General features: G+C 39.6%; 1 protein-coding gene and 1 long non-coding RNA gene across 2 annotated transcripts in view; both read left to right on the top strand.

The window, feature by feature from the left end:
* The window catches only part of SCG2 (secretogranin II), a 5,394-nt gene extending 4,397 nt beyond the window's left edge, over positions 1-997 (top strand). Inside the window, exon 2 of the mRNA XM_516120.5 lies at positions 1-997. This exon is cut by the window's left edge and continues 1,287 nt beyond it. Within this exon, the coding sequence (XP_516120.2) occupies positions 1-578 (578 nt within the window). The 3' untranslated portion in view covers positions 579-997.
* An 11,132-nt stretch (positions 998-12,129) lies between these two features.
* LOC104005393 (uncharacterized) lies at positions 12,130-64,640 on the top strand. The gene is made up of 4 exons (XR_678698.4): positions 12,130-12,206; positions 28,680-28,896; positions 57,470-57,624; positions 61,081-64,640. It is a non-coding gene; the product is annotated as an uncharacterized LOC104005393 (long non-coding RNA).
* The last annotated feature ends 7,449 nt before the right edge of the window (positions 64,641-72,089 follow it).

Genomic DNA, 72,089 nt, shown 5'->3' with positions numbered 1-72,089 from the left:
CCCTACCAGACGGGCTCAGTGTTGAGGATATTTTAAATCTTTTAGGGATGGAGAGTGCAGCAAATCAGAAAACTTCGTATTTTCCCAATCCATATAACCAGGAGAAAGTTCTGCCAAGGCTCCCTTATGGTCCTGGAAGATCTAGATCGAACCAGCTTCCCAAAGCTGCCTGGATTCCATATGTTGAAAACAGACAGATGGCATATGAAAACCTGAACGACAAGGATCAAGAATTAGGTGAGTACTTGGCCAGGATGCTAGTTAAATACCCTGAGATCATTAATTCAAACCAAGTGAAGCGAGTTCCTGGTCAAGGCTCATCTGAAGATGACCTACAGGAAGAGGAACAAATTGAGCAGGCCATCAAAGAGCATTTGAATCAAGGCAGCTCTCAGGAGACTGACAAGCTGGCCCCGGTGAGCAAAAGGTTCCCTGTGGGGCCCCCGAAGAATGATGATACCCCAAATAGGCAGTACTTGGATGAAGATCTGTTAATGAAAGTGCTGGAATACCTCAACCAAGAAAAGGCAGAAAAGGGAAGGGAGCATATTGCTAAGAGAGCAATGGAAAATATGTAAGCTGCTTTCATTAATTACCCTACTTTCATTCCTCCCACCCCAAGCAAATCCCAACATTTCTCTTTAGTGTGTTGACTTCTATCCTGTTAACACTGTAATATCTTTAAATGATGTACAGGCAGATGAAACCAGGTCACTGGGGAGTCTGCTTCATTTCCTCTGAGCTGTTATCTTGTGTATGGATACGTGTAAATGTTATGACTCCTTGATAAAAAATTTATTATGTCCATTATTCAAGAAAGATATCTATGACTGTGTTTAATAGTGTATCTAATGGCTGTGGCATTGTTGATGCTCACATATGATAAAAAGTGTCCTATAATTCTATTGAAAGTTTTTAATATTTATTGAATTATTTTGTTACTGTCTGTAGTGTTTTGTGGAGTACTGGACCAAAAAAATAAAGCATTATAAATATATAGTTTTATTTATAAGGCCTTTTCTATTGTGTGTTTTACTGTTGATTAATAAATGTTATTTCTGGACAACTTTGGACTCTTAATTATGGAAAACCAGAGACAATGTCTATGAAGCAAGCAGTATGAAGCCAAAAGAGAAAATCATCTTCACCAGACAATTCAGGTAAGAAGTAATGAATTTTATACATGTGTTCATGGCACCTGCTTGCAGAATGCTGCATTCTTATGCTTGCCCATGGTTTTCCTTATGCTTGCCCATGGTTTTCCTCAAATATATAATCGATAGAGTCTTTGTTTTAGGTATTTTTTTACTCTTGATTTATATAAGTAAAAGAAATTTAAGTCTCCAATACCCATAGGCAGCCATCAAAACAAAAACAGAAAGAAAAGGAAAAGGCTGCATAGATGGCAATCAAAAATGACTACAGACTTGAAAGGAACTTGTCTATTCCCAGGTCATGTTGGTCTCCAGAAGACAAGGCTGTTGCCTCCCTTATGTGACTTGAGAGGGGCCAAAGGACCCCCAAACTGACCATTAGGTAAGTGAAGAAGCACAGTAGCAGTGGGAACGACCAGCCCCATCTTCTGCCCTAATGGGCAAAGAAGTGCATGGTTATTACAGCACACATCACTTTAGTGCAATGTCAGCCACCTAACACATCAACAGAGAATCAACACAACATCAGCAAGAAAATGCACAGAGCAACAAAACAATAATGGTCATAAACAAGGAAATAAACAATAGCTTTTATTTTTTGAATGCTTATTGTGCTACAGGCTCTATACTAAACACTGTACAAACTTTGCCTTGTTTAGTCTATAATTTGTAATTATAAACTATAATTTGTTTACTCTATAACTTCCCCCTCCCTTTTACAATAGGAAAAATAAAACTTAGAAAGATTAAATAATTTTCCCAAAGTCACTTAGCATTATGAGTTTTCAAATCTGTGTTCTCAACCACTTCACTACACTGCCACTCTGGGAAGTGCCCTTTCAACCGAGGAATGGACATCGGGGTTGAATCGTGAGAAGCTCCCAAGGTTTTAGTATGGGTCACTTCCAAAAAAGGACATGTGTGTGTATGTGTGTATGTGCATCATGTGCGTGTGTGTGCGTGTGTCTGGGGGACCATCCCTGAACTATCAAAAGGCTAAACTGTCATAAGGCAGTCCCAGAGCCTGGATGCTTTGGGGGAAAACATTGAATGTAGGTTTTGTAATTTATAATTTTGCCCAGATTCTTTTCTGTCCATTGATCATGCAATTTTGTGGTATTCTAGAATCTGCAAGTGAGCGAGAACTTAGAAGCAATTATCTCTACGGTGTTTCTAATATGTAGACTTTACTCTCAAATACTCTTGAGATAGGGGGTTTCTCCCTGACAATTTAGTGTTATAAATTGGACACTACGGAGTGGCTGCTCTGCAGAAGGAGCTTTCTCACAGGTTATTACAATTCACTTTCTACATAGCCTTCTGAGATTGATGTTATTTGTAGCTTTGGAAGCTCAGACAGGTAAAATAAGTTGCTTCATTTGTACAGCAGGTTAGTGGTGAGGTGGACTTTAACCCACAACTAACCATAACTCTCAGGCATGCACCCTTCCATGTGGGTCTGATGCTTTATCATACATGGAGTTAGGTATGGGGGGAGGCCGGGGAACAAAGTGGGGCTCCTTCCAGTGGAGAGATCTAGGATACTTATGTTGCTTAAAGTTTAGAGAACGTATTTATATGCCATGCTTTGCAGGCATCCACACACCTTCCACCCATTGTATACTCTGTCCAGTCTTCTATGTCATGCTATATAACTCGTTCCTCAGATCCTAACTCAACTGTGTGAATATTTCCATGGTAGCCCTAAGCAGAAATAAGAACTTGACATACGCATCTCTACCAAAAAGAAATTTGCCTTCACTGTGATGTTTAAACAGTTTACTGAGAGGTCAGGCAAGGAAAGCAGTAAAACTGACACGACACAGCAGATGAGGCTCCTATCTGAGATTTATACACAAACCAGGAGTATGCCAAAGCCTGCACTCTTGGCTACACCATGCTGCTTTGTTCTTAAAACCTCAGTTAGGTCTGAAATTCCAGGATTCTCTAATGGAGACATTTCAGGCATCAGGATTGGCAGTTGAGAAGATGTATTAATTTGAGATACATATTCTTCCCCGACCTCCGTTAGGCATCAGTCAGCAAGCACCTTTGCCTTTTTGCAGTACTACCGTATCTTCAACTATTGACTCATCAGGCTTACTTACTTCTGATCCAAAATTTTTTTTTCATAAGTACTTTAGTATGTAATTCCCTAGCGTAAGAAATTAAGCTCTAAGTATAATTCAAAGATGTAGATGACAAATTAGTTGCAATTAGGGCAACACTGTCCCTGTCCCTGCCCAGAACCCTCCTTCATTAGAAGTCAGGAGTAGCTCAGACCTCCAAGCAGACACCCACTGCAGGCTACTTGTGGGAAGAGAAGGAAACTGCATGTTCATTAAAACAGGCCCCCTTGCAAGAGTCCTTGTTTCCATCAGTAGGAATCAGATAGGAGCCTGGTACTTTATGTTCTTGGCAAGCCCCCACCTACTGACCCTTCCTTCCCCTTTTCACTCACAGCGTGTCCTCCCATCCGCTTGGGGATAATTAGGACTAATCTGATTGTATCCTTTATAACAAGACTTTTTTTTTTTTTGAGATGGAGTTTTGCTGAGTTTTTTTGAGATGGAGTTTTGTTGCCAGGCTGGAGTGCAGTGGTGCAATCTTGGCTCACTGCAACCTCCACCTCCTGGGTTCAAGCGATTCTCCTGCCTCAGCCTCCCAAGTAGCTAGGACTACAGGAGCATGTCACCACGCCCAGCTAATTTTTGTATTTTTAGTAGAGACAGGGTTTCACCATGTTGGCCAGGATAGTCTCAATCTCTTGGCCTCGTGATCCGCCTGCCTCGGCCTCCCAAAGTGCTGGGATTACAGGCGTGAGTCACCGCGCCTGGCCTTAAATCAAGACTTTTTGTTTTGTTTTGTTTTGTTTTTTTGAGACGGAGTCTTGCTCTGTCGCCCAGGCTGGAGTGCAGTGGTGCGACCTCGGCTCACTGCAAGCTCCGCCTCGCGGATTCACGCCATTCTCCTGTCAGAGTAGCTGGGATTACAGGCGCCGGTCACCACGCCTGGCTAATTTTATTTTTATTTTTATTTTTTATTTTTAGTAGAGACGGGGTTTCACCTTGTTAGCTAGGATGGTCTCGATTTCCTGACCTCGTGATCCGCTCGCCTCGGTCTCCCAAAGTGCTGGGATTACAGGTGTGAGCCACCTCACCTGGCCTTATACCAAGACTTTTAAGTTACTCTCTTCTCTCACACTCAAACCTCCCTAAACTTTCTATATCACCTTCATGGACTGTGATGGTTAATACTGAGTGTCAACTTGATTGGATTGAAGGATGCAAAGTGTGTCTGTGAGGGTGTTGCCAAAGGAGATTAACATTTGAGTCATTTTAACTGGGAAAGGCAGACCCACCCTTAATCTAGGTAGGCATAATCTAATCAGCTGCCAGTGCAGCTAGAATATAAAGCAGGCAGAAAAACGTGAAAACTAGACTGGCCTACCTTCCCAGCCTAGATCTTTCTCCCATGCTGGATGCTTCCTGCCCTTGAACATCAGACTCCAAGTTCTTCAGTTTTGGGACTTGGACTGGCTCTCCTTGTGCCTTAGCCTGCAGATAGCCTATTGTGGTTGTGAGAGTTAATACTTCATAAATTCATATATGTATATATATGTCCTATCAGTTCTGTCCCTCTAGAGAACTACATGGACCCAAACTTCTCCTTCTTCCCTTATGCTATAACCTTTCTCAACATGCCCTTTGATACTCAAGGTTAGTCATAAGCATGACACCCTGCATCCTCAACCTCTTCTATGAATACTCTCTTCAACTTCTTGCTCTAAGGGAAACCTACCTCTCCTCTAAGGTTGCTGCTTTCCCTGCATCCCCCTTTCTTGCTCCTTTCTTCTGCTTAAAGTACAGTTTCTTTCTCTCTTCCATAAAAATATCCAATGCTTTTTGTCCTTGCAATAGTTTTCTGAGAATGATGGTTTCCAGCTTCATCCATGTCCCTAAAAAGGACATGAACTCATCCTTTTTTATGGCTGCATAGTATTCCATGGTGTATATATGCCACATTTTCTTAATCCAGTCTATCATTGTTGGACATTTGGCTTGGTTCCAAGTCTTTGCTATTATGAATAGTGCCACAATAAACCTACATGTGCATGTGTCTTTATAGCAGCATGATTTATAATCCTTTGGGTATATACCCAGTAATGGGATGGCTGGGTCAAATGGTATTTCTAGTTCTAGATCCCTGAGGAATCGCCACACTGACTTCCACAATGTTTGAACTAGTTGACAGTCCCACCAACAGTGTAAAAGCGTTCCTATTTCTTCACATCCTCTCCAGCACCTGTTGTTTACTGACTTTTTAATGATTGCCATTCTAGACAAAAAACCAAACACTGCATGTTCTCACTCATAGGTGGCAATTGAACAATGAGAACACATGGACACAGGAAGGGGAACATCACACACTGGGGCCTGTTGTGGGGTGGGGGGAGGGGGGAGGGATAGCATTAGGAGATACACCTAATGTTAAATGACGAGTTAATGGGTGCAGCACACGAACATGGCACATGTATACATATGTAACTAAGCTGCATGTTGTGCACATGTACCCTAAAACTTAAAGTATAATAAAAAAATAAAATAAAAGAGAAAAAATATCCAATGCTGAATCTCTTGCCATCAACCATTACTACTGGCGGATGCAGTCATCTGCTGTCCCAGGTCACTTCACCTCATTCCTGAAGGTAGCAATGCCTGCTCACTGTGGCTTTTTCTAGCACTGCTTCTGTCTTAACGTTTGTTGATTTCAATATGCATAAGATGATTTTTCCAGCCCAGCCTCCGTTTTTCTAGCCCAGCCTCCATTTTTCTATCAGGTCTTCACTTACATGGTTATGCCCCTGATCTTTTCCTTACCAATAACTATCCTAAATGTCAATTCCAAATATTTCACTCTATCAATCACCTTCTTTATTGTCAGTGTGCTTCCTCTGGTACTTCAGTTTTAATAATCCCTCCACCCCCAAAATTGAATCCAGGCATCCTGCCATATTTCCACTCTCTGTCATCTCTTTTATTCTTCATCACCCACTTTGTCAAGCATAAATTTCATCATGAGTCATTATAATCACTACCTTGTAAACGTTTTAACTCTCTTCTGTCTCTCATGTTCCATTGCATTCTCTTTACTAAACTACTCTAGTTAAGTCCAATTCTCCAACCCATCTTACCTTCTCTCCTACAACTGAGCATAGCAGAAGCAAGACATAACAACACTGACTGATTTCACTTTAAATTCTTGCTCACTGCCCTCAAGTGGACCATAATGCTGACCCATAATCCTCATACACCCCTCATCTATTCAGTCTCTCACTCTTTAGGCAATAATATCACACTTTTCCTGCTGTCTGAAAATATCCAGCACTGTCTGCACAATCCATATTCTCAAATGCTTATCTGGCTTCATGTTTCACTAAAAAAATAAAGCAACCCCAAGGAAGAGATGTACAGATGCCCATCTCCACTTTGCACCACTTACCTGCATCTGCAATACACTCTCTGCTTTCCTGATTCCTTTTTGGGGGAGAAGGGAGGTGACTGGTCTGTGCTCCTGTCTTATTAACATCTGTCCTCTTGCTTACTTTAGAACCTTGTTTCAGTAAAGTTCCCCCTTTTTGTTGAATCAACTTTCCCCTTTCTACTGATTCATCCCTATGAGCATACAAATAGGCTGCTTTCTTTCATCTGCAAAACCAGCTGAACAAACAAACAAACCCTCTCCTGACCCCATGATGTCCTACATCTACTGCTCCATGTCTCTTCCCCTTACAGAAAAATTCCTGTAAAGAGTTGTGTGTCCTCATCCAAATTCTCTCTTCCCATTCTTAAATCCCTTCAGTCTGGCTTTTGACCTCACCTCTTCACAGAAATGGCTCTTGCCAAGGTAAAAGGTGACCTCCATATTGCCAAATCTGATGGCCAATTCCAAGTTCCTGTCTTATTTGACTTAGCAGCATTAGACTATATTGTCACCTTTTTTACCTTTGAACACCTTCTGCGCCTGGTGTCCAGCCACTAAATATGCCTGGTTCTCTCCATACCTCAGTGTCTACTCTTCTAGTCTCCTTTGCTGTTCATCTTTATCTCCCTGGTTGCCAAACACTGGAGACCAGAGTCCAGACCTTGGAACTCTTCTCTTTTCTATCCACACTTATTCCATAGGTGATCCAGTTCTAGCCTCACAGCTTTTACACCAACTATTGGTCAACAATGTCCAGTATGTGTAGTTGAGAATGTTTCCATTAACTCCAAACTCATATATTCAACTGTCTAGATGACAACCTCACCTGGATGTCCAATAGATGTCTCAAATGTCATATAACCATAGAAGAATTCCTGATTTCCCATTCCTTGGCAAAATTCCAGCTCCTCTTGCAGACTTTTCTCTCTCAGTTGTTCGGAACGGAACTCATATTTTCTTACTCATTTATTTCATCCCAACACTGCTCTTTATCTTATAATACATTCATGACCCGGCATCAAATCTTGTCTTGCCAATCTAAAATACATCCTCATTTCATTTTCTCACCACCCCCACTGTTGCCAACATGCAATAAACGATAATCATCGCTCACTTGAGTTATTGAAATATCTTCCTTTTGGTTTTCCTGCTTCCACTCTTACCTTTCCTATATGTTAAACATAGCAACTAGTGTGATCCAATTATAACCTAGATTAGAGGATACAGAGTGAGAGCGAAAGTTATTCCCATGCTCTACAATGTTCTACATAACCTAGCTCTGAACTCATTTCCTTGTACTCTTTCCATTGTTATTGCCATGCTCTACAATGGCCTACATGACCTAGCTCTGAACTCATTTCCTTGTACTTTTTTCATTATACCCTCCTTCCTAGGTGCACTGACCTCCTCACTGTTCTTGAAAGTGGCAAGCATATCCCCATCTGAAGACTTCTGCATTTTCTGTTTCCTCTTTCAGAAATGCTATCTCCCCAAATAGCTGCATGATTTTCTCCCTTATTTCCTTCAAGTCTTAGTTGAAATATTGACTTCTTGGTCAACTTCAATTCCTATACACCTTTTCTATTCCCTTTTCTTGCTTAATTGTTTTCTCCTTAGCATTTATTACATCCAACATTCTCAACTTACAATAATATCTAAGTTAATACCTACTTCTTTATCACCAGAATGTAGTCTTTCTGGGGGTAGTTATTGTTTATTTTATTTATTGTTGCATCTCCAGCTCTCTAGATCAGTAACCAAAACACAGAAAGTGCATAGGAAATAGTTATTAACCTAATGAATGAATGGGGGATGAAGGAATGAGGGTAGAAAAAAGGAGAGAAAATAGTATGTTGTTCTGTTCTTGCATTGCTATAAAGGAATACCTGAGACTGGGTAATTTATAAAGAAAATAGATTTAATTGTCTCATGATTCTGTAGGCTGTACAGGAAGCATAGCCCCAGCATCTGCTCTTGGTGAGGGCATGAGGAAGCTTACAATCATGGCGGAAAGCAAAGGGGGAGCTGGTGTGTCACATGGTGAGTGTGGGTGCAAAATGGGGAGGAGGTGCCACACTCTTAAACAACCAGATCTGAAGTGAACTCAGAGCGAGAACTTCACTCATTATTGCGAGGACAGCACCAAGCCATTCATAAGGGATCTGCCCCCGTGACGCAAGCATCTCCCACCAGGCCCCACCTCCAACACTGGGAATCACATTTCAGCATGAGATTTGAATGATTGATCCAAATTGATATGCCGACCATAGCAATAGGAAGAGTAGAGATTAACTTTGAATCTAGAAGAATGAAACAAAGTAAAGCCTTACTAAAAGAATAAACTTGATAAGTACATGATTTTATGATATAAATTATTATATTAATTTTTTAAACCAGTTATATCAAGTAACAATTTTATTACAGTACATCAATATAGATTTGGTGACATTTTAAATTTTGACAGAATGAAATTAGTGGAGGAAATAAAATTCTTCATCCAGATTTCAGTATCTTTCTTTACCAAGTCTTTTAGCTTTGCCCCAAGGAAATGTAGCAGCAGCATTAGAGTTCAATTACCTCTCTAACCTAGCAGGAAGAGGGTAGGTAGGAGTTGTAAGCTTGTGAAAACTGGGCCCAGCTATTTTTTGCAATTTAACTTATGCATTATCAGAAGGACTCAGATCATGATTAGTCAGTCCTCTAAGATGCCATAGTTTTCTTGAATTACAAAATTATAGTTATTTTGGTATTTTGATCAATATAGGTGAGAATTATAGTTATTTTGCCCTACAGAAGAAAAAGATTACTGTTATTATAATGCTATGGAAATTAGTCACATGCTGATAAAAGTTATGCCAGCCTGAATACGTAGCTACGAATGCTATTTATGCTTTGACTATTATTCCTCACAGTTGGAAGGCTGGGAAGCCCCATGGGCTTTGATCAAGGAACTTCTAAAGGCTGAAAAGAACTAGGGACTGAAAAGCCAGTGGAGTTTTCTTGGCGACTTTAAGCCTTTTGATTTGGAACAAAGATAATAATTTGTCTGCAAGTGTTCAGACTTTAGTATCTACCTTCCAGATGGTTTATTATAGCAACCATCAGCAATTTTTTTCTGGAGAACTGAAGCCACATGCGTATTTATAGTTAATTTCCATGTCATTTGCATGTGCCTACATTCACCCTGTTTTCTATTTTCAGGATATATTCGCTGCAAAATATGTTGTTGATACCTCGAGGTTTATTATTTTATCAGAGTCTTTCTTTTCCCTTGATACCCTTTTATTACAGCATTACCATTGAGGTGACTTCTGGACATCATAGAGGGTCAGTGGGTTTGGGGGCTGGAAGGCTTAGGTAAATACTAGACTACAGTGTCTATGCTAAGACTTAATAATTGATATAGTTTGGTTGTATCACCACCCAAATCTCATCTTGAATTGTAGCTCCCATAATTCCCACATGTTGTGGGAGGGACCTGGTGGGAGGTAATTAAATCTGGGGGCGGTTCCCCCATACTGTTCTCGTGGTAGTGAATAAGTCCCACGAGATCTGATAGTTTTATAAGGAGAAACCTCTTTTGCTTGGTTCTCATTTCTCTCTTGCCTGCCACCACGTAAGATGTCCCTTGCTCTTCTGCCATGATTGTGAGGCTTCCCCAGCCATGTGGAACTGTGAGTTCATTAAACCTCTTTTTCTTTATAAATTACCCACTCTTGGGTATGTCTTTATCAACAGCGTGAAAACAGACTAATACAATGATGTAATAGCCGCAGTGGTATCTCCTGCTGCTCCAGTTCGTACTTATATCTTGCTTTTGGTTCCTCCCTCCTTTATCTGCTGTTAATATTTTAGTCATCCTTTGAGGTTTAGTGCACACACTGCTACCTCCCCTGAGAGTACTCCTTGGCTTGCCCAGTATTTTTTAAAAATTTCATTGTAATATTTATTTTTCTTGGTCTTGCTACGCAGCTGTGGCTAGGCAGGTTGACCTGTCTGTCTCACCTATTAAATTAGAAGCTCTTTGAAGTCAGGGACCAGTTCTCAATATCCTTTCAGTAACCTGTACAATGTCCAGCACTGTGCTTCTTTCATGTGAGCTGCTCAAAACTCGTGTGTTGAATAAATAAGCAGGTATTATTAAGCATATCTTCCTCTTTGCATTCCACATGGTCGTCTGCATGGCCTTTTGACCTTGGCATTTTCAGAATATCCGAAATATCAGAATGGTGCCATGCTTTAAAGGGTATCTAATTCAATATGTGGCTTAATTTAAGTTAAAATCCTATCCTAGAGTCCCACACGGCATCCCCTTTTAACTGCAATTTTCTAATTCTTAGGTCCAGAAACACTCAAGAGCTTTCTATTTTGAACAATGAAGTCTTCACGCATGTCTTACTGGGTGAGTTCGGCCCACTACATAACAATTTAAATTTTCTCATGTTGATTGGCATGTCAATTCCTGCATCCCAGCTCAAAAAGCATTCAGATTTTTATTCCAAAAACTTCTCTGATCTGATGCATTGGAGCTTTTAAAGAATATATTTTGGGGATAATAAAAAAGTGCAAGAGTAAAATCCTGGTTTTCCTACTTACCTGACAGGCATGGGCTCTAGCTGGGTCTAAGGTGAGAATTATATTTACCTTTCAGGGCTGTTGTAAGGATTTATTGACAATGTGTGTGAAGTGGCTTTACAGTCCCTGGAACAAAGTGTTGTCAAATATAAGGTAAATTTGTCCAATCAATTAGCCAACAACTACTACTAATCATTTGCACTATGTAAATCTTAATATTAGGCATTAAATAGGGAGAGAGCTATAAGGGATGCATATAATGGTTTCCCCATAAATAGACCACATTGTGAAAGCACTTTTGTTCCATTTACAAACAGGATTATTTCTCATGCTGCAGCTATTTTGGGAAAGTGGTTTGTAATGAAGCAACAAGTTCTGATTCCATCTGTCATGGGGTACAATTTAACTGGGGCCATTTCACGGGAATTGGAATGTTTAGAAGCCTGTGGGTGGTATGAACCAACACTTCAGGTTTATTTTAAGTTTAAAAATCCCAATTTATGCTAAAATTATCCCATATGGACAGGGGAAACAGATGAGATCAAGTTTCATTTTGATATGATTTTCCTATCTACCTACTGCCCAAATTCCATTATTTTTTAAAAAGAAGTGAATTTGCAATGAGATAATGAAGATTTTTTTTATTTGTTCTCTACTGCCCTTAGGTGATACGGTGATAAACTAACCCCTATACATTTAACATGGATATTTAATAATCCTGATAGTTTTAAAATACAACATATATTTTGAAAGAAACAAAAAAATCATTCCTTTCTGTTCTTCCCATTCGTAGGCATTGCACAGTCAACTGATGAAAAAGTAAATAAAACAGAAGCCCCACCCTTCCTCTTTAGTGATAATCTCATAATTCAATTCATTCTGAACCAACAGGTTGCTATGGTAGCAGGAGACTCAGGGTTACAGCATTGAACCATTCGTTCTACAATGTGACATCAGTGCAGTGCAGGAGGCGCTTCAAAATTCATGGCAGTGGTGAGAGCAATTTTGTGCTTTAAACTGCAGGCTCCCTGCATCTTTAAGAAAATAAAAATAACAAGGTGGCAATGACAGCCTGAGCCTCTTTAATAATTTAGCAGCTTTTCCAGGGTGCCAAGTGCAGTAAGCTGTGATCTGTGCTTTTTATTTACTGAGTTTAAGACTTGATCCCAATAAGACTCATATTATTAAAGAAAAGCTACATGCAACAAAAAATGAACAAGAAGGGTTTCTAATTATGTGTTCTAGGTTTCTATTCATTTCCAGTCAGAGAGAAGCTAACGGTTTAATTTTTTTAAATGTGTATGTTCAGACACACTGAAACTGTGTTATAACTAGAACCCTTGGAACACAGAATTCAGTATGAAATGTTCACTTTTGCATCTATTCATTATGTGAAAAATGCCTTCCTAATATAAGGTAATATATATGCAAATATCACATATACATAATATATGATACATAATATGTGAAGATATTATAAATATATATTATGCACATGTGCATAATATATGTATACTAAAAGGCATTTTTGATATAACAAAGTCATGCAGTACTCCACATATATTAATATTACTTATACACCTATGTAAATATATATGATCATTTAGCCTCGCTATTTAAAGTCCTAAGTTTAATAATTGCTAATACCGTCTAATATACCCTTCCTGTTTTCTCCCATATAGAGTTATTATCTCTCCTTTACCCAATTGAAATCCTAACCTTTTCTGTGGATGCAGCTATAACCACAAAATTAAAGAAAAATAGCTAAGCCAATAGATCAGCCTGATTTCATAAGTGCACAGTTTATTCTTATTTGCTATGACTTGGAGCATCTTGGGACTGGGCTGCATTAGGATTAGAGATGTGTAGGGTCTAGTCCATTCTGAAACTTGATGTATCTCCAAGGAGATGCTCCAATTGGGGAACTCAGGGGAGGAAGCATGTTCTACCAGGATGTTTTGTGCCTCAATGACTCGGCATATTTCATTCCTTCCACCTGCATGATCCTCCACTCTTATTTTTCTGCCAAGCTTTTTTGTTCATTTTTAAGATATGACTTGTGAACTCTTTTCCCACATTGCTTCCTGTTCCAAACACCCTGCCTTTTACAGCCTAGTTAATAGAAAAAAAAAAAAGAAACAATGAAATCTTTTCCTTCTTTACAGTAACTACTCCAACTGCACTTACCATATTCTATTGCAATTGTCTGTGTATATGTAACTCTAGGATAAAACATTGAGCTCTTTGAGAACATGCAACATGTAGTGAGGAACTAAGTAACTTTTTGTTTTGTTTTGGCATGCTCAGCATCTCATTCCACCTTTCTTCTGGTCATATCACCACACCTTGCTTTGGAAACCTGCCTCTCTCATGTACGCACATTAGGACTGGTAAACTTAGCATCTCCCGCAATGCCACACGGAGCCTCTAGATTGATCAATCATGGTAGCTCATCCTCTCAACCACAGGGAAGGTTCAAGGATGGTCATATGGCCCAAGCTGGGCTAATCAATATGAATGTTATAAGAGAGAATGTCTTGAGACTTTGAATATTTTATGCCTGAATATATCTATTGCCTTGTTGGATGGCCAGGCTTGAGGCTGATGAAGGGCATGGCAGATGTAGTCATGTGTCACTTACTGAGGGAGACATGTGCTGGGAAATGCAGCATTAGATGATTTTATCTTTATATTATTTTATTTTATTTTTTGAGATGGAGTTTTTGCTCTTGTTGCCCAGGCTGGAGTGCCACAGTGTGATCTCGGCTCACTGCAGCCTCTGCCCCACTGGGTTGAAGTGATCCTCTCCTACCTCAGCTTCCCGAGTAGCTTGGGTTACAGGCACGCACCACCATGCCTGGCTAATTTTTTAATATTTTTAGTAGAGATGGGGTTTCACCATATTGACCAGGCTGATCTCCAGTTCCTGATCTCAGGTGATCCACCCGCCTCAGCCTCCCAAAGTGCTGGGATCACAGGTGTGAGGTACTGCACCTGGCCTATTTTATCATTGTGTGAACACCATAGAGTGTGCTTACACAAACCTGTATGTATAGTCTATTACGCATGTAGACTATATGCTGTAGCCTATTGCTCCTGGGCTACACACCCATACAGCATGTATCTATGCTGATAGCTGTAGGTGGTTGTAGCACAATGGTAAGTATTTGTGTACCCAAACATATCTAAGCATTAAAAAGATAGAGTAAAATATGGTATAAAAGATTAAACATGGTACACTTGTATAGGGCGTTTGCTATGAATAGAGCTTGCAGGGCTGGAAGCTGCTCTGGGTGAGTCAATGAGTGAGGGTGAGTGAATGGGAAGGCCTAGGACTGTACACAACTGTAGACTTTATGAACACTGTACATTTAGGCTATACTATATTTATCAAAAGATTTTTCCTTCTTCAATAATAAATTAACCTGGCCAGGCGAGGTAGCTCACACCTATAATCCCAGCACTTTGGGAGGCCAAGGCAGGCGGATCATCTGAGGTCAAGAGTTCAAGACCAGCTTGGCCAACATGGTGAAACCCCATCTCTACTAAAAATACTAGCTGGGTGTGGTGGCAGGCACCTGTAATCCCAGCTACTCAGGGGGCTGAGGCAGGAGAATTGCTTGAACCCAGGAGGCAGAGGTTGCAGTCAGCCGAGGTCACGCCACTGCACTCCAGCCTGGGTGACAGAGTGAGACTCCATCTCAAAACAAAAACAACAAAACTAAGACACAAACACACACTTTAGTCTAGGCCCACACAGGGTTAAGATCATCAATATCACTGTCTTCCACCTGTATATTTTGTACCACTGGAAGGTCTTCAGGGGCAATAACATGCATGGAACTGTCATCTATGATAACAATGTCTTCTTCTGGAATACCCCCTGAAGGACCTGCCTGAGGCTGTTTTACAGCTGATTTTTTTAAATAAGTAGGAATACACTCTAAAATACTGATACAAATATTGTATAATAAATACATAAACTGATTACATTGTTGTTTCTTATCATTAAGAATCATGTACTGTATGTAATTGTATGTACTATACTTTTACATGACTGTCAGAATAGTAGGTGGGTTTACACCAGCATCAACACAAATGCATGAATAATGTATTGTGGTATGAGGTATAATGTCACTAGGTGATGAGACTTTTTCAACTTTATTATAATCTTATGGGACCACTGTTTTAGGTGTGGTCCATACGTGGTTATGTGGCACGTGACTGTACTTAGAGTAAAGGGCTCCTGGGGAAACTGAGGTGAGGCTGGATTTGCCAGGATCCACTAACAAGCACAGACAAAGCTGAGAGGGAATGGACTGTGGGTCAGGTCAGTCACAGACTTCAGCTTGAAAAGCCAGCAGGACAAGGGTCCCTCAGTTGGACAAGGGACATCATCTCAGGGTGCCAGTAGGATGCTCTGGGAAGCAGACCCCAAGATGAAGGTGGGAATATGAAATGTACTTTGGAAAGGAACACCCCTGAAAGAAAAAGGGAGGAAGCAGGATGGAAGGGGCAAGCTCTGAGATGAGATACAGAGACACAGACACGAAAGTCACTGGCAGTCCCATGGGATGCTCCAGATGCTCTCTTCATCTGGAAGAATGGCCCTACTGTGCATGGAAATGGCCAGGCCCCATCCCACTTGCTCAGGCATGGCATACGCCACCACAGGAAGAATATGGCTGGGTGATCACTTCCTTGCTCAGACACTGGATAGGGCCCCGCACAGGAAGAGTGTGAGCCCGGCTTGAAAGTTGAGGCAGACCCTGAAGGAACTAACAGGTGGAGGCTCTCAGACAACCCCTTGCAGTTGGGCAGGGGGTTGTTTCTTGAAGGGGGATTTGAGAGATGCACTTTTAAGTCTGAAACACCCAGAGACCAGAGTGAGATGGTGACATTTCATCAGGGAACACCCACTCTTTCCTGGGGTTACGAGGACACATAAGTCTTCCTCCTATCCTGACCCTATTTTAAGGAGGAAAGCAGAGGAGATGGGAGATTAAGAGACCTAGTATTTTTAACAAATGGAAAGCTATTTCCTAAAGAGACTGTTTAATATATTGTTCTGTGGTTTAATTTGTTTTTCTACTAATCCAGTGATGAAAGCGCAGGAGAAGAACTGCTTTCATTACAGGCAAAATAAAGATACTATATTTTTCTCTTTATAGATAAGTAGTAGTTGAATTTTGTGGCACTGTCATCAGTATTATTATTACTGTTGGATTCATAATGTAGTGCCAGCAAATAGCTACAGAGAATACTTTTGCTGTGAGTTTGAGCAAAGTACTTCCAGGAAATAGTTATTTTTAAGATTTTATATATTTTGTAATTTTTTCCTTTTTTGATGGTGGGCAGAGTTGTTGGAAAGAAAAGCAGTTGCTTCTTCTTTTTTCTTTCCTTTGATAATGTGTTTCTTCCCTTGCATTTACATTTTAAATCAAGAGTAGAGAGTAAGGAAAATTGCATCCTCGCAGTGAATGTATGTTGGATGGTGACTTTCATATGAGGATTTCAAAGGAATGCAGTTTATTGGTTGCATGTTACATATTGTAGCTCATGTATTTTTTTCTGCACTGCAGGACACAAACACTCAGACAGTCTGGCTGACTTCTCTGTAATGGAAGACACAGCTCAAAGCCATGAGTCATGTGACTCGTCCAGGCTACAAGAGAAATAACAGCAGGCTATTGGAGCTGAAGTCAGGAGAACGGGAGCTTAGTTTTCTACTGAATTCATTCTATTTCATACCATTTCAACCCGTTCATTCATTTATGTATTCATTCATTCTTTCACTTTCATTTTGTTTTTTAAATCACTCATTATTTGTTGCTTATTAAATGCAGGGCACTAATGGTTAGCATGGTAAAGAAAAATAAACATTGAATTTTGCCTTTGAGTTGGTGACAGTCTAGTTAGGGCAACTGCCTTATAAAAATGCTTATTTGGGGGAAAAAAACTATAAAATAAAGCTACATCTAAGCTATTAGAGATGCATGAGGAGTAAGACATTTAGAGAATTGTCTGTGGAACAGCTTGGATTTCCCTGCTTTGCACAGTAGACCCAGATACCTGAAATGGACAAACAAAACAACAAAACAAATGCATCAAATCAAATCAAAACAAAATAAAAAACACATAAAGCAGAACTAGGTTACAGGCATCCTGTGAAGTCCCAGTAGCTTCTATTCAAACTATCCAGGCACGTTTTGGTGCCCCCCTCCCCACACCTCATGCATCATGATATCCTCTTTATCTTCTTTGAGGATTTTGGAACTATCTAAAACATCCTGGGAACAGGGATCTGGAAATCACAAGGTGCTGTGTCAGCCCCGACGCTGGCTCTGATTTCTACAGGTGCTTTGGAAAGATGATGGCAGGAGAGGAGCTTGAGGCTAGGAGCCTGATTTACTTCCTGTGGACTTGCGCCCTAGCCCAGTGCTTCTCACACTTGACTGTGCACACGAGTCACCTGGAAATCTTGTTAGAATGCAGATCCTGGGCCAGGTGTGGTGGCTCATGCCTGCAATCCCAGCGCTTTGGGAGGCCAATGGGAGCGGATCACCTGACGTCAGAAGTTCAAGACTAGCCTGGCCAACATGGAGAAAGCCCACCTCTACTAAAAAAAATACAAAAATTAGCCGGGCACAGTGGTGCACACCTGTAATCCCAGCTACTCAGGAGGCTGAGACAGGAAAATTGCTTGAACTCAGGGGGCGGAGGTTGTGCTGAGCAGAGATCATGCCACTGCACTCCATCCAGCCTGGGAGACAGAGCTCAACTCCATCTAAAAAAAAAAAAAAATGCAGATTCTGGTCCAATAGGTCATGGGAGGTGGGCTGAGATTGTTCATGTGTAACAAGCTCCTGGATGAGGTTGATGTGGCTGTCTGAGCCCTACACTTTGAGTAGCAAAGCTGAGGGATGTATTGTCTCTGAGTGGGGCTAGGGCTAGGGTTAGGTAGAGCAGATGTGACACTCCTGTAACTCTATTATTCCTCCAGACACTATACTTAGTTGGGAGCAATTGAAACATAAATGGATTCTCTTTATCATCACTGAATTTTCTGTTTTCTCCTCCTGGGACCTGTTTCTGGCTTCCACTGGACCCTAGTATCCTTATATACTCATCATTATCTTCTTCCTCTAAGAACAGCAGGTGAGGGGTCAGAAGACCTGGCTCCATATATTGGCCAAAATTAACTGTATATGTCAGATAATTACATTGCTCCAGTCCCAGTTTCTTCATTTGTAAAAATAGTCAGTGACCAGATGATTTACAGGACTCATCCACTGCAGCAGTAGGATTTACGAGCCTGGGAATGCCTTGTTCATGAAGATACTGTTGTCATTTTCTATGGTGGTATTGATTCCACTCTGAGGATTGTATTGGATTTATACTTAACTCAAATGGTGGAATGAAAGGTTTAGATCCTGATAATAGACTACCCTAAATAGCATATAGGTGGCAAATAGGGAAGGTTGCACTTCATAACTTAAGTATAAAAGCTTAAGTGAGGAACTTTAAGTATAAAAGCTTTCTCTTCCTCCAAAAGGTGCCATATGTGGTTTTGAGTGGGAACAAAAGAAGAGGGAACAAGTCATTTGTCTATCAAGAAATAGCATCATTCAAGCTTAAGCCTTTTGAGAGTGATACAGAGGTCACGGTAGGAAGGTGAAAAGGTCCCAAGGGCATGTATTCATGCATGCAGAGCAACATCCTAGCTCTACAGTAATCACATCCATTGATTGCAAAAGAAACAAACAGGTGACTCATGAAATCTTCAATAGGTCATTGGGCATCAGGAAGCACAGCATTTTCTGCTACAAAGTTAATGAAATTGATTCATCCAATCAAACATTCTACAAGTTGACATGCTCTCTGTCTCTAGGCTTCTCTGCCTCATTCTGATGAGCAACTTCCTTGGATCACTGGGAACAATTCTCCCAGCGATAGGAAAGGTAAGAAGAATATGGGGTTATCCAATTTGAAGAGGCATTACTTTCTTTTCTTCTTAAAATTTTTATATAGATTTAGGGAGTGTGATTGCCGTTTTGTTACATGGATATATTGCACAGTGGTGAAGTCTGGGCTTTTAGTGTACCCATCACCCTAATAATGTTTTTGTTCCCATGAGGTAATTTCTCATCTCTCAGCTCTCTGCCACCCTCCCTCTTTTATTTTTATTTTTTAGAGACAGGGTCTCACTCTGTTGCACAGGCTGGAGTGCAGTGGTGCTCTCATAGCTCAGAGCAACCTCCAACCCCTGGGCTCAAGCAAGCCTCCCAGCTCAGCTACCTGAGCAGCTGGGACTACAAGCACACACCACCATGCCCAGCTAATTTTTTAATTTACTATTTTGTAGAGATGGTGGTCTCACTATGTTGCCCAGGCTGGTCTTGAACTCCTGGCCTCAAGCGATCCTCCCACCTTGGCCTCCCAAAGTGCTGGGATTACAGGTGTAAGCCACCACACCTGGACCTCTTCTATCTGAGTGAAGAGACATTAATTTAAAAGGGAAATAAACAAGGAGGTTTTAAAAATTCCTTTCTCACCTTGTGCATACACAGGACTCAGGGTTGCCTCCAGGACAATAATTTCCATATACGTGTCTTCGAACATATTAGGTACTCAAACTTTTTTTTTTTTTAGATGGAGTCTCACTCTGTCATCCAAGATGGAGTGCAGTGGTGTGATCTTGGCTCACTGCAACCTCCGCCTCTTGGGTTCAAGCAATTCTCTTGCCTCAGCCTCCCAAGTAGCTGGGATTACAGTTGCTTGCCACCATGCCCAGCTAATTTTTGTATTTTTAGTAGAGATGGGGTTTCACCATGTTGGCCAGGCTGGTCTTGAACTCCTGACCTCAGGTGATCCACCAGCCTCAGCCTCCCAAATTGCTGGCATTACAGGCATGAGCCACCCTACCCGGGCATAGGTCCTCAAACATTTTATATGGAATGTAGCATTAACCAGAGAACCTTGATACTGAGGTCTTGTATCCTATGTAACCAAAGTGCTAGTCTTCAAAGAGAAGGCAGCTAGGATGTAGAGCCCTCAGAGAGCCAAGAGTAATGCCCCTCCCCTTGACTTGCATGGCACTTTCCACCTCATTTTCTTCCCTGCCACTGGAGCCTGAGTCCTTGGTCTATGCCAATGGATCAACACATGGGGTGGACTATAGGAAGGAAGTAAACAGAAGACCTATGTGCCTGTTTGCCAAGAGCAGTGCAGGTTTCAGTCTATTGTCCTGATGTCCCATCTGCTTAACATTTTTTTTTTTTGATTTTTTTCATTTTTTAGTGACATGTTTTTATAATGAGTAGTTACATTTAGATAAGTTGGAAAGGGTTTTATAGACCTTGACTGTGTACTTCCAGCTTCTGCCTTGGTCACATGGTTTTGAGATTCCTGTGCAGAGAACAGAGTTCTTACTTTAATATAGGGTTAAATCTGAAAGACAATTAGCAGTAACTTCTCTTTCCCCAGCTCCTTAAAGATGGATGGTAAAAGACACTTTCCTCAAAGACAGCAGGAAGAATAAAATCAAGGACACTCAGACATAAGGGGTTAGGAAAACCCAACTCTTCCCAGCTTCAGATGGTGGTGGGAGAAATATTTGAGGCTGTTGCCTTTGCTAGCTTTTGTTGTGTTACCAAGTTATGCCCTGACTTTTACTGTGACCTGTGAGATTCGGACATTTGTAGAGGCCAAGTGCAGTGACTCATGCCTGTAATCCCAACACTTTGGGAGGCTCACGTAAGCGAATAACTTGAGCCCAGATGTTTGAGACTGGCTTGGGCAACATGGCGAGACTCTGTCTCTACAAAAACTACAGAAATTAGCTGGATGTAGTGGCATGTGCCTGTAGTCCCAGCTACTTGGGAGGCGGAGGTGGGAGGATCGATTGAGCCTGGGAGGTCAAGGGTACAGTGAGCCATAATCACACCACTGCACTACAGCCTGGATGACAGGGTGAGACCCCATCTCAAAAAACAAACAGACAAGAAAACTTGCCAGACTGCCAGTTGGCGGGGACTGGAGTCAGTGGGAAACTTCAGAAATTACAGGTTAGGTGAAAATAGACTGTATGTGGCATATGGACTAAACTATTTTGCCATAGAGTGCTTAGAGAGTTATCGAAACATTCTTGCTCTGGTGATTCTATCATTTGTTGTACATTGCAAGTCAATAGCTAATTATTTATTTTATTATCTCATAAGATATTGTTTTTTTTAATTTTACAATAAACCTTTGGCACAGAAATAAGCTAAAGTGATAATAGTGCATGCTTAATAAAAAATTATGTGCTAACTTTCTCTTTCTCACGAAAGTTGATGATGAACTTTTAATTTGGCTTAATTGTGGATGTTGGCTACATTTGTCATCCACTATGGGAACTCCAGTAATAAAGCTGACCATAAGAAAATAAGAAGACGTAAATCTTCTAAAGTTTCAAAAGTCAGTCATTATTTTGTGGAAACTGTGCCCAAAGGCAATGACTTAATATGTGTAGTGGTAGAAGGCTTAGTTACATATGATGACTTTTTATTTAGATCAAATTACTGTGTTTATAAATTAATTTAACTCATTTTCAATTGTAAATGATAGCCATTAATGTGTTGGTTTCATAAGCAGAAGGACTTTGCAAGCAAAATATGCCAGTTTAATATCAGTGTTGTTAGATATTTTTGTAGAAAATTAATTAATTCATTTTAATATTTTTGCCATTTCTGATATTTTTTTCCCCTGATCCCCCTGGGTGTTTAAGCCCATTTATAAAAGCTTTTCTCATGACCTGGATCAAAGCAAGGCACAAAATTAGCCTAGATTCGAGAGGTGGGGAAAGAGACTCCATATTCTCATGGAAGGAGCTGCAAAGTCACATTGCAAAGATACCTAGGTATAAAGAGGAAGACAACTATGACCATCTTAACAATCAGCTATACATCTTTCCCCTGGAAAATTATACTCATTCCACATTACTGGAAGGAAAACAAAGAACATTATGCTTATAAATACTATAGATTATGTGTCCTAAATGTGCCTTTAATTAATATTCCCTTCCCCAATTCTATGACACTGTTGTAGGTTAGGGAAGCTTTATCATTTCCACCATGTTGGCCAGGCTGGTCTTGAACTCCTGGCCTCAAGTGACCCACCTGCCTCAGCCTCCCAAAGTGCTGGGATTACAGGGATGGGTCACCATGCCCAGCCTTACCTTAATAGACTCTTACCTATTTTCCTTTCATCCAATTTGACCCCACTCCAAAACATCCTCTCTGTTACTCCTATTCTGAGTATGTCACTTCATTGCTTAAAAGTTTTTAATAATTCCTTATGATATATGAGAAAGACTCTGCAATCATTTATCATGGCATTGTAAGGTGCTCAACGGTCTTGTATCTGTCTCTGTTTCTAGACTTCTCTCCCACCATGCTACAAAATGCATATTCGGGCTACAGTCGATTGTCCTACTTGTAGCTCTCCAAATATGCTATTATTTCTTACTTGACTGGAACTTTACAACTACTGTATCTTTGTCTGGAAAAAAATCCTTCACTGCCTACCATCCCTTATTCCATCAACTTTCCTGTTTGGCAAACACTTATCCTTCAAAGTCTAGCTCATGTGTCATGTCCTCCAGGAAGCCTTTCTTGCAGCTCCAGATTGTGAGAGCTTTCTTCTATGTGCTTACATACTCTTCTTAATAATTCCATAATAGTTACCATGAGGTATCACAATTAACGTTTTGCTTCTCTAACTTGCTGCGAAGTCGTAGAGGAACTATATTTGGACTTCTGATTATCTAGATCTTACAGTAGCGTGTAGCCTGTAGTATATTTGTGTTGTGATCTTTTTCCATAGAGAATAAATGTAATTACACAAAAGGCAGACAGTTTAAATTAACTCTGCTTTGAAGTGTATCTATTTTCTCCCTTGTAATTACCTATCACTTCTAGAAATTGATTTAAATTTATCAAAGGAGGTGATAATGCAATTTTTAAACAAAGGAGATTATTACTTGTGGTAGTAAGTATAGCAATACCTCAACTTTTTAGTTCCAGTTTTATTCTACAACACTTAAAATTTAGGTCAGTTCTTTGATTTGTGCATTGAAAGGTTTTTCCTATGAGATAAAAAAATGGGCTGTCTAAAGAGTTCTTCGGTAGGGGGAGGGGGCACTAATTCTATCTATATGAAAAAACTGTTACAGACATGTTTAAAATTTTTAAATTGAAACGATATAATATTAAAAAATAGAAAGCCCATCACTTAGGCTTAATTGATAATATGACTTTGTTTTATATGAATCATAACTATTCTACAAAGAAAATGTTAAAAATACACCTAAAATTTTCCCCGCCTCTGTTCTATTCATCTCATTCTCCTCCCAGATGAAACCATTCATTCATTCACTGATTTATTCAAAGATAAATATTAAGCATCTACTATTTTTTGGGCAGTCTTCTAGGTGTAAGGAATAGCTGTAAATAAGTTCCTTCTTCGTGAAATGCCCAGTCTAGATTGTAGTTGTAAGCTCCATTCTCCAAGTTGATGTATATCACATCAAGGTGTGGTTTTATACATTTATCATATATGTATGTATTAGTAAATATTATGTATATATTATATAAATTAAAGGTTATATACTTTTATTAATGTATAAATTTAGTATATATTATATTGAATGACATAAATGGTGTACCATCAGGATATCTTTTTCCAACTTTTTTTTTTACTTATAGTTACATTTTGTGATTTTCCTTGTTTATCCTACTTAGTTCATTTATTTTGTAGTATTTCATTATATGCTAGGACCACAGGTGATCCTAAATGTACCTTTAATTAATATTCCCTTCTCCAGTTATTTGGAGGGTCTCCCTACTCTTTGAGATCCTGATCTGAATATTTTTGGTCTTAATGACTATTGTATTAGTCCATTTCTGAAGCGGTGTTGTTTGTTGACTGGTGGATAGTAAGGTTGCTTTTACTGTTTTGGTATCACAAAAATTGCATGAACATTTTTGAATATGCTTCTTTATTCATATGAGTTTCTGTTAGACAGCTACAAACAAATTGCTGAGCTAAAGGACAGGAGCAATGTCAACTTCTAGGACTTGCTCTACTAAGTGTTTGGGACAATTTACACTCATTGGCAGTGTATGATTCCCATTTCCCCACATCACCACCAATACCCTAGTGATTTTTTTTCCTCCAATGTCATCGGTGACTTGAAAATATTGTTTACTGGTAGTCAATTCATCTTCTCTGTGAATTTCCTGTTTATATTTTTGTCCAATTTTCTATATGTGTATTTGTCTTTTTCATATTGGTTTGGTAAGATTTTTTTTTATTGTATGTATTTGAGGTGTTCGTGATAGTCAGATATATATATACATTGTGGAATAATCAACACAATCAGGCTAATCAGCATATCCATCACCTCAAATAGTTACCTTTTTTTTGGTGGTAAGGACTCAGGGTCTACCCTCTTGCCAAATTTCAAGTATACAGTACAGTATTGGTAGCTATATACTCACTGAATTGGGTGATGCCTGCCCACACTGGTTAGAGTGATTGTTTTTACTCAGTCTATTGATGCAAATGCTAATGTGTTCTGGAAATACCCTCACAGACATGTCTAGAAATAATGTTTTGCCAGCTCTGAGTATCCCTTCGTCTGGTCAAGTTGAACATAAAATTAACCATCACAAATGCCGTGGAAATTTTGACAGAGAAGGCACTGAATCTGTTGATCACTTTGAGCAATATGGACATTTTAACAATATTAATTATTTCAATCCATGAGCACTGGGGGGTATTTTTGCATTTATTTGTGTCCTCAATTTCTTTCATCAACGTTTTATAGTTTTCAATGTACAGCTGTTCCACCTTCTAGTTAAATTTATTTCTAAATATGTTATTCTTTTTGATGCTATTGTAAATGGGGATTATTTTCTTATTTTTTTTTCCTGTTAGCTAGTTATTTAGAGTCTAGAAATGCTACTGATTTTGTATGTTGATTTTTTGTCTTACAACTTTTCTGGACTTACTGATTAGTTCTAAGAATTTTTTTGTTGGAGTCTAAGATTTTCTATATACAAAATCACATCAACTGTGAACAGGGATAATTTTACTTCTTTCTTGCTGATTAGGATGACTTTTATCTTGCTTGCTTTCTCTAGGATTTCCAGTAATGTGTCAAGTAGAAGTGGTGAGGGTGGGTATCCTTTTCTTGTTCCTAATCTTGGAGGAAAGGCTTTCAACTTTTCACTATTGAGTATGACATTAGCTGTGGGCTTGATATATGTGGCCTTTATTATGTTGATGTACATTTCATCTATACGTAATTTATTGAGAGTTTTAATCATGAAAGAATGTTGAATTTTGTCAAATTTTTTTTCCTGCATCTACTGAGATGATCATATGGTTTTTATCCTTCGTTCTGTTAATGTGATATATCACTTCATTGATTTGTGTATGTTGAACCATTCTTGCATCTCATAGATAAATCCCACTTGATTGTGGTGTATAATTCTTTTAATGTGCTGTTGAATTTGGTTTGCTAGTATTTTGTTGAGGAGTTTTGGATCTATGTTCATGAGGGATTTGGCCTGGAATTTTCCTTTCTTGTAGTGTTCTTGTCTGGCTTTAGTATAAAGGTAATACAAGCGCCATAAAATGAATTTGGAAATGTTTTCTCCTCTTCAATTTTTGGAAGAGTTTAAATATGATTGGCATTCATTTTTCTTTAAATGTTTGGTAGAATTCATCAGTGAAGCCATCTGGGGTCAGACCTTTTCTTTTTCGGAAGGTTTTTGACTGATTCAATCTCTTTACTTATTAGTATGTTCTGATTTTGTGTTTGTTTATGTTTCAGTCTTGGTAGTTACATGGTTTTAAAATCTCTTCTTTCAGACAGTGTGTCTTTTAACTTTCCTTATGATGTCTTATGTTGTGCATAAGCTCTTTCATTTTTAAGGTAGTTTAATCTCATTTTTTTCTTTATAGTTTGTGCAATTTAATACTTGTTTACTAAATCCTTTTCTGTCCTCATTACAGAAATCGCCTATATTTTCTCCCAAAAGTTAAAAAATCTTGCATAGGTTTTTAGTTCATGTGGATTTTTCTTTATAATAATGTGGTGTCAGACAGGGACCTAATATTATCTTTTACATGTAGCTATTCACTTATCCCTTTTTAGTTAACTAGTTCATCTTTTCTCTTTGCAATGTCACACCAAATTGACTTGGGTTCCCCTTGCACTCAGCGATCTGGGGTTTTGATGGCTAAACACTTGAGTCATGTTTGAATTTGAAGTACATAGCGCTTCCTCTGCCCTGGCTGTATGACTGTAACTAGATTCTTCTTTACTCCTTAGAGGTTAAGTTACATTTTGGGGCAGGCATGGTGGCTCACACCTGTAATCCCAAAACTTTGGGAGGCCGAGGTAGGAGGATTGCTTTAGCCCAGAAGTTCAAGGCTAGCCTGGGCAATATGGGCGATATGGTGAGCACTCATCTGTATTTAAAAAAATAAATAAAAACAAGAAAAAAATAGATTAAGTTACATTTAGCTGAAATCTTCGCTGTCTTAACTTGGGTGAATCTTTTGCTCTTTTGATCTCTTTTCTACTTACAAGCCATTGAGTTTCTCCTCTTATGTCAGATTGGTGCACAATTCCATTCCCAAGCTTTGCCCCTTGTTTCTTAATATTTTTACTGATGGCTTGAGATGTTGAGTAGAGAGGTCATACTTCCCATACTACAGCACTCTGCCTCCAAGGGGCTTTCATTCTGTTATTTGCTGATGATGCACTTACGTGCCACTCTAAGGCCTCTGATGTGGACTCGTGGCACACAGCTCTACAACATGTACGTCAGTTCCCTGCTCTGCCCTTTTCCTCTCAGATGTCCCTCTTTAAATCTCACTATGTATATAAAATACCAAACTATGCTTTTTAGGAGTTATTAATTTGCTCCTCTAGAAGTTGCTTTTCAACTCAAAACAATTGGCTTGCAAGCTTTTTAGACAAAACCATCTGAAGGGAATGGTCAATATTCAATGGCTGTGTTAGTTTTATATTGCTGCATAACAAAGTGCCACAAACTTAGTGGATAAAACCACATGTTTATTATGTCACACTCTCCATGGGTGAGAAATACGGGCATGGCACAGCTGGGTTTTCTGTTAGGGTCTCACAGGCAGATGTCAGAGTGTCAGCTAAGGCTGTATTCTCACCTGGAGTTTGAGGTACTCTTCCCAGCTCCTTTATGCTGTTGGCAGAATTCAATTATTTGCAATTGCAGAACTGTAGTCCTTGTTTTCTCTCTCTCTTTCTTTCTTTCTTTCTTTCTTTCTTTCTTGGTTGCTTTCTTTCTTTCTTTTTTCTTTCTCTCTCTTTCTTTCTTTCCCTTCCTTTCTTCCTTCCTTCCTTCCTTCCTTCCTTCCTTCCTTCCTTCCTTCCTTCCTTCCTTCTTTCTTTCTTTCTTTTGCCAGCTTTGGGGTGGAGATTGCTCTCAGCTCCTAGGCATTTCCATTGGGTTCTAGCTATTTGGCCCCTCCATCAGCAATTTGCAACATGGCTGTTTGCTTTTCTTCCAGGCCAGCAGCAGCACATCTCTCTGAAGCTTCATGTTCTTTCAGAGAGAACACCTGATTAGTTAGACCTACCGAGGATAAACTTCATTTTTATTAACTCCAGCTAACTTGTTAGTAACCTAATTTCAGGAATAATAATCCAAAATATTCACTAGTGCCACCCATTCTCAAGGGAAGGAGATGATACCCTGCAGGAACACCAAGGGGCTACCCAATGTGGGGGCCATCCTAAAATTCTGCCCAGCACAGTCGGCTTGTGTTCTAAACCACTTTCCCCCTATTTGAATACCTAAATACAGTGTGCTCTTCCTGGTGGAGTTTTTGAGGAAAGTCCAATAAATAGAACCCTTCCCTCCTGTGTGAATTTTAAAAAATGAAACTGAGAATGTAAACAAAGGAGGCAGCATTTGCAGGAAAAAAATTTATCTTTATTACTGATAAAGTTAATGGCAATGTAGCTTAGTGATGAAATAAAAGGGCTGTTACTTCCTCTGCACACCCAATTTAGCGTCTGGGGCTCAGTTCAGGGCAAGCTTTAATCTGTAAAAAAATCATTGCCTCACACTGATCTAGGGAGGAGGAGGAAGATGAAATGCCATGTGTATAGCTTTTGATAGATTAATTCCACCCAAGACCAATGGCATTGCTCACCTACAGGTAACCTAATATATTTCCAGAGAGACAGAAGTTTTGGTCCAGAAGCTTAAAGAGCTTAGGGAAAATTCCTCTTCATGGAAACCAGAGATGGAGAAGAGAAGTTCCTCTCAGATAGTTATTTATGCTTTGAATCTATCTCTAAAGGTCAGACTTTCCTAAGTTGAATAGTTTTAAAATAATAATAAATACATTTTCTCTTCCCACCAGAACATCAGAAGCACTTGCTACTTACTGCTGATCAAGCGATGAAATGAAGAAAGCTATTTGGAAGATGTTCATTTCACATAAGAATGAATAATCTAAAGATTTGATGCATCAATCCAGGACATACTAGGTGTGGCCAGGATGTTTTGGGCTGTGCAGGTGCTTCCTGTATTCACATGTGGAGCCTGGGAGGCTGACGAGCTCACTCACAGAGCCTGAGGTAAAGGAATCTATCACTTCATTCTCTCTGTCTTCCCATCTCTGAGCAAGAAAGACAATTTATTTTATTTTCATAGAAACTCAATTCCCTAGTGCAAAATGATTTTAGCTTATCACTAAACTGCATTAAAATGACATTGGCAAAAAAATAATGTATTTTGCTTTATACTACACTGGTAGCCAGAGGAAAATTTGTTTTCTTTGGGCTGAGTGGGAGGAGGCAAAGCATGTATACAACTCTGGCCACTCATTTCACCTTCCTGTCTAACTCAAAGTTTCTTTATCTGAGAAACAGGAAAAATATTCAGACTAGTCCATGAGTTTATGAAATATATGGCTTTGTTAAAAGAGTTACACAAATACAGTTTGTTATCAATTATCACTGAGGTGATTTAAAGCTAAATTCTCAAATTCTTTTCCAAAATATTGATATTTGAAGTCTATCAATTCCATAAAACATTGATTGAGATCATTTTTCACTTCATTTGACCAGGTATGAAGAAGTTTTTCTTCTTGAGCTTTACAGGGGATTGAAAAGATTGTTTAGTTTCCATCTATACCACTACTGAGGCTTTTATATTTCTTTATGATTTTCTTTGTTTAGTTTTAGTAGTGCATGACATAGTTATCTGCCTTCCATATTCTTCTAAATTTAAGAGTTTCAAAAATTTCAATTCAAGACTGTGGCATAGGCTGGGCGCGATGTTTCATGCCTATAATCCCAGCACTTTGGGAGGCCAAGGTGGGCAGATCACTTGAGGTTAGGAGTTCAAGAGCAGCCTGGCCAACATGGTAAAACCTCGTCTCTACTAAAAATACAAAAATTAGCCAGGCATGGTGGCCTGCGCCGGTAGTCCCAGCTACTTGGGAGACTAAGGCAGGAGAATCACTTGAACCAGGGAGGCGGAGGTTGCAGAGAGCCAAGATCATGCCACTGCACTCCAGCCTGGGCGACAGAGTGATACTCCATCTCAAAAAAAAAAAAAAAAAAAAAAAAAAAAATGCCGTGGCAGAAGGTAACTGAGAAATAAAGGTAACTTGGACTTGAGGGATCCCAGAGGACTCATGCCTTCTGGATAAGAAAGAAAATCTATTTGTAAAGCTTCTATTGATATTAATGTCAGTGTCCTCTTTGTAATTTAGGGTTAAGTATTTACAATTCCACTATTCTATCTCTCACATTTTGAAAATTTAATTCAAAGCCCTTAAAGGATGAGTTTGCTTGGATTACTGTCCTCCCTTTGGCATCATTTGGATTCTTGAATCATGAGTGGTGATTTCCAGAATGTGAACAGAGTTCAATAAGCTTTGATTAGACCAATGTTTCCTGCCGATTTCAGAAAATCAGGGCCATACCAGAAATGTTATTTGTAGAGTAAACACTCCGGGATGTTTACAGAAGAGCCTCAAGAAGAGAGAAGAACAAAATGGTATTTGGTGCCTCCAATTTCCTCCAACCTTTGAAATGCTGAAGGGGAGGAGAATCGCTTGAACCCGGGACGTGGAGGTTGCAGTGAGCCAAGATGGTGCCACTGCACTCTAGCCTGAGTGACAGAGGGAGACTCCGTCTCAAAAAACAAAACAAAACAAAACAAAACAAAAGAAGAAAGAAAGAAAGAAAAAGAAAGAAAGAAAGAAAAGGCTGAAGGGGGAATATCAGCATGCAATTCATCAGGCTGGGCAGAGCCATGGGCCTAGATGCTCCACCTGGCTACCTGACTACAAAGTGGCTAGTAGAAAAAAAAAATCAATTGACAACTGTAATTAACTATTGTATATTTACTATAATACACACACAAACATAAGAAATTAAAAAACACATTAAATTGGTTGCTAAGCTAAATAAGTCATTTAAATCAAGCACTCGGATATCTATTTTGCAAGTCATTTTCAATGTAAACCTCCAAGTTTGTCTCAAATTGTTCAGCTTTCTTCATCTATAAGTGAGGACTTCATGGGTGTTTGCTAATTTTATTAGCAAAGTGTTTTCCTGAGCAAGAATTATTTTGGGCATTCATTCATTCAAAATAAGCATTTATTAAGTAACTTTTGTGTATAAGATATTGCATTGAAAGCTTTATGATGACTTCCATGTGAAGGTATATAGGGACTTTAAAAAAATGGTTCATATAAGTTGGGTGTGGTGACTCATGCCTGTAGTCCCAGCACTTTGGGAGACTGAGGTGGGAGGATTGCTTGAGGCCAGGAGTTCAAGACCAGCCTGAACAATATAGTGAGACCCCACCTCTCAAAACAAATTATCTGGGAGTGGTGGCACATGCCTCTGGTTCCAGCTACTTGGGAGGCTGAGGTTGAAGGATTACTTGAGCCTGGGAGGTTAAAGCTGTAGTGAGTTGCTGCACTCCAGCCTCGGTGACAGAGCAAGACCCTGTCTCAGAAAAACAAAACAAAGCAAAAATCTATTTCTGTAGCAGGCACATTGCTTCATTAACACCACATCCTGCAATTGTATAAAGAATTGTATTCTAATTTTCAGCTGCCAGGACAACCTTTAGATGGTGCCACAATATGTCACAATGAGCAACCTACTTCCTAAAGTAGGATATCTGGGATGAGAGATTAAATATTTAAAATATTTCAAGCATGAGAATTTCTGTTAGCAGAGATCATTGAGAACTACCCACCAAGGCTAGGCCATTCATTCATTCATTGACTAACTCAAAAAGTAAATATGGAGGCTGGCTATGGTACCAAGAACTGTTGGTTCTCAGGGATACAACTGTGACATAGGCATAGCCCATAACTTCAGGCAGTTTAAGTGAATGGGCATTTATAAAGCCTTTATCTTGCAGTGATACCACAGTGGTGGGTGTAGGCCATTATAGAGGTGCCCAGGAGGAGTGCTGACTGTATCTTTTGGTCTCAGGGTAAGCCTCCCAGATAAGGAATATTTGAGTCAAGTCAATAGTAGTGTTATCCAGATGACAGGGAAGATGGGAAGAGTGTTGCTGCAAGAGGGAATAGCATGTGCAAAATTCCAAATTGAGAGTGTGACCCAAATTCTGATGCTGCAAGAAACTTAGTATGCTGGGAACACATGGTTGGTAAGGTGGGTGCTGTCAGAGATGAGAAATGAAGCTGAAAGAAGACAGGGTAGGGCAAAGGGTCCTTTTTGAGTCAGACTAAGGGATTTGACTTTTTTTCTGAGGACACTGTGGAGCAACGTTCTGGGCACTGGTGCTGATCACCTCTTTTGTTCTCAGCACTGCCCAGGCACTGTGGGAAATCATAACAAAGTGAAAAATTTGTTCTGTGGCCTCTGAAGAACTTTAGGTTAGCTGGGGTGATAGCAGGAACAAAACAATTAGTGAGAAGCTGGGAACCAACAATTCTTGGTACATAGCCTCCATCTTTATATTCTGAGTTAGTCAATGAATGAATGAATGACCAGCATTAACCAAATGCTCGGCCTGGGGGTTCTGATCACCAAGAGTTGTGTTGTGGATGGAAGCCAAAGAGTGGGAGGTCAGTGAGGGCAAAAGAGGAGATGGGACAGCTACATGTAGAGAGTTACACCCTAATTAATTTCCATGTGGATTCCTACTGTTTACTGCTCTTCAAGCCAATCTAAGCGTTAAGTATCCTCCACATTTTTCCAGTCTATATAAAACACCATAAAAGCTCTGTCCCTTTCCAATGGTGACAGTTGCTTATACAAAACTACTTTCTCTAACTAGTCTAACTAGCAGGGACTACATGAAGTTATTAAACATCTGTTTGCTTTTCTAAAGTTCTCATTTCCCTCTCACAGAGGGCCGTACAGATCAGGCAGTTAAAGAAGAATTGAATGTGGGTTGAACTCTTATCTTAAGAATTGGGGTGAAGCACACAAGTTTTTAGGTGATCCCATGTTGTAAAAACAGCTGTTGAGATCCTCATTACAACCATTTTTATCCTTTTTGTTTTTGAGATGGAGTCTTACTCTGTCGCCCTAGGCTGTAGTGCAGTGGCACGATCTCGGCTCACTGCAACCTCCGTCTCCTGGGTTCAAGCCATTCTCCCTCCTCAGCCTCCCGAGTAGCTGGGATTGCAGGCATGTGCCACCATGCCTGACTAATTTTTGTATGTTTAGTAGAGATGGGGTTTCACCATGTTGGCCAGGCAGGTCTCGAACTCCTGACCTCAGGTAATCCACCTGCCTCGGCCTCCCAAAGTGCTAGGATTACAGGAGTGAGCCACCATGCCCGGCCCCTTTTTCTTGTGATTCACCACATTTCAATACTATTTTTTAAGCCTTTGATTCAACAGAAGCTATTTTCTGATCAAATTATCCTTCATTTCTCACTGCATGTACCTAATAAGATAGAATACAAGGAAAGTAATTAATCAAAGCCATAGTGGGCGTCTGGAATGCACCTGGCCATGACTGCAATGCTAAGGCAGCCCTCCCAGTAAGAGGGTCATCCCTTATGGAGGGCACGTGCTCTTGCATCCTTAAATTATTCTGTGCTATTCAGTAAAAACCACCAAATTGCTTTCTTTGCAATTACTCTGAAAAAAAAAATTGTTCCATTAGAGGACATTCCCATAAAGCTTTTATTCAACTGCATACTTTCTTTTTAATCTATTATTTTTGAGGAGGACCTGAGGCATGAATAAGTTTTGTTTAAAACTCTAGTGATTCGCATCTTACCTTCACTGGGTGCCCAGGTTTCCTATCATTGGTGTATTTACCCATTGTTTCACTTACGGTTTTTTTGTTTTTGTTTGTTTCATGTACAGTTTTTTTTTTTCTTTTTTTTGGCATTTCCTTAAGAAATGTCAATATCTAATTAGGCCAGATTCATGACAATGTTTCTTTCAGTCATGTTATAGTAAATGGTCTGAAATTACTAGATTCAAGGAACATAATTCAAATGATATCTTGAGTTCAAAAAGAGACCATCCCAGGAAAGGCTATTATAGTGAAGCTATTTATTACTCATCTTTTCAACATTACAAGTTAAATAATTATATATTAGAAAAAATCCCAGTTAGTAAAAACTGCTTAATATTCCTAATTCTAAATTAGGGGTAAGTATGAATATATTAGAAGTGTAGACTCACCCCTTTTCCTTCACAGTTCTTGGTAGTAATTTATGCTCACAAAGAACTGAAAGCCTCACAGGAGCCCTTATAATGGCCCATCAAGTTGCTTTTTACTGTGAAAGGCAGGGTCCCTGGCTATATTAAAAAAGGTCCCTTCCCTGATTTTCACCCCAAATTGAAGACAACCAGACAAATGGAGCAGGGGCAGCCTGATTTCCTCATATGTTTATAGGCAGTGAAGTTGGAAGCTAGGAGGGAGGGAGGGAGGGAAAATGAGAGAGAGAAAGAAACAGAAAGAGAGAGAGAGAGAAAGAGAGATTGAGAAGGAATATCAGGCTGTCCCTGGAAGGCAGATGGAAAGGCACAGAACCTGTCCCTTTGTCCTGGATTCTTTCTAAACAACCGAATGAGTCATTCCTCCTCCCACACATGGGAAGCAGTGAGTAATCACTAAACACAGATGATGGAAATGTCCGCTACAACATGACACCTGCAGGGAGAAGAGAGAAAGCTCCACCACCTTTAAAATGAGAGGTCTAGCCCTTCATGGCCCGTGTAAAGAGAATAAAGAACAAATTTCACCTCTCCAGATGCTGCAGATTTTCTTCTTGCAGGCTTGGCAAAGCAAAGGCAACAATCTGAACTCCTTCTCACGTAGGAGATGTTTTGCTCCTAATTTAAAGGATGGTTACTACAAACAAATACCATGTGTATTACCAAGGTAGTTTTGTCCAACTCAATTTTAAATTTTATTTGAATGAAACATAATTCTTTATTCTCTAATGGGATTAATCTTTCATGCTACATCCGTATATTGTGGAGGGAGTTTGTTGAATGGGATGATCCTAGAATTCCCCAATTTTATCGGTCTCCTCTGGCCCTGACTTGAGGAGGGCTTGCAGATGAAAATTTCAGAGTGGAAGAACTGCTAATCATTCAAGGAAACATTGCTAAGTCCCAGACAAAGACCGTGGTAGTATGAGATGGAGAGAAAAGTGACAATTTTTAATTTGGTTGAACTAAAATGTAGGTTTGGATTCAATGATAGGTAGAGAGAAAGCTGCCTGAAAACAGGATTTTGGGGCTTTTGCAAAGTCCCTGTTCCCTAAATACCATCTCTACCTGTTCACTGATATTCTGCTAGCAATGAATAGAGCAAAAACATTTCACTTTGTTGTGCGCTCACTTCATGTCAGGCACTATTCTTTTTTTTTTTTGAGACACAGTCTCGCTCTGTCACCCAGGCTGGAGTGCAGTGGCGCGATCTCGGCTCACTGCAAACTCCGCCTCCCGGGTTCACGCCATTCTCCTGCCTCAGCCTCCCGAGTAGCTGGGACTACAGGCGCCCACCACCACGCCTGGCTACTTTTTTTTGTATTTTTAGTAGAGACGGGGTTTCACCGTGTTAGCCAGGATGATCTCGATATCCTGACCTCGTGATCTGCCTTCCTCAGCCTCCCAAAGTGCTGGGATTACAGGTGTGAGCCACCGTGCCCAGCCTGTCAGGCACTATTCTAACAGTATACACACACCACACACACACTGCTAGATATATTCAATCATCATTACAGTTTTTGATATAGCTATTGTTATTTCTACTTTATGGATGAGGCAACCGAGGCACAAAGAGGACAAGTCACTTATCTGTGGTCACATAGTTAGTAAAGAGCAGAAACAAAATTTGAACCCACAAGACTGGCTCATTGTCTAGGCCCTTATGACAATGATGTACTTTAAGTGGAAATTTCCCCAAGGCAGAGAGCTCATTGCCTGAGATTCATGTTGAGGGGTAAATGACTAATACAAAATTCTTCTCAAAGAGGAGACAGGAATGCAGGTGAGATAGAGCTCTGGGACATTTGTAGTTCAGTTTCTGGTATTTTCTGATTTTTCCTTATGATTCCTTCTTTGAGCCATACATTATCTATACACGTGTTTTTAAATTTCTAAGTATGTATAATTTTTTTAAAAGACAGTTATCATTGAAAAAATAGATTTCAAACTTTATGGCCTGGTGGTGAAAATACAGTTGTTAGACATTTATTGGGACTTGTTCTGTGACCTAATCAATTTCATTCTCTGATTATTCCATGCAGAGTTTCATGTATATCTGTTAGATCAAGCTTGTCAATTGTGTTATATAAATTGGTTGTTATAGATAACAATATACATATTAATGTCGATAATTTTGGAAGATATGCTAAATAGTTTTTCTTTGGTTTGTTAGCCAGTGGACTCTTGGAATTTATTTCTTCTCCCTTCATGCAGAAAGATATGATATTCTAATACTCTGTCAGAATCTTTACCCTAAAACAGTATGTATGGTTTATTTTTGTTGCATCAGTGTGGAAACATTTTCATTTACCCTGGTTAAGACTTCTTGTACTCTGAATCTGATAATTCACCTTTTGTTTTCAATTCTGTATAATTTTCAGGTATTCTATGGAAACTCCAAATTGAATGTGACAAATCTTCCTGGGTATGCATTTTGAGTGAAGTTTTGGGAAAAGAAAGCTTTAAAAACTATTAAACACAGATATAAATGAAAAAATAACTATGACAAAAGAAAATAAGTTCAAAGAATTTCAGAATTTCTTGAATTTTTCATTGTGCTGTGAGATCTCTCTTCTGGGGCTTGTGTTGCTTCTCTGCCATTAGGCTTGTCCTTTGTCCTGTAATGCCTTTGCATTGCCACTGGGTTGGCTTTCACGGAGAAAATCAGTGTCTGTGGTCCTGAAGTTGTTGTTACTTTTCTTGATGACTAAGCGCTGACTGATTGGCAGAAACCCAGTGGAGGATACTGTCTCTTGAAACTTTGAAATCCCTGGCCTATCTCTCATCAATGTTTCCTTGTTTTCTGGGAGCCTTTTGGCCATGCATCACTGATATTTTGTGTCATGTCATTTCAATTAATGGAACAACTGACATTCCTCCTTTGGCAACGTGGGACCAATTTTAAATCAGGCAGTCCATGTGAGCAGTCTAGGTGCGCAGTCTAGAGTGACAGGTTCCCTGGGGATGGGGTTCTCTGGTGGCTGTTGTATAACACTTAGCAAATAAATAATAATGGGGGAAATTAACTTGGGAGCTGCTAGGCCACGCTGTTGTTTACAATGTTTGCACAAGGGGTTGTGTGGGCGGCAATGTGGTGAAGTGGAAAGAGGCTGAAGCAAGTAGATCAGATTTTAAATCCAGGTTCCTTCCTTAATTGATGTATATCCTCAGGGAAATTGATTATGTTAAACTATTCAAAATTTACTTTCCTCATCTGTAAAATAAAGATATTATAGGTATCATATAAGGTTTAAGTGAAGAATAAATGATAACATATATAACAGAGCACCTGAATTATATTAGGTTTTTAATTAATTTAGTGCTTCCAAATTAAGTTTTTAATTAGTTGGCTCCTCCAGACCTATGCTGTAAGGTAGCTGCATTTCTTTGAGGTCTGTTATTCACCTTTCTAGACTGATGGACATACCTGTCAAATTTTGAGATGGAATTGGAAAATCTATAAGGTCTCTTTTGGCCTTAGTGCCTTTTTATCAAAATTGCAGCATTTGAAATAATCAAATATAAATGAGTATTCAGAATTAAAGTTGTACTAAAAACACAAGGCTACATATATTTAGTTATTTTAAAAGTTTCAAATACAGCACGCAATAAGCTTTTAAAAATTAAAACCATTCAAAAGTAAGATCAAAAAAGGAAGTTCCCCATAATGCATAACATTAAACTTATAACAATACACTCTTCTCTCCATAAAAAAGCCACTCATACCGATTTGAGTATATTGTTAAAGACTTTCTTTCTATACAAACACATTTACATGGTTTTTAAAAACACAGATCAGATATTTTATACATATTGTTCTGAAAAATGCTTTTTGTTTTCCACTCCTTCCGTTTTTACCCTTTCCATATGCCATTCTTAGCATATGGCTTTCACCTTCCAGATCATCTCATAATTCAAGATAGCTACAGGAGCTAGCCATTGTATCACTAATACAGACAAGAGTGAGGAAGAAATTGATGGGGAGAATGTAATTTAATCAGCCAGTCCCTCTTCATTAGCTTTTCCAGAAACCCACCAACTTCTGTTTGCACAACATTACCTACCCATCTCTCAAGAAAACCTTCATCTGGGCACATTGCTACTTTAAGTGAATTGGAATTCAGTCAGGAGGGAAAAGAAAGAAATGCATGTTGATTACCTTCTAACAAAAATCATGACTGGCGATTAATATCAGACTATTATAGCTGCCTCATTGTTTTCCATGACTGAGTAGTATTTCACAGAATACATCTGCCATACACTGTATAATGCTTAGACTATTATAAAAAATTAGATTACAACAATTTTTTATATTGCAAATAATATTAACTATTGACTTCCGTATACAAATATCTGTTTGCATGTATCTTGGACAGTTTTATAGATTTGCTGGAATTTCTAATTTAAAAGACAGGTATGTTGTAATTTTGTCATATGACACCAAGTTACAGTTGCAAAGTTTAATTTGTACTCTCTGTCAAGCCTACAAGTTCCAATTTACCTATATATATGCCTGCACTGGTTATTATCAGCATTTTCTATTTTTGTCAGTCTGATGGACAAAACTTGGCATCCATTGTTGTTTTAACTTGTGAGATTACTTGATTACTTTGTAGGTTAGGTATCTTTTCACATGCTAATTGGACTTGGTATTTTGTCCAATTATGCTTTATTGAAGCATAATTGATAGCAAAGACTGTGCATATTTAATATGTACAATCTGATGAGTTTGAAAATATGCAGACACCCATGATATCATTGTCACAATCAAGGTAATAGTCATGTCCAACACCTCTCAAGGTTTCCTTGTGTCTCTTTGTTTTTGCTTTCATTTTTGATTTTCGGTAAGAACACAACATGAGATCTACCCTCTTGATAACTTTTAAAGTGCACAATACCATGTTATTAACTACAGGAACTATATTGTACAACAGATCTCTAGAATGTATTCATTTAGTGTAGCTGACACTTTATACTCATTAAACAACAGCTTCCCATTTCCCACCCCCTCCAGCCTCTGGCAACAATTCTCTGCTTCTATGAGTTTGACTACTGTAGATACCTCATATAGGTGGAACCATGCAGTATTCACCCTTCTGTGAGTGGCTTATTTCACTTAGCGTAATGTCCTCTAGCTTTATCCATGTTTTCACAAATGGCAGAATTTTCTTCTTTTTATAAACTAAACAAGAATGGGCACAGTGGTTCACATCTGTAATTCCAGCACTTTGGGAGGCCGAGGCGGGCAGTTCACTTGAACCCAGGAGTTAGAGACCAGCTTGGGCAAGATGACAAAACCCCGTCTCTACCAAAAACGCAAAAAATTAGCTAGGGGTGGTAGCAGGCAGCTGTAGTCTCAGCTACTCGGAAAGCTGAAGTGGGAGGATAGCTTGAGCCAGGGAAGCTGAGGCTGCAGTGAGCCATCATTGTGCCACTACACCCTAGCCTGGACCACAGAGCAAGAACCTGTCTCAAAAAAAACCAAACCAAAACTAAACTGAACAATAGTCCATTATGTGTTTATATCACATTTTAAAAATCCATTCATCTGGCTGGGTGCGGTGGCTCATGCCTGTAATTCCAGCACTTTGGGAGCCAAGGCAGGAGGATCACTTGAGGTCAAGAATTCAAGACCAGCCTGGCCAACAATGGAGCAAAACCTTGTCTCAACTAAAAATACAAAAATTAGTTGGGCGTGCCTGTAGTCCCAGCTACTTGGGAGGCTGAGGTGCTAGAATCACTTAAACCTGGGAGGTGGAGATTGCAGTGAGTTGAGATCAGGCCACTGCACTCCAGCCTGGGTTATAGAGCAAGACCCTGCCTCAAAAAAAGAAAGAAAGAAAGAAAGAAATTCATTTAACTATTGATGTATACTTGGGTTGTTTCCCTGTGTGAACTGTGAACTGTTTTATTTTTATTTTTTTGAGATGGAGTTCTGCTCTGTCACCCAGGCTGGAGTGCAGTGGCATGATCTCGGTTCACTGCAACCTCTGCCTCCGGGGTTCAAGCGATTCTCCTGCCTCAGCCTCCCGAGTAGCTGGGACTACAGGTGCATGTCACCACACCTAGCTAATTTTTGTATTTTTAGTAGAGATGGGGTTTCACCACGTTGGCCAGGCTGGTCTTGAACTTCTGACCTCAGGTGATCCACCTACCTTGGCCTCCCAAAGTGCTGGGATTACAGGTATGAGTCACTGTGCCCGATTTGAACTGTTTTAAATAATGCTGTAATGAATATGGGCATGAAGACATCTCTTTAACATACTGATTTCATTTCCTTTGGATATATATGCAAAAGTGGGATGGCTGAATCCTAAGGTACTTCTTACTATTTCTTACATTTTTTTCCTCTTTAGATTATCTTAGGTCTTGTAGGTAGAGGATCATATCTAAGATAATTAGTTTTTGATTTCATTGTTCCCAAAATGGATTTATACCTTTATATTTTTCCATATTTTTTTCTTTGGCCAGGACTGCCAAGAGCAAAGTTGACAATGGCCATCTTTATCGCCTTACTGATTTTTATGAACATGCTTCAAATGTTTTACCTAGGTAAAGTGTTTGCTCTCAACTTCCATTAGGTGACATTTATAAAATAAATTTATTTTTATTTCTTACTTACTGATACCTTTGAAAGATAGAAACAGGTGTTGAATTTTATCAAATACTAAGTAACATGTCTTAAGATCTGTTAAAACAATTATTTGGGTGTCTCCTTTATCTTATTAAGGAACGTAATTTAATTGATTGTCTATAGTTTAATAAATTGACTGTAATTTAATTCATTGCTTATAGTTTTCTTCTTTATGTTTTCTTTTTTCTGTCTGGTTTTGGTACCAGGGTTATAGTTAGTTTCACTGAATGAGTTGGAAAGTATTCTATCAATTATTTTATATTCAGGAACAGGACATAGAAATTTATATAACATAGGTATATTATCTATTCAGATTTGGAAAAAATCTGCCTATGGAATCTAAGTGTGATGTCTTTTTTTTTTTTTTTTTTTTTTTTTTTGAGATGGAACCTCGCTCTGTCACCCAGGCTGGAGTGCAATGGTGTGATCTCAGCTCACTGCAACCTCTGCCTCCCGGGTTCAAGTGATTCTCCTGCCTCAGCTTCCTGAGTAGCTGGGACTACAGGCGCGTGCCACCACACCCAGCTAATTTTTATATTTTTAGTAGAGATGAGTTTTCACCATGTTGGCGAGGATGGTCTCGATCTCTTGATCTCATCATCTGCCCACCTCAGCTTCCCAAAGTGCTGGGATTACAGGCGTGAGCCACCGTGCCCTAAGTGTGATGTCTTTAAAAAATTTTAGTAGTCATTTGACCAAATTGTTACTTTTGCCAGTGTCTATTCATCTTTCCATGTCTTCTACTGCTTATTGAGTGAAATACACATATTTTTGAACTTTCTGCAAAATGCATCCATTTCATGTATATTTTCAAGATTTTTGGCATACATCTGTACAGAGCATTCTCTTATAGTTTAAGAAATCTCTCTCATGTCTCCAGTTACAGTCCTGAGACCTTTTGTTATTCTGGGATTCTGATGAAAAAACTCCCTTGTTGGTCTGCATGGAGTTTCTTCAAATGTCAACCACCCCATGAGGATGGGAACTCTTTTCCACAAGAATGCAAATGCATTAAGAGCAGGAACTTCTGCCTGCCTAACACAGAGTGTGCACTCATTAATATTTGTTGATGAGTAAAAGTTGTAGATCAATATCGATTGTTTCATCTTTGACAACTTTTCTGCATTTTTAGAGCTGTAGTGACTGTATTTTTATATTTCTTCTGGAATTGTAATGGGATTTGGGACAGAGAATACTTATTTAGTTAGCAACCTTGAGCTGGCGATCTGTGAACATCACTCCGTCGTGTGTGCGGTGGAGTACCATGAGCTCCTTCAGGTGGCATTAATGCCTAGGGATAATGACACACTCTTCCCTCAAGCAGTATTTGCCTTTTCTTTTTCGTTTATTCTTTCCCCTCCCCACAGTTCTTAGATAGTCACATACAAAAAAGGTAACTCCATTGAAAGGTTTAACACTCATTATTACTTAATTCTTTATAGCCCCTAATTGTCTCAGCTTTTCTTGATGATCTTATTCTCACTCCTTTGCAGTAGGACTCTCCTCACTTTCAGTGTTGTCCAGTAAGTTTCCTCTGCCCCCAACTTCTCACATCATTCTTCATCCATGTCTTCAAATGTCATGCCCCTTTACAGTGTGATCAGATCTGGATTCCAAACTGAAAAGTTCACGTTACTGATTGGTCAGAACTTCCCGAAGCATTATTCTGTTATTTTTATTGATTTTTATTTTTTTTAATTCCTGGGTCAGAAACAACATAGCTTTATTCTAATCATTAAAGAAAAAACCCCAAATTCCCAAATTAGGGAATGAGGACACCAAAAGGTTGCATTATTTGAAAAGAAACAACTAACCAAGCCAGTAAGTAAACACACAGACCAAAACCAAATACACAGAAATATAAATGGGTAAAGAATTTGGGTATAGTGTATACAGGTATTCTTTATACATTCTTGCAAATTTTCTGTTCATTTGAAATTACATCTCAGTAAAAAGTTAAAAAACAAGCAAACAAAAATCGTGTAAGCGCATGCATACAGAGAATCTTGAGTATATCAGTTATTCTGGAAGAGCTTTTCTTCCTCACCACTCATCCCCATCTTCCTGGAATGTGTTACCAGCTGTTGTTATGTGGTAAGATAGAGGTTGGTCCCAGGCTTCCCAGGTGCAACCACCAGGGAAGCGATCAGGAGACACAGAAAGCTTTCTTGAGAATAACAAGGTTAATACTCCCTGGTAAAAACACTTCCCTTTTTATCTGACCTCAGAAGCATTTCCCTTCAGTAAAAGGAGGTTCTGTGATGAAATGAGAATCATCTGAAATAACAGAATGCATTATATTTTCCCACATATTGTTATTTTTGTGTTATAGACTCCCTGGGTATCACAATACATTCCCAACTCTTCCCATTTAATCTTCCTATTTCCAAAGCGATGAAGCTGTGCCAGAGCTAGTGGCTTCCTACGAAGTGCTGCAGCAGCAATTGCTTCCTCAGAGACAAAGCTGTTGGTGGAGACTTGAAGTGGATCTTTTCTGAACTCTTAGCTATATCAAGGAGAAGGCGGAGGTATACATCTCCCAGCACACTCAAAATGTGCCGTACGTGTCTACCCATAGCCTGGGTGGATGTGTACATGTGAAGAATAATCTTGCAAAAGGGCTTTGTGCAAAAATAAGGAAACGGGGATGAGAAGTCACTGGCTGCTAGGTGGCCTTATCTATGGCAGCCGTTCCATGGATCAAGTATCAAGCCACTGGGAAGGGACAGCAGGCACAACCACGCCATCCTTAGAGGTCCAGCAGCAAGGAAAAATGAGATGAATCAACCATAGCTATGGTTCTCAGAGGAACAAAGACAGCTACCTGGGGCTATAAGCAAAGGGTGGCTAAAGAAAACTAAAAGATGGCAGAGGTCGACATGATATCTGAAAGAATGCCAGGGAAAGAAAACAGATGGATGCCAGGTGGTGACAAGGATAACGCAAAGACACCAGGACAGTGAGGCACAATCCAAAATAGCAGGAAAAAGATGGTTTCTTCTGAAAACAAAACAAAGCATAAAACAGAGGTGGCATGGTTCCACAGTCACCTTATCTGAAGTCTAGAAACGAGGAATGAGAAAAGTAAACACGTGGGACTGGCACGTGGTATCCTGTTAGCATCTCTTTCCAACTCTGCATTCAGTGGTGGCAGGTTGGTAGCTTGAAATCGACCACAGTGAGGGTATTTACACCACAGTAATCAGTAAATGTTACAAATCAGGGCTCTCCCACTCCAGAGTTGGTGGTTAAACTTTTACCAGCACACCATGGTGGCAGGGAGGAAGATTAGGTTCAGTGAGACGGCTGAATACCGACGTGAAGGGAAAGAAGACCTGTTAAGTGATGACGATTCCTAAGAGGATGTGGGTGAGGTAGAAATTCAATGTCCCTGGGAGAGAAGCAGGGGCTGCCCTTCTCTGAGGCTAAGCCCAAACCTCCAACTCCTTCTGTCACATCCTAAATTGGAGGGCTGAGCTGGAGACAACCAGAGGAATAGAGCCAAGTCCAGCTCTGAGCACGTTGCTTGCCCATCAGATTTCACTGAATTCCCCCTTTGAAGCTCACAAAGTACTGACGGTAGGGCACAGGCTGAATATTGGTTAGAAGATTACTTTCCAGGGAAAATCAGGCTCCAAGTGAAAACTTTCATGAAAAAAATTATTTATTGTTTGAAGCCAGACTAAATGCTGATGTTCTGTTGAGAGTTTTATTTTGACCTTTTTTTAAAAGAAAAAAAAAACAGAAAACTATCCATCAGCAATGAAGAGCTTTCTTTTTTTATAGCAAAAGCAGTCTGATAAACAGGACTTTAAATGAAGAAGGAAAAGATCAGTTGAATGCGTATCACTTGCAGAAACAGCAAAACAAAACACCAAAGCAAGTAGTTAGAAGCTCTTCTTTTTACAGGAGTTTTGGAAGCTAGTTGCCCAATGGGGTGAACTAATATATGCCTCAATGGCATAGATTTATCCACAATTCACTTGGAGCATTCCCCCAAATCTAATCTTTATGAATGATCACCATTTAAATTTGGATAGCAGAACGCAAAGTCATTGGTTCTCATGAAATTGTATGCTCTATGATGGTGTTGCCTCATTTGCCTTCTTCATTGCTGTATCCCCGGCTCTTTGTACAGTAGTGACTTGCACAAAGTAGGCACGCAATCAATATGTGCTGAATGAGCCAATAGGTTAAGGAGGTTTTCCAGGCTGGAGTTTGACATCAATTGTCTGTGTTTCCCAACTTCAGGGGCATGTGTCAAATGCTCTTGGTAGTCCCACTGAAACTCTTCTCTCTAGATTTAAGGTGATAGACAAAGACTCCCCTTACAGCTCCCTAATGGAGAGGGACACAGGAAATTAGTAGCTTTCGAGCAACACTCGTCTGAAATCCTCCCTCAATCTCCAGTGTTCTAGCCCTTTTTCCCTCCTTATTATGGATGAAAGGTTTAAAAGATGGCTGATCTGGATCATTGAATTAGAAAGTTTAACAGTGTGGTCTCCTTTGAATTTAATGTTTTCCTGCCTCAGCTAAAACTGACACAGAAACGGTCTCATTATAACATCCTCTTAGGTAATATCTTAGAAATTTAATTTGCATTTCTCTAATTATGAGTGGATTGAGCACTAAAAAATACTGATAGGATTTGTGTGGGTGTGTGTATGTGTATGTGTTTGTGTGGATCACATCCTTGCTCAAATTTTGTGTTTTTTCACTTATTGATTTGTAAAAGCTCTTTGTATATTAAGGAATAAGCTCTTTGTCTTATGTCCAGAAGGTACGGAAACTGTATTTTATTCGTGTATTCCCAGACATATATGCTGCACAGATGAATGAACAAATTAGTAAGTATTAGAAATATCTTTCCACAGGGAGACTTTCATACAATTCTCCTTCATTGGCATCATAAAACCAGGGTAATAGGGCTATTGGCAATGTGAAAATAGAGATAAAGCCTGTATGTACATTTGAATCAATAATCATTTACAACACTCACAAGACAAACATGGACCTTCTGGTTGCCTTTAGTATCAATAAAGGCAAATTCAACTGACACATGAACATATAGATTTTTTTTTTTTTTGAGATGGAGTCTCTCTCTGTTGCCCAGGCTGTAGTGCGGTGGTGCGATCTTGGCTCACTTCAACCTCTGCCTCCCAGGTTCAAGCAATTCTCCTGTCTCAGCCTCCCAAGTAGCTGAGAATACAGATGCACACCACCACACCTGGCTAATTTTTGCATTTTTAGTAGAGACAGGGGTTTCACCATATTGGACTTGAACTCCTGACCTCAGGTGATCCACCTGCCTCTACCTCCCAAAGTTCTGGGCTTACAGGCATGAGCAACTGCATCCAGACTTAGACTTTTCATAATTTGACTTAGTTTGAAAAAGTGTGGAGAAGGAGAGCCTTCCTGGAACAAATACAGAATATTATTATTAGTACTAGCTGCCATTATTGAGCGCATGTTCTGTGCCAGACACAATGCTAAATGCTGTACATAAATAACAAAGAAACTCTACTTTGGAACTTCCCTTATCAGTAAACTGGTTCCTTTCTTGTTCCCCATGCACTTTTATGGCCTCAGAGAAGTGGGCCTGTTGGATGCCACTACCAGAAGAAGGATATGACATTGCAACGTCCCTTCCAGACAAAGAAAAGAGCCTGTGTGAAGACAGCATTGTTGGAAAACAACAAACATTTGTGTTTTTTTTTTTATTTGTTTGTTTTGTGTGGGCATCTTTTTTTTATTTTTAAAAAACTTTAATTTTAAGTTTGGGGTCTAATGCAAGTTTGCTGCCTAGATAAACTTGTGTTACGGGGGTTTGTTGTACAGATTATTTCATCACCCAGGTATTAAGCCTAGTACACATTAGTTATTTTTTCCTGATCCTCTCCCTCCTCCCATCCTCCACCTTCCAAATGGCCTCAGTGTGTCTTGTTCCCTACCATGTGTCCATGTGTTCTTATCATTCAGCTCCCACTTATAAGTGAGAACATGTTGGTATTTGGTTTTCTGTTTCTGTGTTAGTTTGCTAGGGATAATGGCCTCCAGCTCCATCCATGACCCTGCAAAGGACATGATCTCATTCCTTTTTATGGCTGCATAGTATTCCGTGGTGTATACGAACCACATTTTATTTATCCAGTCTATTATTGATGGGCATTGAGGTTGATTCCATGTCTTTGCTATTGTGAATAGTAGTGCTGCAATGAACATACACGGGCATGTATCTTTATAATATAATGATTTATATTCCTCTGGGTATATACCCAGTAATGGGATTGCTGGGTCGAATGGTATTCCTGTGTTTAGGTCTTTGAGGAATTGCCACACTGTCTTCCACAATGGATGAACTAATTTACACTCCCACCAACAGTGTATAAGCATTCTTTTTTTTCCTCCACCATCTCACCAGCATCTGTTATTTTTTGACTTTTTAATAATAGTCATTCTGGCTGGTGTGAAATGGTATCTCATTGTTGTTTTGATTTGCATTTCTTTAAAGATCAGTGATGCTGAGCTTTTTTCATATGATTACAACAAATGTTTTGATACCTCTTTTTGAACCAAAGTTCCAGGGAGGGCCAGAGTAAGGAGAGTGTTATTGCAGAACGAGGTATATTGGAAACAATGGTTCTGATCCCATTCCCTCTTTGAAACCCTGAGAGACAACTGCTAATGCTATTGGCTCCAGTGTTCAGGGGAGTGATAGCATAAAAAGGGAGTAGAGAGGTGGCCACACATGCTAGCTCTGTTGAGCTGCACTTATCTCCAGTGGGATATCAAGGGACCCAGCAGTTCCTAAAAGCCTTTTCTGGTGGCAGAAAGGAGAGTAGCTAAGAATTCTCTGGGGGTAGAATTGCCAGGGACAGGGAAGGACAGGAGTCCTGGCACACCTGCACACTGAATTGGGACCCAGTGGGCAAGGCAAGTCTTGATCGAGCCAAATAAATAGATCATCATTGTGTCAGCTGCTGGCTTGAGCAGTGGGCAGCATAGAATGACCACTCCCAACCAGGTACAACCCTGTCACTTGGACCTTCACAGAGCCCAGGCCAGGGCAGAACCAGACCAGCCACTCTGCAGTAGAGATCAGTGAATACCAGAGTTGGCACCTGGAGTTGTATCCCTTTTCCCTGCTACCGTTAAGTCATCCTAGTAATCCTCCTTGCAGAAGAGAAGTAGGGTGGAAGATTTGACAAGGTGAATGTGTACATGAAATACGCTGTTACCCTAAGGATACTCTTAACTGGAAGGAATTGAGAGCTCTTAAATGGCAGAGTTTAGGGTTTTGTTGTTCGTGTTGTTTCTTTTTTCTACTCTTGGTGGGTTGGGTGGGAATTCTTAGGGAGAAGATGTCATCAGTTAGAAATAAGAACTAATTTTTCTCAGTACATTGACTAGGGGGCCAGAATACTTATTTGCAACTCTAGTACCTATCAAGTACCTCATTTAAATTTTTACCAAAAAAATTGTTACCTGGGTGTCTAACAAATAGGGACACTGAAATTTAGTGAGAGTAAGTGATTTTTCATATGGCCCTTCACCAAACCAGGTGGTGAAACCTATATCCAAATAAAACTTGGAATTTGGAGTCTTAAGCCCTATAGTATTAATATTTTGTTAACTGTTAGATGAAGCATTGCAACAGTAGGAAATCCCTTTCTTAAGTTTTGGGGTGCTTTCAGGGTTAGCATGGTAGGAGCAGAGAACCCAGAAATGGTCTGTTCAGCTTAGAGTGAATGTTCTGAGCTTGAGATCCATTGCTGATGCGGCACTGCACTGTGGGGTTATGAATTGCTTCTGGCTTGGCATCAAAGCGGAAATGCGTGGGGATGCACACTGGGTTGGCTGGGCTCCTACCCTGGGTGAATGTGGTGCAGATGGTCCTACTGAGGATGAAAAGCCCGGTGGAGAGATGTTCAATAGGTTAATTGTGCACGTTCTTGGATGAGTCAGCCTGTAATTGCTGATTACCAATATGTTCGCCGTTGTTGCCTCAGGGGCTTGGTGTGTGAGTCAGATGATGGAAATGAGGATAAAGTTGGCCTTGTTTCCTGAAATCTTAGAAACCGAATAATAAGTTTTTGAACTTGGTATGTGATCAAAATCACTTTGGGAGAAAGATGAAAAGACAGAATGAAAAACTTGTGAGTAATATTTCTCTATGCATTGTGAAGGTAATGGAATTGAGCAGCTAATTATAATGTAACTGGCTATTAGTCTTTATGAAGGTGAATGCAATCAGCCTAACCTAATTTTAAATCTTAATTCTCCTTCCCCAAGCCATATTTTCTATTCACAGCCTCAGAATGCACCTTAGAAAGCCAAGGAAGTCCTTAAGACTATATGTAATTGCATAGGTCAATGGTTGCAGAAAAGGTGGGTAAATTCAACTTGCTGATATTTTGCGTTTGTCTGACATGAATTTTTTGTCCTTTTGATTTAATTTTACTTTTTGAATATATGATTCAAAAGGTGTACTCATAGAATTCTCATTTCTATCCCTATTCCCCTGACCCTGTTGCTACTCAGCCCTGTTAGTAACAATTTTCATTTGTTTTATCAGTTTTTAAAATATATATACACAAAAGTATCATATTATGCCATATGCACTGTTTTGCATCTTGTGCTTATAACTTTGCAATATATATGGAATTTTGAAATTCATTCCATACCCATTCATGAAGCTCTTTCTCATTCTTTTTTATAGCTGCAAAGTACCCCATTGTGAGGATGAACCATAGTTTATTCAATAGGTCTCTAGTTGTTGAATATTTGGATGGTTTTCAATCTTTTACAGCTATCAATGATGCCTACGTGAATAACCTTGTGCCTATGTTTTTCCTTTTGTGGGAAATAGTTTCAGATAGGTTTCTAGAAATGGGATTGCTAGGTCATAGGATAAAAATGCATATAATTTTGTAAGATATTTCCAATTGTCCAGCTTAGATTTGTACGATTTTGTACATTCACCAGGAATGACCATAGTGTCTGCTACCTCACGACCTTGCCAGCAGCATGTTTTCTCAAGCATTTGGTTTTCGTCAATCTGTAAGTGAGACATGGTATTTCGGTGTTGTACTTTGCATTTATTTTATTATGAGAAAAATTGAGCCTCTTTTCTTGCTTACATGTCAATTCATATGTGTTTTTTTTTCTGAACTATGTGTTCAAGTCTTTTTTCATTTTTTAGGTGCAATGTAATTAATTTTTACTTGTTTATTTTTAATTTTTAAAACAGCTTTATTGAGGTATAATTGGTACATAAAAATGCACATACTTAATGTGTACATAAAAATTGATGAGTTTAGGCTGGGCATGGTAGCCCATGGCTGTAATGCCAGCAGTTTGGGAGGCCAAGGCAGGTGGATCACTTGAGGTCAAGAGTTTGAGACCAGCGCAGACAACATGGCGAAACCCTGTCTCTATTAAAAGAGAGACGGGCTAAAGATTAGCTGGATGTGGTGGTGCATGCCTGTAGTCCAGCTACTCAGGAGGCTGAGGCAAGAGAATCACTTGAATCCTGGAGGCAGAGGTTGCAGTGAGCCAAAATCACCCCACTGCACTCCAGCCTGGGCCACAGAGCAAGGCTCTGTCTCAAAAAAAAAAAAAAAAAAATTGATGAGTTTAGATGTATGTAAACATCCCTGATACCATCAACTACAATCAAGGTAATAGACACATCCAACATCTATCTCCCAAAGTTTCCCTATGTCCTTTTTTTTGTTTTGTTTTTGTAAGAACACATAACATGAGATCCATTCTCCCAACAAATTTTGATGTGCACAAACAATATTGTCAACTACAGCATTGTACTGTACAGGAGATCTCTAGAACTTATTCATCTAGCATAACAGAGACTAGATCCATTGAACAGCATCTCCTCATCTCCCCTTCTCCCCAGCTCCTGGCAAGCAGCATTCTACTCTCTGCTTCTATGAGTGTGACTATTTTAGATGCTTCATATAATAGGAAATATGCAGTATTTGTCCTTCTTTGACTGGTCTTGTTTTAGTTAGCATAATATCATCTAGATTCATCCATGTTGTCTCAAATGGAAGAATTTCCTTATTGTTTAGGTCTGATTAATTTCATTGTATGTCTATACCACATTTTCTGTATTCATTCATTCATTCATTCATAGACATTTGGGTTGTTTCCATGTACTGGCTATTGTGAATAATGCTGCCATGAACTTGGGAGTGCAGTTATCTCTCTGAGATAAAAATTTTATTGCCTTCAGACATATAACTGGCAGTGGAATTACTGGATGGTCATTCTTTTTTAAATTTTTTTGAGAAATTGGAACCCTTGTGCACTGTTGATGGAAATGTAAATGCTGCAGCTGTGGACAACAATACAGAGCTTCCCCTTTTGTCCATTTTTGTATTAGGTTTTTGGTGCTTCTTTTTTCTTATTTTTAGGGACTTATTTACAAATTAACAAGGTTAGTACTTTGTCTAACCAAATTTGTCTAAGCAAATATTTTCTCCCAGTTTATAATTTACCTTCCTACTTTTCTGACAGCATTTTTTTTTCCATGCAAAAAGTTTTATTTTACACTGCTGTAGTTGAATGTATCAATCTTTTTCTTTCTATTTGTGTACTTTCTATTTCATTTAATTGGGCCCCAGGACCACTCTGTTTTAATTATGCAGCCTGCATACTGAGTTTTAATCTGGCAGAATTCGTCTCTACTCATTTCTCCTTTTTAGGGTTTTCCTAGATTTTCTCGAATGGTTAAAATGCATGTAATCTTTACAATCAACTTATTTAGTTCCAGAAAAGCAAACGCCTTAGTTTTTAAAATTGGGGTCTCATTAAATTTATATAATGGGAAGACCTGACAAGTTTATGATGTTGAATTGTTTTGTTCAAGAATAAGGATGTCTTTGCATTTGTCCCAATCTAATTTTATCTTTTGGGGGAAATATTTGAAAGCCTTCTTCATTTGACTGTTCAAATTTTTCATCTTTTCTTTTTTTGCATGTGTGGTTATAAATAGGGTTATGTTCTAGCTGATTAAAGTTTGTATATATAAGATTACTAATTTTTGTATGCTGGTATTCTATCTTTCTAGCTTACTAATTTTTTTTTCTGTTTTTACTAATTTTAGCATTGATCCTCTTGGCCTTTTTTCCGGGGCACTATTTCATCATCTGAAAACATAGATAGTGTAATGTCTTCTTTTCTAATTTCTGTGCCTGCAATTGCCACAGAATGTTTATTTATTGATATTTGAATTGCTTTCTGTGGTAGAGCATATGCTCTCCATCTGCCTTATCTCTTCCACTGCCTCCTGTTCCTCTCAGCCTGCTTCATTCATTTACGTGGCTTGCGTGGCTCCTGCAGGCATTGAAATTCATGACCCTGTCAAAGGTTCACAACACTGACCTAACCTGAACAGCTGCTGCTGCCCTTATGGTGCAGTTCTTTCATTCCATTGGAGGTTAGTTTGGTCAGCATGATGAGGATGGGTCAGCCCCATAAACTTGAATTGGTTTGGAGAAACTGACTATTTACTGTACTCATTTTCACTGTACACAATTTCATACATTTCTTTCACTGATTCTAGAAGCCTTGTACACATTGGCCGGATAACCTTTCATTTTGCACAGAAATTAACGCTAATCTCAATGCATATATGTATATGCAAACAAAGCTCAATAAACAAAATAGATACATATATTTATGCATACGAACCTCAGTAAACAAAATAGATACAAAATATCTGTATAATATGTTAGAACTGTATCCTTGGCTGGTGGGAAAGGGGGAAGAAGATTTGACCAGACATGCTCAGGACTGTAGTAATGGATCAGGAGCAGCTGGCCAGCAATCTAAAAAGTGATAACTAAAGAGATGTAATCAGATTTCTGAGAAATTGATCAGGTGGGTTGTGGGCTTAGCACGGGACCTCCAGGGCAGTGAGAACACGTTGGTGGAAACTTCTGAAGGGGGGAGTAGGAATAGCTACAGTTGTTGGCTAAAATAGGATACAACCAGCATTAGGGACCATTAGAACAGTGTCTGACCCTGTGGATCCTACCTGTCTCATTCACTACTGAATCCTCAGCCCCTAGCTGAATGCCGGGCATTAGTTGGTGCTCACTATAGGAACCACCTCACTACGAATTAAGGATATCGAAACATCATGTTGTACACCTTACATATATGTAGTGAAAATAAGTGTTGAAAGAAGAAATAAATTATCTTAGAAACTGGATAGGACTGAGTTAGTTGGTTGCAGCTTATTATTGTCAGAAGCTGGCAGGGCTGAGTAGGAAGGGTCTGAGGAACTGCTATAATTGTAATTCCAGTTACCTCAATTGGTGAGCTCTTTAGACTGGGACGTTTATTCTGGCTCTCTATGCCAAAAACCAAGCATGATGGCAAAAGGCTGGAATAGCATTTGGTTCCATCATGTTCCTGTTTATGTAACCAGTACTTGTTTCTCAAGTTTTCACACACAGAAGCTGTGCCTTTCAAGACTGGGGTGTTTTGCAGAGGGGTTTCTGTCCTTCCAAATACGCGCTCATCTTCCTGCTGGTGTTCATCGTGTTTGCTAAGACCGTTTCTATGGCAAAGGCCCACCAGCCAAGTGAGAATTACATACAGTAAATATTTCAAAAAGATAAACTTGACATAGAAGCAGCTGCTTCTCACCAAACACAAGACAGGAGTGTGCAGGGATCAGATCAGCGATTTGAGCGGCATTTTGCACCTCCGTTCCTGGAACGCGATGGCAGGCTTTTGCTACTGGCCTTTGTGGCCAAAAAGATCTGAAATCCATCCACAGTGTATATACATTTAGGAATATTCTGATGTACTGAAAGTAGTATAGAAGATACTTTATAAAATGGAAGGTTAGCAGACATGTTACAATAAAAAGATGATTTTGGAATCAGCTGGAGTCCTGCTACTGATTGCTTGTAAAGTGATATTCCTGTTAGATTTTATATATATTTTTAAGCTGTTACAGGAAAGAAATGTGGGCAGGCTTAGCTTGGCTTGATGGCTTATCATGAAGACCAAAGGTTAGCTTCTTTCTACGTCGCACAGGGACCTTAAAACCTTTTGAACGATTTTTTTTGTTTGTTTTTGACATGACTGGTCATCATTCACTCTTTACAGGCACACACGTGCCTACCTATTTTTCTTTATGAAATAGAAATTGCAGTCTTCACCTGCCAATTTCATACATTTCTTTCATTGATTCTGGAAACCATGTACACATTGGCCAGATAACCTTTTTATTTTGCACAGAAATTGAAGCTAATCTCAATTAACATTTAAAGCATGGAACTTAAATGTTTAAGTACTCAGGCCTTATGATATCCTCAGCTGTGGCTTGTTCACACTAAGGCAAATCTCACCTTCTCTCCAATATCTTTCTTTACAGTATTGAGAGAGAAGTTGCTTTCCTTATTTTATGGTTTCTTAAGGAGTTTCCATCTAGTAATGTCTGAGGCCTCCTGTTTTCCCCTTTGTCTTCCTTCCAGAGAACTATGCTTTACCCCCAGCTGTATGAGGATATAAAGAGCAATTGCTGAAGTGCAGAGCTCTCCAGCTCATGGTAAAGATCACATGTGTCCTCTCTTCCTTCATTCCTTTAAAATCAACAAATGCTTTTGAAAATCAACTATGTGCAAAAACAACAGTGGTAGGGGTTACAGCAGGCAAAGGCATCTACAGTGGTTTATAGTGAATCCATGCTCCATCAAATTTGGAAAAATGCTGCAAGCATTTAGCCTAGTTTTTTAATTCTTCCAGGATTTCTATAACTTCCCAGGTTCACTTTAGCCTTCTCTAATACTATATTATGAGACAAAATGCATGGCTGTGTGTGCATGGATGCATGCCAAACTACATTTTGAGTAGAGTATCCAGGGAAGTTGGGACTTGTAGTTTTATTTCAGACATGTCTCTGATTTTGGTGTTAAATAATTAATGGATATCTACACTAGAAAACACAGTGCAGTTATTTAGAATGAAGATGCAAATGTATATTTAATAACATGAAAAGATGTACATGTGTGTTAGGCCATTCTTGCATTGCTATAAAGAGATAGCCGAGGCTAGGTAATTTATAAAGAAAAGAGGTTTAATTGGCTTACAGTTCTGTAGGTTGTACCAGAAGCATGGCACTGGCATCTGCTTGGCTTCTGGTGAGGCCTCAGGAAACTTAAATCATGGTGGAGGGTGAAGGGGGAGTAGGCATCTCACACGGCAGAGTGGGAGCAAGAAGAGGGGAGAGGGGAAGTGCCACACACTTTTAAACAACCAGCTCTCATGAGAACTCACTCAGTATCTGGAGGACAGCACCAGGTGGTTGGCGCTAAACCATTCATGAGATGTCTACCCCCATGATTCAATCACCTCCCATCACACCCTGCCTCCAACACTGGGGATTACATTTCAACATGAGGTTTAGTACATTTCAAACTACACCAACATACTTCATTGTTGAGTGAAGAGAAGCAAATTACAAAATATTTAATACATTTCAAGATGATTCCCTTTGTGAAAAGAATATAAGTGGGTGTATACACATTTATAGGTTTATAGCTACAAGTATATACTGACTAAAGAAAGTCCAGAAGATGATAGCTAAAGCATGAATGATGTGATTACTGATAGGTAGCATCACAGAAGATTAAGCTCTCATTGACTTTTTTTTCCCCAAGTAATTTCTATAACAAACATGTGGTCTTGTGTATAGAGGCATAAACAATAAAAATGGTTAAAGTAAAGGAACATGCAATGGTGTGAGAGGGATTCCATGCCACTGTCAGTCTTCGCACACATGAGTCCTCCTCGGGACACTTTCCCTCAAGGAAATAAAGAGACTGGCATTTGGAAACTTGATTTTCTTTCTTTGTTTCTTCTTTCTTTCGTTCTTTCTTTCTTTCATTCTTTCTTTTCCTTCTCTTTCTTTCTTTCTTTTTCTTTCCTTTTCTTTTCCTTTCTTTCCTTCCTTCCTTCTCTTTTCTTTTTTTCTCCTTCCTTCCTTCCTTCTTTCTTTTCTTTTCTCTTCTCTTCTCTTTTCTTTTCTTTCTTTTCTTTCTGATGGAGTATTGCTCTTTCTCCCAGGCTGGAGTGCAGTGGTGCGATCTCGGCTCACTGCAATCTCCACCTCCCAGGTTCAAGTGATTCTTCTGCCTCAGCCTCCCAAGTAGCTGGGATTACAGGCACTCACCACCACCCTTGGTTAATTTTTTTTTTTTTTTGTATTTTTAGTAGAGACAGGGTTTCCTCATATTAGCTAGGCTGGTTTCAAACTCCTGACCTCAAGTGATCCACCTGCCTCGGCCTCCCAAAGTGCTAGGATCACAGGCATGAGCCACCATGCCTGGTCAGAAACTTGATTTTCTTTAATGAAACAATGATATATACAGCCTTTTTAAGAGTAATTACTTTTTTTTTTTTTTTAGATGGAGTCTCACTCTTTTCACCCAGGCTGGAGTACAGCGGTGAGCTCTCAGCTCACTGCAATCTCCACCTCCCAGATTCAAGTGCTTCTCGGGCCTCAGCCTCCTTAGTAGCTTGGATTACAGGCATGCACCACCACACTCAGCTAATTTTTGTGTTTTTAGTGGAGACAAGGTTTCACCATGTTGGCCAGGCTGGTCTCGAACTCCCGACCTCAGGTGATCTGCCCACTTCTGCCTCCCAAAGTGTTGGGATTACAGGAGTGAGCCACCACACCTGGCCTAATTACCTCTGTTCTTAAATGGATTTACTTAAATTCAGAGAATATCCACAGTTCTTTCATACTGAAACTTACGCAGAAAAAAAAATAACAGGATGTGAAATGGGTAAGACAAAGAAATAATCTCTCAAGCTCTTCGTACAAAGTTTGATTAAGAGAGAGTGTCTGCAACTCTCTGCTTTGCTCCCAGCTGGGTCTGCTGTTCTAGTGAGCGCCAGCAGTTATTCTCGTTTTCTGCAGTATTCCCAGGCTGCCAAAAGGCTCTGCTCTGTAAGCTGAGAAAGACTCAACAGCTACAACACTGGTGTTCACGGCAGCAAGGTTTATTTCCTCACAAGATGATATTCCTGGGTTTGCATACGTTTGCTCTTTTCAGTGAACCATGTCCTCTAAATGTCACCTTGCTTCCATTCAGCACGGTCTGTGTTCCGACTGTCCAGGGGCCTCCAGGAACAGCCCACAGATTGATGGCTTGCTGAAAGCTCCCTCGTTATCTTTCACTGTAAATTCCTTTCATCAGTAATCTCTTGTGCCCTAGATGCAGCACTTCTTTGTACGCGTGCTGTGAAATAAAATCTCAGATAATGTGTGTGCTAATTTTCTTTCTTCCCTCCCTACCCCCATTATCCCCACAATGTGACCTCAGAGCTAATTGTTTGTTTGATTGTGAAGAACTAGTTTGGACCCTGGCATGGGTTTCATGATTTATGATAGAACTCAAGAGATGTTGGTCTGTGAAGAAAAAAATGTCCTCTGTTAACTCACAAAAGGGGCTGTCTTGGCCCATATACCCCTTTTAGTTTAAAAAGCACAGGAAGAATAGGAAATAGAGAATTCTTACCACATACTTACAGAGGGATAGGTAATGTTATGTTTTTCTGTTAGGAAGAAGAGACTTGGTTATCTAGCAAGCTCACAGTCACTGTTGGGAGCCAGCTAGGGCTGCTTTTAAAATACACTTGGGATGTTGGGAACTGGAGGACCCTAAAGGTAGCAAGGATGCAACTATTTTAATATTTTGGCTTCAAACCTTGGATTTGTGTTGAAGTTTGTGAAGTATAATTAGCTATTCTAAACACAAACATTTCACTTTATATTTTGCCTTTTTCATATCAGGGCATGCAGGTAAAAGCAGAATTCAGGAACCAGGAAAACAAGAAGTGCTGTAATGTAATACAACCCTCTATTCTGTTATGACTCAGCAGAATCACAAGATTTGAGCTCTGGAGGTGTTTTCTGTCCATCAAACAAACGAAGCCCACTCCACCAAGGTAGTATGTATATAACAATTATCTTCAGCTTCTCAAACAGTCACACACAAGGCAAAAAAACAAACAACTCCCCTCCCCATGAAACAGGGGCCAAGGTCTGAGAATACACACGACAATTGAATGGCTGCCAACACTGCTTCTTTCTCGGAGTTTGCCTGAAAGTCTTTTTCTTTTTTTTGTGTGTGAATAACTAAAGGAGAGGCAGCTGCCACAGCGAATAGGATTCAAAACCCCATTAATATTGGTGACTCATCAGCCAGATTCTTTTCTCCATGTCTGAAAATGTCAGGAAATTAAAAAGGCACCATGGCATCTCCAGGAGACGAACCCCAAATCAGAGCTGTAACCACTTCTAAATATTCTTGGCCTCATTTGGAAATTGGCTGTCACCTGAGACATGGCCTGGTTTGTAGTCCCATCTGTGGGGGGCAGGACAGACTATCAACTCACTGAGTGAGCCACTTAGCCCACCCACCTTCCAGCAGTGCTGGAATTATGGGGTTGGAGGTATTGCTTGTTATTTGTGGAGTAGATAAGGTAACTAGGTGTGGCCTGGGTACTCAATGAGGCTTCCTTTAGAGAAGGAAAGACAGCGGTAGTCAAAAGCTGAAGCCACATGCACCCTTCACTTAACTAAATGACCAGCTGAATAAGACATAGGTAGAGATAGATATTCAGAAACATCTGGATAATGGCTCTTTAATTTGTAGTCTTTCTCTGAAGATTTAATCCTAACATTTGAATTCCCAGTCACTTAAAACAGACCCTATGATCTCATTTTAATTCAATGAGCTTCCTTAATCTACAATACGGAGACCAGCCACTTTTTGTGTATATAATGAGCAAAAAATGTATCTTCAGAAAAATAAAATTTCAAATCCTTCTTACAACACTGGAATGAGAAAAATATCTAGAAACCATAATGTTGCTTGTAAGGTTGTCAGGTTCTTGGCTAAAGTGAATCTTGGCTAGAATTCATTTATTTAATGAGCTCATTTTTAACTGGAGTTCCAGCTCTGAGCATGGATGACACGAGTAGCTAAGAAGAGTCTCTGTTCAAAAAGGAAAAACATGTCTATGAACATCTGTACTACAGCATGGGCTATGGGAATCAGGGAAGGTTTGAGGGAGTTTATAGCAGGTGAGCCATGCTTTGATGGACAGGTAGCAAGGGGCATGTCGAGATGGTGAGGAACCATCTGGGTAGAGTGCAGGAGGAGAGGCTTAGAGTTCGGAAAATAGCCAGGCTGAGGTTTGGTGTCTAGTGGGAAAATGAAATTGGAACGGTAAATTATGGAAAGCCTTGAAAGCTAAAAGGAACAGTTTGGATGTCATTTTGTGGTCAATGAAAAGTCACTGAAAGTTTCTCATCAGGAATAAGAGGATTCTTTTGTTTATTTACTTTACCAGTATTTATTGAGTACTTACCATGTGCATTAATCACAGGCATGCTTGACTTAGCAGTGTAAAAAGAAGCCCTTGTTGGCTTGTACTCAAGGAGAGAGGAGAGGAGACAGATAAGAAGCAAAGAGAAAATAGACACAACACAGTAGAGTGAAGAAGTGTGCTATTTTAGATAGGATTGTGGTAAGGGAAGGCCTTTCAGAGTCAATGTCATTTGGTGAACGAGCTGAAACAAGTGACAGAGTGAGTGAATCATGTATGTCCGAGGGAAAGTCAGTCCAGCCAATGTCATTCCAGCAAATGCCAAGGCCCTGAGGCAGGAACCCATGCAAGGAAGACCAAGGAGGCCAGTACAGTAGAACAGAATGAGCAGGAATAAATTAGAAGAGAGTGAGGGCCGGGCGCGGTGGCTCACGCCTGTAATCCCAGCACTTTGGGAGGCCGAGGCGGGCGGATCACGAGGTCAGGAGATCGAGACCATCCTGGCTAACACGGTGAAACCCCGTCTCTACTAAAAAATACAAAAAATTAGCCGGGCGTGGTAGCGGGCGCCTGTAGTCCCAGCTACTCGGGAGGCTGAGGCAGGAGAATGGCGTGAACCCGGGAGGCGGAGCTTGCAGTGAGCCGAGATCGCGCCACTGCACTCCAGCCTGGGCGACAGAGCGAGACTCCGTCTCAAAAAAAAAAAAAAAAAAAAAAAAAGAAGAGAGTGAGGTCAGAGATGACTGGGAGCTGGACCCTTTCCAGCCATTTGATGGACTTTGGGTTTTACTCTTCATGAGATAAGAGCCATTGGAGGGTTTTGAGTACGAAAGTCACTACGTCTCAGTTATGTTTCTAAGACATCTCTCTAGAGAATAGATTTTAGAAAGACAAGGACAGAATCACGAAGAGCAGTCAGGAGGTTTTTGCAATAATACAAGGGGGAAGTGAAGGTGGGTTAAACCTGGGTGGCAGTGATGAAGGCGGTGAGTAGGGGTCAGATTGTGGACACACTTTGAAGGTAGAGCCAGTGGGATTGCTGATAGGCTGGATAGGGCAAGTGAGAGAAACAAAAAGGCCAACAATTGCTGCAAAGCTTTTGCCTTGAATAATAACGGAATGTAGGTGACATAACTCAGTTGGGAAAAACTGTGTAAGGAATGGGTGTGGAGGGATCAGGAGTTTGGCCTGAGCAAATTGGGTATAAGCAGATTAGTAGCTATCTACTAATATTGAGTAGATATTAAGTAGAGAGCAGAGGATTTGAATCAGGAGTTTAAGGGAGAAGCCAAGGCTGTACATATACATCTAAGAATTATTAGTATATAGATGACATTTCAAACATGAATGTTGTGAACTCACTTACTGATTGAAGGAAGATGTAGAAGTTTCCAGAATGGAACTAACAGTACTCCAATGTCTTAAGGCTAAAGAAATGAGGAATATCCCTTTATTAATTCTAAGAAGGAGAAGTAGCCATGTAGCAGAGGAACCAAGAAGAGAGTGGAGTCCTCACAAATTCCTTGAGGACGGCATCATTGTTACCATCATCACCTCTTTAAAAAGTGGATCCATGTTTCCATAGCTGGTATGTAGCAGTGCCCATGCTACTAACCATTATACATACTGCCTGTCATGAAGAGGTAAGGGTTACCTTCATGAGGTGGAAACACACAAAAGCATTTTGTTTTATAACCAGGTTTTTGAGCTCCATAGTCCAAAGCTATGTCTGACTCATGAATCTACTCCAGTATTTCTGGAAAGGAGGAAACTCAGTTATCCTGGTGCTACATCAAGGAGGGAAGAATTGATTTTGAGACTACAGGGTAAGATTTTTAACAGCAGAAGGCATTGCAGTATTTTTTATAGACATTAGCTAAATAGTTTACTATTAATGGTTGAACAAAAGAATAATTTACTGTTAATTGTTGAACAAATGAAAATGCTATAGTAGGAAATTCTAATTGTAAACCGAGATTAATTTTATTCTGATTGAGACAACGAAGATATTGGGCTGCTAATTATATTGGGGAGTGAATTGATGTATCTCATTTTGCTTTTATCTTATAGAATAACTGGCTCTATACCTTGTTTTTCTAACAACCTAAGCTACGTTGTTTCCAGTTCTGGCCCTGGATTATTGGACTCACTGAGTGACCTTTGGCAAGTCACTAAACATCTCTGGACTCCAGTTTACCCATCCAAACCTCAGGGGTCAGGTGAGTGAGATCCCTTTCAAGACCCCTTTCTATTAGGTTAGTGCAAAAGTAGTTGCGGTGTTTGCTATTAAAAGTAACGTCAAAACCACAATTACTTTTGCACCAACCTATATTTCTAGCATGTAGCATCCATACCTCACTATTTATGGCAAATTTATTCCTATATTGAATTCCTACAATGCAATGCACAACTCCCAAATGCTACATCTTTTGAGCCCTCTAAATTACTTTAAAATAGAAATGCTGAAGGTGGCAGCCCTGTAGATAAAAATGTTAAATACTCCAAGTCAGGTTGAACAATTCCTGAAAACTCATGTTCTTTGTAATTTTTCGTTTTGGCTTTGATTTTCTGGGTAAAGGAAAAATGCCAACCTTTCCCTCCTCTAAACTCTCACAGCACTTTATTTTTGTCTGTCTTAGAACATTGATTGCTTAAAAACTTATTTGCACCTACACACCTTAAGTGTTTCCATTATGAAGCTGTGGTTGAATCAACCATCTCCTCAGTGTATTCTTTCAAACTCAGTGTATTCTTTTGCAGGGCTGCCAGAACAAAGTACCAATGGGTGGCTTAAACAACAGACATTTATTTTCTTGCAGTTCTGGATTGCTAGAAATCTGAGATTAAAGTGTTAGCAGGATTGATTTCTTTTGAGGCCTTTGTCCTTGGCTTATAGATGGCCAACTTCTGCTGTGTCCTCATTTGATTTTCCTTTTGTATGTCAATGTCCTATTCTCCTCTTTTCATGACACCAGTCATATTGGATAGGCCCATCGTAATGACCTCATTTTAACTTAATCCTTTTGTTAAAGGACCCATCTCCAAATATAATCACATTTTGAGATACTGGAGTTAGGATGACAACATATGACTTTTCAGGGGACACAATTCAGTCTATAAGATTCAGGAAGCACAAGTCTCCAATTCCAAACTTGATCTTGTTTCTGTGCACCACAGTGCTTACTGCTCACCCTCCATTCCTGAGAAGTTGCATCTGTACTCAGCTGATTTATAGGTAAGGTGGGATTCAAAAGTGATATTAGTAATACAAGAAATAGAAGCTAATCTTTGCAGTTTAGTCAGTACTTATGCCTATCTACCAAGATGTGCTTCACTCCAACTTTATAGACTTTCTAAACTTTATGGACTTTACTCTAACTTTATATAGACTTCCACTCAATCTTTATGGAACTTTGAGGCTCTAACCTAAAAAACAGATAGTGTGTTTTTGATGAGCAAAATCATTCTTGGCTGTATGGCAACATTTTGCTCTGAATAGGATTCTGTTGGTTTGAAACACAGCATTTCGCTTGCTCTTTTGGAAGTATATTCCATATTGTTTACCTGATGCTCAGAGGTAAATGTATAAAAATGCTCGACCCTTCTCATACCTGGAGAAAGCCACGATCCATTCAACATGGTATTTAATTTCTGATAACTATGACAAAAGAAGGCAGAAAATATTGCCTTAACAGCTGTGTTTCCCTGAACAACCCATTATAGCTCTCCCATCTAAGGTTCTTTAAATCATTTTGGAGTCTCTTAGAGAATTTTAAGCCCAAGGAAACTTAAGAAAAAGGCTTCCATATTTTGAGTTAAAGGTATTATTTCAATGGCATTCGGGAAACAGCAAATGAGTTTAGTGTGTTCATGTTTCAACTTAGGTCCTACTCTTGGAGCTAGAAGATCAGAGCTTAAGTCACAGGTAGGCTCAGACCTTGGGAAATTAACTCCACCACTTCTGAGTCTTAATTCTTGAAGTCAGCAATTAGTGTAATGATTTTCTGCCATTCTTAACTCTTGGATAGTGTGAAATACAAACTGACAGAATTTGTTATTTTTAATAAGTTTAAAAGCAGGCTGGTCAGCTGCTGTCATCTAGGCTTGCTCATGGGTCTATGGTCAGCTGTGAAAGGTCTAGGATGATCTCAGGTGGACAACTCAGCCCTGTTCCTTGTGTGATCTTGTGTTCCAACAGGCTAGTTTCCTCAAAGACACAGGAACAAGAAGGAGAGAATAGAATCAAGGTATTTGGAGGCCTTGGCTCAGAACTAGTGCCCTATCACTTCTTCCTCATTGCATTGGGCAAAACATGTGACAAGCCAGCCCAGATTCTCCAGCCAGTGTTATGTTGAAATCTCAACTCCAACCCTAAGCCTACCTCTTTCTGGTCATGATCACTTCTGCTGGTTGTAGCCTTTATCACTACTGCCTACCAAAATTCAAATTCAAATATGGGCCCTCCCCTTCTGCTATGTCACTTTCCATCTCTTCTTCTTCCGTTATCTCTACAGCCACTTACTTCCCTACCACTTTCCCTGTCTTGGACGAATAGGAAGAGAAGACTCCATTCTTGACTAGAGAAGCTTCAAAATCATTTGAAACTGAGTGTTGACACAAGGCAAAATCAGATTGGGGCCATTTTGCAAACCATCTACTACCACAAAAATAACTGAAAAATTAGGCCATGTTCCCATACAATTTGTGACCACTGTCTTTCTTAGGATCTCCATGTACACAGTAAAACATTTTTCCAGGATTTGATTCTAGTTTCTTGCCCTTTTTAGACGTGGAAACCATGCAGATAAGCTTCTTACTCTGTAAGGTTACTATTTGGTGTCTTCTATCACTTCTAATTGAAAAGATACTGCATTTTTAAAAGTATAAAGTTTGGGATGACTCAGGGGAAATTTTAAGAGTTCCATTAGAAGCCACGTGTGGCATACTTCACAGTTGCAATATAAACACAATGAAAAGTGTACACTTTATTCTTTCCCTTCTTGAGAAGGCCATTATTATTTCCATTTCATTGTTTTCAAAATAATTGAAAATGGTCAATTTTATGTTCCTCTATGGTAAACATATTGAGTGGAAAATTTCAAATTTAGCTATTTCTCCTACTTGAGAACATGATTTGCATTGTAAGTCATTTGCAATAAATGAACTGCTTGGACTATTAAACTGGAGGATCTCAGAATATATATATTTGTCAGCTATGATTTAAATCCACCTTTTTTCAAAAAGAGATCCTAGTCATTTATAATAAAATGAATATATAGTAAGTTGTTTAAAATAGTTACAGAAGCATGAAGAAGAGGGAAAAGTGAAAACAGAAAAAAGTTCAAGCCAACAAAATTACTGTAATTTAGCATTAAATTAGGCTTTATGCCTCCTAATTAGAAAGAAACAATTGAACTTCCAAGTCAGGAAAGTTCAATTTATTCTCTAGAGTAATGCTTTTATCCCAGGGTTAATAACACAATAGTGCCACAAATAATTTGCTGTTAATAACTGTTAAAGTTGTTGAAGTATTTCTTTTTTAAAATATAGATAGAATGGTGTTTGGAAAAAACTCTCAAATTTTTTTTCTTTGCCCTCACACCACACAATAAACACAGACTTTTGTGACCAAATGTGTGTGTGGAAGGGTTTCTCTCCACCACCAAGTGAGCAATTAATCCTGCATCAGATACCAACTGGATGTCCTCCAATTCAGTGCCAACACTGTCTACCTGGAGATAGCATCAGGTCCCACAAATTGAGGGTTCAGTCCCACGAAACTGCCCTCTTCACTTCAGACACCAGTCTGAAGTCTGGGCCTTCAGAATTTCTGACCCACTGGCTTCAAGTTGGGGTTCCCATGACTCCTCTTTGGGTTTCGTTAATTTACTGGAACAAATCTCAGGCAAATGCTTATGTTTTACTGTTTTATTATAAAGGATATTACAAAGGATATAGATGAAGTGTTGCACACGGAGAGGTAGTAATGCATGATTTTTCTCAACCCCTTTATTGGACTTGTGATGGGGATACCCCATCTATATGGCCCATCATGCTCAACCTCTTGCAGGAGGGAGCTCGTGAGTGAGTGTGGGATCTAGCTGGCTGCTTTGGGCACCAGCAGAAGCAAGCTCCATGCAGGCCCCATGGTGGCACCCAGGTGGAGGTGTCTGCAACCCCTGAAACCCCAGAGTGCATGTACAATGTTCTCTTAGCTCCACCATCTGTGGACAGCAGTGTGTTACCAGCTCAGTGGGCCCCTTGCCTCGTCACATGAGGCAGCTGGCCTCTGCCAGTGAGGGCAAAGGGCCAGTGCAACTGCCTTTTTTTGGTACCTGAACTTTGTGGGTCCTGAGCTCTTGTCCAGTGTCCAAGAAGAATGAGGTTGCTGGAACACTTGAAGGATGGTGAAGGTGGAGAATTTTATTAAGCAATGGAAATGGCTTTCAGAGGAGAGGAGAGCTGGAGAGAAGATGGGGTGGGCAGGTAATCTTCCCCCAAAGTCCAGCTGGCTCTTGCTGGCTCTTCCCTGACATCAAGCCACCTCTCCAAAGTTAAACCATCTCTCCTCCGAAGTCCAGTTGCCCCTCTGAAGTCAAGTTACCTCTCTCCAGTCAAGTGGCTTCTGTCTCTCTACTGACTGAATTTGGGGTCTTTATAAGCACAGGATGGGGAATGGGGAAGGCCGTAGGTGGTTTTGGAAAAGACAACGTTTGATTGGTAAAAAGACATCATTTGGAAAGAACCAATCAGGAGACAGCAGGCAAACAGTGATAGAAGTTCTCACTTTGGGCCACGGGTTTCAGGCTTTTCGGCTTGAAGGTGGGGTTTCACCAGGGATCTGCCCCTGTCTGCCTAGGATTTCTCTGCATCCTGCCTCTCTCAGTAGAAGTGAAAGAGTGTGTTAAGGAGCTTCCGTGTCCTCCCTGGAAGCGCCACCCTCCAATAACCTCCACGTGTTCAGCTATTTGGAAGCTCTCCGAACCCTGTTCTCTTGAGTTCTTAAAGAGGATTCATTAGTTAGGCATTGATTAAACCATTGGCCATAGGTGACCAACTTGCCTTTCAGCTCCTCCCCTATCCCCAGAGGAGAGATTGGGGAGGGGACTGTCAGTCCCACCCCCCATTCATATTTTTGTTTTTCCTGTGACCAGCCCTCATCTTAAAGCTGTCAGTCACCATTAGCATACAAAAAGATAGCACTTGAGGGATTCCAAGGATTTTAGAAGTTCTATGCCAGGAAATAAGAAAGAAGACCAAATATATATTTCACAATATCACAGATGGATTCATTTTCACCCACTTACTTTTTGAAGTGGGAAAGAAAGGCATGTGTGTACAACTAGGTTGCTGTTTTATATCTATAGGAATCTAGCTATGTGTAAAATGTAAAAGTCATCTGATACACACGTCGGAGTGGTGAAAAGATTGAAAGCTGCTGCCCACAAAGATTCTTTGCCTGTGACCAGTTAATGCATATTGGTTCTTTACCTGAATTTGCAACCTTGGGAGAATATAATGAACTTTCAAAATCCACAGCTGTCCAGGGATCGCCTATAAGGGGATGGTCATCAGCAGCAAATAGACAATACTAATGATGTCACCACCACCTGGAATAAAGCACTTTCAAAGGTGTTTCCCGCTTATTATTTCATCTTAGCCTCCTAAATTCATAAGAGGTTTAGGAAGGTATTTTTTTTTCATTTCACTGATGAGCAGTCAGGACCCAGAGAGATGAAATACCTTGCAGAAGTTCACGTCTTTTAGGAACTAGAGCTAGCCTGATTATTTTTGCTCCTGAAATTGCTGGACTGCTCTGAATGACCTGAATTTTTCTTGGTAGAGACCAGAGATCTCCATTGAAGGTTCTTCTTGATTGGATAAAACCAACCTTGGCTTGAGAGAGTCTCACACTCACTTTGAACTGTGAGTTATAACCTTACAGCTGGCCAGGGCAAAGACCCCCTGGCTCAAGCTGTCTCTGTGCTCGGTGCATTGAACCATTTATGTGAATATCCCAAGGAGTTGCCAGGACTGAACTGGAAGAGTTAAGGTCTTCCCCAAAATGCTTGGTCTTGCCAGAGCAACTGACTCTAAAGGCTGGCTTGTTACTGACCCTGGGTTCTTGGACCTTCAATGCAATATAAGTTGACATGAGGCCCAAAGAGTTTTCCCAGACAAGTCTTTATTGGAACTTACACCAGGGCATAAAGGAGGCAGCACCAGAGAGAGAGAATTTTCTGGCTGGCTCCCCAGAGGGAGATGAAAAGACAGTTTTAAAAGGGCTGCAGAGGGAAAGGAATGGTGTTTGGGTATGCAGAGGCAGGGAACTGTTAGCACTTGGGCAGTTTGATAACATGCTTCTTCATATGTTGCATGTCTCATTTGCATGTTAAGTCTCTACCCCTGGGTGTGATTTTTAGTATGTGATTTTTAGTAATGAAGCTGAGGTTAAGGGTTGGTCATCTCCTGGTCTTGTGCATATGTGGGAGTTAGGGTGGACTCTCTTGAGCAAGATTTATGGTGGGAATTGCTTATTTTAGCTTCTTCAAGGTCCTGTAGTCAGTGGCTATGGCACCATGCACAAGATTATGATACAGGGTCTGAATGATCTGATTGGGGTCTCTGCTGGCCAGGAGCCCTTCCCCTCACCAGCTTGCAGTCCTTGATGGGACATGGTTGGGGGAAAGTCCCATTCTTATTCTGTCTCAGGCTGATAATTAAAAGGAATACCTGTTATGTCACCATGTATCTAGACCTCATTACTGAAATACCATTAGACAAGAAGAGACTAGAAGACAAAGCATTATGCTGTCTCTATCTTGTTTTTTTTCACATGATTCACTAGTTAGATAATTATTGAATTTAAAGCATTTTTAAATCCTGAAATAAAAAATTTTATCTAAAGCAACAGAAAGCAGATGGTGTATGTGAATAAGAGAACCAGCTCAGAGTTATACACAGCTGTATTCTCTTCTCTGCTGCCAGAAGTGGAATTTGATTATGTCCGTGATTCACTTCCAAAATGACACATCCTTAACATCCTAGTGTAACACCAAGCTTTTGGCAGCGATGAAGCTAATCTTTGTCCTGAAAATAATACCGCCTTCTCCTCCTTACTCAGGAAATTAATTCAGTGACAAATTGGAGTGCAGTGTTCTTCATTAGCATCAAGATTTTCTTTAATAACTAGGAAAAAGCAGTGAAAATAATAAGTGTTTACAAAGATAATCAATAATGTCAGAATGCAATAACTGAGATTCTATCAATATCAGGTTCATTTTGGGGTAGAGGTCTAGTGTACTGCTTTAGAGGGTAGCCTCTGGCATCTGACAACTCTGAGTTTAAATTCCTAATTACTGTGTGAGATCAGAAAGTTGTCTCACTTTTCTCCTTTAAAATCAGATAATAGTCCCTGGTGTATGATGTTCCCCTTCCTGTGTCCATGTGTTTTCATTGTTCAATTCCCACCTATAAGTGAGAACATGTGGTGTTTGGTTTTTTGTCCTTGCGATAGTTTGTTGAGAATGATGGTTTCCAGCTTCATCCATGTCCCTACAAAGAACATGAACTCATCATTTTTTATAGCTGCATAGTATTCCATGGTGTATATGTGCCACATTTTTGGGGGAGGGATAGCATTAGGAGATATATCTAATGCTAAATGATGAGTTAATGGGTGCAGCACACCAACATGGCACATGTATGCATATGTAACAAACCTGCACATTGTGCACATGTACCCTAAAACTTAAAGTATAATAAAAAAAAAAAATCTGATAATAGGCCGGGCGCAGTGGCTCACGCCTGTAATCCCAGCACTTTGGGAGGCCGAGGCGGGCAGATCATGAGGTCAGGAGATCGAGACCATCCTGGCTAACACGGTGAAAAACCCCGTCTCTACTAAAAAAATACAAAAAAAAATTAGCCGGGCGTGGTGGCGGGTGCCTGTAGTCCCAGCTACTCGGGAGGCTGAGGCAGGAGAATGGTGTGAACTCGGGAGGGAGAGCTTGCAGTGAGCCAAGATCACGCCACTGAACTCCAGCCTGGGCAACAGAGCGAGACTCTGTCTCAAAAAAAAAAATGAGATAATAATATTTATCTTAAATAATTGTTGTGAGGATTAGGTAAGATTATGGAAGTAAATTTCTCACCACAGTACTAGGCATGTAGTGAGCGCTTAATAACTGATACTTGAAAACAAAAACTAATGGACTAAAAGATGGGTATATTATTGGGCTTTTTTGTTAATCACTTGCATAATTCTGAAGACGTCAAGTGAAACACAAGATATCCAGAATACTGTGGTACTTACACTTGGAAATTATATTTCTAACATCAGTACATGGTTGACTTTTTGGTACTTTCTATGGTGCTACCAATTAATGTCAGGAAATATAAATAGTAAGCTCAAACAACAATTACTTCTCTTTCCAATCTCTCTCTCTCCTTTTTTTTTTTTTTTTTTTTGTATCTCTCTCAATCTTTCTCTGATGATAAGTGGCATTTAATCTACTAGGGCTGCCTGAACAAACTACACAATCTCTAAGCTCTCAGTAGCCAACAGCTAAATCTAAAAACAGGTGATTAAGCTGCTGGACTTAGAATTTAAAGTATAATTAAGAGTTTATAAGACTTGGATGTCAATAAGGACTCAATCTCATGATTTTCTTTTTAATAAATAAGAGTTTACAAGACTTGGATGTTAATAATGACTCAATCTCATGATTTTCTTTTTAAGGTCACTGTTCATATGGGGATAGAAGGCTGGGATTTTAACATAATGCTCCATACCAAGATTTTGTGCCCCAATTCTTCCACCATCAGGGACTGTTGTTTCTTGGTACTGGAGGTGGTGTTTCAAATGATTACCAGGCAGTTAACAAGGAAACCCAGGTGCCTGATGTTTTATTCCAGCCTGTCTGACTCATTGCTCTGTGAGTGTTAAATGTCAGGCAACAAGAGAGCTGGTGACATCTTATGGAAAGCACAGATATGGAAGTCAGGGACTGATTTATACACTGGGTCTTGCCACTCATGATTTCTTGGACTCCAGTTTTATAATTTCACATCATTGAATAACAGTAAGGAGAGGCTTCTTCCTGAAGAACACTTCTTATCATGAATCAGCCATGTGGCCCAGGTTGAACTTCTTTGCTGGTAAATTGAGACTCTTGGCAGGAAAGTTAGGGGAGGGGAATACCTGCACTCTGGGTGTGTGTTGAGGGGATGCCTTCAGTGCCTACCCATCATCAAACATCAGTGGGTAGGAATCCTCACATCTCAAGACTTTGGGATTAAGCAGAATTTTCACTGGGGGACAGGGCCCAGATATACCTCCTGAGGTGTCAGAGAAGGTCAGGTGGATGGGTCAATGGGTGAATGGGTCTCCACAACCCTTCCCTCCTTGACAAGCACAGTTCAGTCACTCTAAGAACACACTAGCATTTCAACCCTGGCTGTTGCCACCACTATCTATTAATGCACTTCATCTGTGTTGGTTCTTGGACTTTCCAAACAATCTGAGACCAACTAACAAGCCGCCTATGAAGGGATTTCCAGGGTAAACAAGAAAAGCTATTTGTACTTCATTAGTTACCTTTACTGGTATGAATAACCATATGGACTTCTCGAGAGTTTCTGCCTCTGACCTAGAGATTTGTGTCTGTCCTACTATTTTATTTGCCTGTACTAAACCAAAAGTGAGATCAAGCCAGATATTGGCAGATAGATTTGAAGAACCACCTCCCATTTCTAATGATAACACCCCCTGTTGCATCTGGAAAGAATGTCTCTTTATTTCCATCATCTGGGCATCTTTTATATTCTAAGTCAGTAAACTAAATATACTTCACCAAAATGGGCTGAAAGAAATGACAGCAGCACACAGGCTACGAAGGCCCAGCATGTCCTGAGAGGGCATATGTTCAAATTAGCCATCTTTTACAGATGAGGGACCTGAGGCTCAGATCATCATGGCTAAGCATGTTCCTACAATGCACTTGGTTATAATTTCTTATTAAAAAAAAACCCAACAGTTATGTTGGAATAGTTGAAAAAAATGTCACAACATGTGAAAATACTACAGATAGAATTTATGATCATCACGAGACCTCAGTGAGATTATTTTCACTATTTTATTGTTAAGGATTGGATTCCAATCTTGGCTCTCATACTTATGCACCTTGAGTCGTTGTTCAAATCACTAACTTCTCTGGGATTCAGTATGAGGAGGTTAGACCATATTATATCTAAAGTTTCTCCCTGGGCTAAAATCATGTGATTTGAGAGTATCATATAGCATAATGTCTGTGAAAAGCATTGTGAATTATAAAGCAATATTCAAATATTGGTTGACGTTATTATCTCTCCATGTTCCCATCACAATGTAACCTCAAATGCCTTCAATAGAACATCATTTGTCTGAGTTTAAGTTTGGGGCACAAGCAGGGAATTAGATTATTCAGCAGAAATAATGAACCTGAAAATACCCTTATTGAGTGAGGAAAGACACATTTTCACAGTGTAGTTAGAACAAAACAATACTAGTGTTTATTTTTATAGGTAATTCATTTGCTGAGCAATCCTATAGAAACGTTTTGATATATTTTATTCTCCATTGGCTATGATGGCATTAAGTCCAACTACATAATATTATTCTCAGAAATGGAACCAGATATCTGAATACTAAAATGAAATGGAGAAGAAAGAAATAAAGCTGAAATATAAATTGATTGGTCAAAAATTCTTTATTTTAAAATAATTTCACATGTAAGTAGAATTAGAGTAATTGTTGATGTACTTACTGTGAAATTAAAAATATACTATGATATATTCTACTTACATTTGTAAAGTAACAAAGCTCAGATGTTACCTATTTAAGCTGTTGGTTGGATAATCTGTATTGAGAAAGCTGGACATGGTTTGCTTTTGCTGGCTTTTTGCTAGTGCAGACCTTAGGGTGGCTCATGGGAAGTAGCCTGACAATAGCATAGTTGTGGAAACTTGTTCAGCTTTGAAACAAGTCTTTGTGATCTTTGCTTCAATATGGAATGCACTGGTTCTGAGAGGTATGTTTA

The sequence above is a fragment of the Pan troglodytes genome, chromosome 13 (assembly GCF_028858775.2).
Source record: "Pan troglodytes isolate AG18354 chromosome 13, NHGRI_mPanTro3-v2.0_pri, whole genome shotgun sequence".
In the NCBI taxonomy this organism is placed as follows: domain Eukaryota; kingdom Metazoa; phylum Chordata; class Mammalia; order Primates; family Hominidae; genus Pan; species Pan troglodytes.
Note: the sequence above shows the minus strand (reverse complement) of the source record. Positions and strands in the feature narration are given on the sequence as shown.